The 72,089-nt window shown below is 32.4% G+C and overlaps 1 protein-coding gene and 6 pseudogenes across 1 annotated transcript; 6 read left to right on the top strand and 1 right to left on the bottom strand.

The window, feature by feature from the left end:
* Positions 1-2,552: 2,552 nt before the first annotated feature.
* On the bottom strand, positions 2,553-3,929 carry LOC112713013 (zinc-finger homeodomain protein 4-like). The gene has a single exon (XM_025765814.3). The coding sequence runs from the start codon at positions 3,766-3,768 to the stop codon at positions 3,160-3,162; it is 609 nt and encodes a 202-aa protein (XP_025621599.1). The 5' UTR covers positions 3,769-3,929; the 3' UTR covers positions 2,553-3,159.
* A 22,412-nt stretch (positions 3,930-26,341) lies between these two features.
* LOC112713755 (small nucleolar RNA U3) lies at positions 26,342-26,535 on the top strand (annotated as a pseudogene).
* A 1,975-nt stretch (positions 26,536-28,510) lies between these two features.
* On the top strand, positions 28,511-28,704 carry LOC112713750 (small nucleolar RNA U3; annotated as a pseudogene).
* Positions 28,705-30,693: 1,989 nt separating this feature from the next.
* Positions 30,694-30,887, top strand: LOC112713754 (small nucleolar RNA U3; annotated as a pseudogene).
* A 1,984-nt stretch (positions 30,888-32,871) lies between these two features.
* On the top strand, positions 32,872-33,065 carry LOC112713752 (small nucleolar RNA U3; annotated as a pseudogene).
* A 1,999-nt stretch (positions 33,066-35,064) lies between these two features.
* LOC112713751 (small nucleolar RNA U3) lies at positions 35,065-35,258 on the top strand (annotated as a pseudogene).
* A 2,021-nt stretch (positions 35,259-37,279) lies between these two features.
* LOC112713757 (small nucleolar RNA U3) lies at positions 37,280-37,473 on the top strand (annotated as a pseudogene).
* Positions 37,474-72,089: the final 34,616 nt, after the last annotated feature.

Here is a 72,089-nt window from a genome sequence, read left to right as displayed (position 1 = left end):
TTCATTAGCAACAACATAACACAAACTCAACAAACAGTACAAATTTTAAAATGAACCAACAACCAAAAAAATAATAAAATCATAAATTTTAACACAAATTCACTCACTGCCACACTCATCATCATAGTCTATAATAGACACAATATGTATATTGTAACAACCAAAACAATTTAAAATGAAATTAATTTTTAAATTAAATTAGAGAAAAAAAGAAAGAAATCAGAGAAAAAAAAGTAAAAGAAGATGAATTGGCTCACCGGAAAGGAAGTAGAAAGGATTGAGAAGGTGGATACGAGAGAGAGAGAGCGCGCTGCGATGATCGGCGGCGATGCGAATCACGAGGGAAAGGGCACTACGGTGGTTCTGTGGAGGAGGAAACAGCGCTAGCAGAGAGCGCCTTGTGGCGATGGAAATTGGTTGCGGAGGGCACCAGCGCTACGCAAAGGATTGACTAGATGGAGGCTGCGGTGGTGCAAATGCGGGCTTGGCCTTGGGTATGCAAGCCGCGAGCGACGAGGATGTGACAGGCAGCAGCGTGGATGCGAGTGACGCAGATTAGCTGGCGGTGCGACGGGAGAGTAGTGACGTGCGCGGCGCACTGCAGAGGCGGCGATGCAATGGTCTATGCGATGGAAGCCAGGGCATTTTCGAAGCTGTGATGAGAAGGAGTGGAGACGTTTATGAAGCGATTACTATTTGCTTAATCCTTATCTTTCAAATTCTGTTTAATACTAATTATTTAAATTTTGTTTTTAAAATTTAAAATTAATAATTATTGTTGGTAAAACTTGACAGACTCTAACTTGGTTCCTATACTTTTTCAAAAAAAAAATAGGATATCAAAATTAGTCGCCGCCAAAAGAAAAATAATAAAAAAGAAAAAACAGCCTCTTATAATAAAGAACGTCACTAATTATCAATTAATTCTTATCACCATAGAAACATTAATTAGTGCCTATGATTATCATAACTCAAACCTAATTATACCTTTAACCCTTCCTTTTTATTTTTAATAATGGCATCCTAAGCTCTAGATATGATAAGCTCATACATTAGGGGATCAAGCATCATTCTAATATTAGGCTAAAAAGTTTATATATCTTTCTGCGCATGCGCCCCACATCATAGTATTATTAGCAATAGTTCAATAGTCAATACTATATAGTTCCCCGCAGAAGAACGAATAAGCAATTTTTTCAATCATAGCTTGAACTCCTACTCAAGGAAATGTGGCTAAAAATATCAAGTTTTCTATGATCTTAATTATTATGGATGTGTAGTAGTTCCATTAATCTCAAGCAACTAATAATTAAGAAGAACATTTCATATATACGATGAAAAAGAAAAATATCAAACCAAATTATTCTGGAAGTATGATACCACCCTAGTAAGCACGTGGCTATGCATACATTTCATAAGTTTTCCTTAAATGTCATTCCCAATTTCTTGAATCCACAAACATTAAATTCTACATCATAAATTCTTTAATAAATAAAAACTTTTGAAACTAAAACAAAATAATGGATTAATATTAGTTAACTAAAAGTTAATTTCTTATACTTTCTCTTAAAACAAAACATCCTCCACCAAAAACGAAAATGATTTCAGTTTGACTTTTCTTTCAATATTTTCCTTTTTTCTTTCTTGTGAGAATTGTCCGATATAAGTGTATAACTAGGGATAGTAAAATCACTTTTCTTTAATCGTATTACTATTTTCTTAAAATATTTTTTTCTTGGGAAATAATTCTGTTTGAATAAAAATATCGCATATATGGCCAGCTTTTCCAAAAAGAAATTTTTGTTTTGTTCTATATACATCTACAGTACTCAAAACAAATATCTTCCGCAAGGGAATCAAATATAGTGGTTTTTCCCTAAATAAATAAATAAATAATTCCAAATTGTTTTATTCACCCGAAACAAAATTAATTATACAAATGTCAGGTTTCTTTTATTATAGAGTAAAGTGATAATGAAGTTTCTGAAAATTTTAATTTTAGATTAATTAGATCTTGAAGAAAAAATGTCAATTTGATCTTTTATAATAACAAACATAGATATGTTATGTTTTTTTATTGATTTATTACGTAAAATTTAACAGTAATATTTATATGTACTCTTAATTACTGTGATATATTTATTTATAAAAGATTGTTATATAGATGATAATTTTTGGAACGAAACTACACCTATTTTAATATGGTTCGTAATAAATAAAAAGTAATTGATAAATGTTATATGAAAATTTAAAAAATAATAAATATTTTTTTGTCCAAAATTATATCGCTTTTATATTTATGTGATCATAAGAGGAGGACAGGATAACAAAATATATATACAACTCTATTTTGTTTTTCATTATTCATTGGTAGAAGAACAAACGTATATGTTTACTATTTACAATCATAAAAAATTTAATTGATATTTTTTTTAAACTAATTAATCCTAGATCGTTGAGAATCTAATTATCACTTTACTCTTTATATTTTGAAGTATATAATAATCCTCATGCTAGTAAATAGTTTTAGGATGTTAAGTATATATATTAGTGGTTAGTATAAAATATAAATTAAAAATAAATTAAATTATATATATTTATATACAAATATATAATAACTAATTTTAGTACACATAATATTTTTATCTAATATTTATAGGACTTATCCATGAATTTATGCAATATTATCCTCACCGTTTTGTTAATAGGGCTCATGATTCAAATAAGAATTCATTAATAAAAGAGAATGAATCGACTCATATACAAACAAAACAAAAAAGACAGTCACCAAAACAAAACAAAAAAAAAACAAAAAAGATAATATGTGGAAAAAAAAAGCAATAAATAAATCGTTGTATAGAAAATGAATGAACAAAGTATGAAGCATAGTTTAGTAGCAACAGATCGAGAAATAAATCCAAAATAAAAGTGGCTATATAATACTAAAAGAAGAAAAAAAGATATAAAAAAGGCGGTGCACAAAATCCTGCGTTAACACATAGTGTTCAGAGAAGAGTCGCACCCAAAAAGTGTATGTGAGATATACAATATAATCTGATAATTATATCAGTGATTATTTTTATATTTTAAATCCGTAATCTTAAATCGCACCGAGAAAATTCAACCATGACTCCAAGAAATTGGACTCATTATTATCATCTAGGTGGTTGTAGAAAGATTCTGCTTATTCTTCGCAGCAAAAGAGTTCTTGTTATTGTGCATCCAAACCTTGAGTACCCTTCTCTTGATCCCAAGGTCTTGGCAAAACTTGTTCACCATAGATTCATCTAGCTTCTGTATCTGCCATCCTGCCTTCTCCGCGAAATCAAGCATCTTGGCCTTCTGTTCTTGTGTGAACTTTGTCCTGAACCTCTTCTTCATCTTCACCACCCCTTTTTCACAGTAATCCTTATTGTCGTTATGATCATGATCATAAGATTGATCAGAAAGACTCATTGATGTGTGTGCAAAAATATGCTTCACCACTTGATGTTTATGATGATGAGCTTCAGATTGAATCTCTTTCCTGTGAAAGTTTCTATGGCAATTGCATGCAGAACAGATGAGAGCTTCAATGGTACCTTGTTGACCACAGGGCATGAACTCGCCGCATCCATCAGTTGCATTGCCACCAAGTGAAGCTGCATGGTTCTTGAGACATTCTTTGTATCTTATTATTGTACCCATCTTTTTCTCTTCTAATAATGGCTTCTTCACATCATCAGTGACAACAACATTAGAAGAAGAATTGTAGTTATTAGGCTCCATATATGTCTCTAACTAATAATAGAACCAACTGAATGAATATATCAAGCTTATATTTACAAATGAAATGAAATTAAAAAGGTAGGTTTCGATTTTTGATGATGAGAAGAAATGAAACTCAATAGGGAAAAAGGGAATGAATCGAATTAGTGGATGATTGTGAATTTTGCAAGTGAAGCAACAAAGTGCATGGCATGCTATACTTTCTCATATAATAGAGACATCTCTTTTTCTTGCTAATTGAGCAAGAAATAAGTCTTACTATATGCAGATATATCTTAATAACAACACTTACATAATTAAGATAGTCACCATAATATAATTATAGTAGATATATATAGTTTTATTTTAGATGTATAGTGTAAAATAATGTTATACAATCATTGTTGGATGACATTTTTTTAAATGATTATTTGTTTAATTAATATAAAAAATAAATATATATATATATAATAATAATAATAATAATGTGACTAATAAATATATAGTTTGCTACTTTATTTTTGTAGATTATCATGAGGCGAATTCCCTATTTTCAGTTTATATTTTTATAAAATTCTCATTTTGTTAGTTTTTCACCTTGTTGAGCACTTAATTAACATTTAAGACTTTTCTCTCAGTATACATAGTTTTAAAAATGAAAACCACTTATTAGATAAAACGTTTAAAATATTTTTTTAAAGATGTTATTTAGTAGTTAAAATTTAATATGTATAATTGATTAAATTATATTATTTTTGTCAAAATTAGAATAAACAAATTAATTTGGCCAAAAAATCAATGAACTAAATTTTAAATTGGTCTAAATTAATATTTTTTATAGAAAATGACTACAATACTTTTATTATAGAAAATGACAAAATACTCTTATTATATATATATATATATATTTTGAGAATTCTAAATCCTAATCTTTCTCTTCTTTCTGTGTCGTCATGTGGTTAAAATTATATATATATATATATATATATATATATATATATATATATATGAGTATTTTAATTATTTTCTATAATAAAAATATTATAGTCATTATTTATAAAAAAGAATTAATTTAGATTGGTTTAAAATTTGGTTATTTATCGAATCTTTTGTCAAATCGATTTGTACAATCTAATTATGACGTAAATAATACGATTTAATCAATTATATATATAAAATTTTAATTATTAAAAAATATTTAAAAAATATTTTAGACATCTTTACTTGAGTGACCTCATTCAAAAATAAATAACTAAGAAAAAGTTTAATAATAGTGCTTTGGTGGAATATCCAAACTACTAACCGTATTATTGTTACCTACACGTCCTACACAAATAGCAATACGATTAGGCACTATTTTAGACAATATATAGAATTATTTATAAATAAATAAATATTTCAGTCATATAAAGAAAAAATGGATCTCTTACTAAAATAACATGATGGACACCTATATGTTAGTAATGGTGAAGTTCTAGCGGGTAATCCCAATTACCTTCTCCAGAGTTTAAATACGGATTCTCCTTATTATGTTAAATTCTTGCCATTACACTTTTCTTTTCCTTTTTTTATTTTAGTGGTAATAACTCCTATTATCACCCAAATTAACTCTTGTTGGTTTGATAATTCTGAATTTTGATGTAAGGGATAAATTTGGTAATACAATATCTCATTTATTATATCAATTATTGGTCATTTAAAAAAAATTAACTAAGTTATATAGTAATAACAAGTTTAATTATCCGTGCCATGCACACGATAAGATTGAAATTATAATTTTAAATTATTTTTTTAAAATTAATTTGAATTACAATAATTTAATTAATAAAAAAATAATATGTTATACATTGTTTGATTTTTTTTAATTTAGTGTTAATTAGATTAACTCTAAAATAGTTATTAATCGATTTTAATAATCTACTTTCTTCAATAAATCAGACATATATACTGAATGTGATCATAAATATAATATAATAATAGTCAAATCCACCAACAAATATATTGGCTATTATCACAATATAAAACAAATTAAATATAAAAGCTATTAGCACTTATAAATTTATAAAATTGCACTGTCTTTGATTCGTGCAAGGATTTACTTATCAAATAAACTTAAAACATGAACAAAAATATTTATAAAATGGACCTAGCATTACTTGAAAGAATCATAAAAAATAATCAACTTATCTTATCATCCATGAGAATCATTTCTATGTAAGTCGTCTTATTCTTGTCAAATTTGAATGGGACTTTCCATAACCTTATAATTCTTGCTTTTATTTTTCAAATTTTTTCATTACATAATCTACTATAGGCAATACTGTTGATAGAATCGTAGTTAGTAGCCCTTAGGTATGAGAAATAATAAACAGAAGAAGATCTATGTTTGGGTACGAATTTTTTAGATGATAAATAATTGTAACAATTCACTATTAATCCTTATATATATATATATATATATATAGACACACACACACACCCACACACACTAATTATACATAGTAATAATTAACAAATATTTTCAATGGAGATACTTGCTACAATTAGATTTTATTAACCTCTATGATTAATTCGATAGAGATAGTTACTCAATATCACAACTAGAAAATGGTTTAATACAGACAGATTTACAGACAGATTTGGTATATATTACAGACGGATTTTTGGTTACCGATGAAATTACCGACGGATTTTGTCCCTCTGTAAAAGCCTCGTCGGAAATTATTTACCGACGGATTTTTTTCCGTCGGAAAATTACCGACGGATTTTTACCAGTTACCGACGGATTTTCCCTCTGTAAATTCTCCCTCCATTTCCTGAAGGCGACAAACTTACAGACGGATTTTTCGTCTGTAATTACAGACGGATTTTCAGACGGATTTTCCGTCTGTAATTACAGACGAATTTTCAGACGGATTTTTCGTCTGTAATTATAGGCAGATTTTCAGACGGATTTTCCGTCTGTAATTACAGACGAATTTTCAGACGGATTTTCCGTCTGTAATTACAGACGAATTTTTCGACAGATTTTCCGTCTGTAATTTAAACTTTGGAAAATCATGATTACAGACAAAATATCCATCTGTAAATCCGTCTGTAAGGTAAAATAGAATTTTTTTTACTTTTTCTAATTACAAAATAAACTTGTTTTCATACAAAATAAATATAAATTTAATACAAATTTTTATCTAATTTATATTCGAATATTTATAATATTTCAAAAAATAAATAAATTCATCGTATTATCAAACTAAAAGAAAGGTACTATATTAAACAAGCAAGTCAATATAATTCAAAGCATAAAGAAAATGTATTGATACATCAACTATAATCCTCAATATATTTTTCAACCATACTAAAACTATCAACCATACTAAAAGTTGTGTTATTCTCCATATTAAAACAGAAATTAAAAAATGCCAAAAATCTCTATATCAGTTTAGACCTCAATTACAACAATCTCTCAGGTGAAATCTCATCTTCTCTTGGGAATTTATTGAAATTAGAAGCACTTGATCTTTTCCACAATCAACTCACCGGAGAAGTCCCTCCACAAGTTAGTGACATGAGCAGCTTGGGAGTGCTTTAATATTTAACTGTGTGTTAATTAATAAAAAAATAATATGTTATACATTGTTTGATTTTTTTTAATTTAGTGTTAATTAGATTAACTCTAAAATAGTTATTAATCGATTTTAATAATCTACTTTCTTCAATAAATCAGACATATATACTGAATGTGATCATAAATATAATATAATAATAGTCAAATCCACCAACAAATATATTGGCTATTATCACAATATAAAACAAATTAAATATAAAAGCTATTAGCACTTATAAATTTATAAAATTGCACTGTCTTTGATTCGTGCAAGGATTTACTTATCAAATAAACTTAAAACATGAACAAAAATATTTATAAAATGGACCTAGCATTACTTGAAAGAATCATAAAAAATAATCAACTTACCTTATCATCCATGAGAATCATTTCTATGTAAGTCGTCTTATTCTTGTCAAATTTGAATGAGACTTTCCATAACCTTATAATTCTTGCTTTTATTTTTCAAATTTTTTCATTACATAATCTACTATAGACAATACTGTTGATAGAATCGTAGTTAGTAGCCCTTAGGTATGAGAAATAATAAACAGAAGAAGATCTATGTTTGGGTACGAATTTTTTAGATGATAAATAATTGTAACAATTCACTATTAATCCTTATATATATATATATATATATATATATATAGACACACACACACCCACACACACTAATTATACATAGTAATAATTAACAAATATTTTCAATGGAGATACTTGCTACAATTAGATTTTATTAACCTCTATGATTAATTCAATAGAGATAGTTACTCAATATATATGTTATCGACATTACTTATATGCCAATATGTTTAGGAAAGAGCTAAAAGAGGAGATATAAATATATATAATATTATTGCTATATAGGAAGCATACATAAGTTGCTATATTTTTTTATTATATTATACAACTTAAAATTATAGTATCATGTTATTATTAATTCTAGATACTTACTATAATTATATCAAATTTAATTATGACTCTAAATAAATAAAATAGATAACATTCAATATTATTTTTTTCTTTTTTACATTCAATATTTACTATAATTATAAAAAGTAAAATAATTAATAAAAAATATGAGCAGAAAATAAAACATATTAATTAAAATTCAATTTGTTATCTAATTAATTTTGTATCCATACAATATAACTTTACGAAAATGTTATGAATAATAACCTTTTTTGTTCTATAAAAAAATACTATATGTAGCCTTTAGTATTACAAAAATAATTATAAAAATTAATTATTGATATTGATATTAATCACAATTGATTATTGATACCCTAATTTTTTTAAAATATATTTTACTTTTTTAAAATATAATGCATGTACTGTGTAGACCTTTATTATTATTATTATTATTATTATTATTATTATTATTATTATTATTATTATTATTATTATCAAATTAAATGGGTCACTATTAATGTGTGCATTAACTATCTCCTAATAAAATTATTGCACTTAAATGAGAATTAGAACTATATCAGTTGATATAATTAGAATGATTAAAAATATCGATGATTGATAAGTAATTTAATAACGCATTAAATATTGATTTGATATAATTATAATAAAGATATTTTCTTAAATTAATATAATCATGCATTATTCATGAGATAATTGTAATATAATTAGAATCAATTTATTTGAGAGAAAAAAAGAGTTCATGTGTACTTTCCAAAAATTATAATAACTTTTTTATTTATGTATACAAATATATTAATTTTTTTAAATAATTATATATATATAGATAAATAATTATTTACATATACATAAATAAAAAAAAATATATGAACTATATTTTGTTAAACTCCATCTTATCGGTTATTAAAAATATTTAAATCACATGTATTAATTATTTTTTTGTTATAATTATTTTATTTTATATATATGATTATTTTTTATTCAATAATCGTGTAATAATTTTTTATTTTTCATATGTATATATATATATATATATTTTTTTTTTTTCAATTCCGACTCTATTGATACGTATATTAACAGTTTTTTTTAATAGTGATGTTTTAATTCAATTTGAATTACAATTATAATTAATTGATTGATAAAAATTATAATAAATTGTATGATATTTAAATAATTCCAAATCAACTAGTTGATATAATTAATTTATTATAATAAATTGAATTTAATGAGTTAAAAAAATAAATAAAAAATATCATCAGAAATATGTCACAACATTTTTATCATTAAATGCAGAATTTAATTTTTATATAATAAAATAGATATTTACGGATTATTATATTAAATATAGACTAAAATATATATTAACTAAGTTATATAATAATAACAAGTTAGATTCTAAAAAAATATATTTTTTATTGATCACTTTTAATTAACAAATATAGTAACTAATATGTAAGAAGCAGCTAATGTGGTTTGCACATCTGTTGTCTCCGTGTGTACACGTTTGAGAAAATGTGTGGCTGAGACAGTAGTTACAATTAAATAAAGAAATTAGGATTGTAATTAAAGGGATAATAGGCAATTAAAAAGTTGGGAGTAGCGCATGCTTTGCTTTGCATACACTATTAGACACCAAGCTTATGCTATGAGAAAAGGAAGTGCCTTTTTCAAAAGTGATTAGATTAAATTATTAGACAAAATAAAAGAATTACCAAATAAATGAAAATAAAAAAGAGGGACACTGTCCACTTAGAAGAAAAGATTGTCCCTTGCTTTGCCATTAACAATCAAAGTGCGTGTTACTTTAAAAGAGGGTTTGGACTGTCTTAGATTTAGTTGATTGTCTCCACTTCATAGTTCAAATAAAGTCTCCATTGGTAGTTTGCTACAGCAATGTTCCGATCCATAGAAGTATAAATAATCCCTGGTATAAAAATATAGGGATTATTATCAATTTCAAACACCAAATTAAAGATTAATAATAAAATATACGATGACTTTTATTTGTCCTATATTTATAGTCGTTTGTTATTTTATTTTATTAAATAAAGTCATTAATTTTAATTTATTCATACTACTTCAAATTTCTTTCTTTAATAATGATTTATCCAAATAGATTTGGAAAAGAAAACAACTCATATAGGTTTGTGATGTAAGAATCTTATATTTTAGTTTTTTTTTAAAATAACATGAAAGCAGAGTTCTTACAATTTAGTTTTTTTTTTTTAATAACATGAAAGCAGAGTTTAATTTTGTATCAAAGATAGAAATATGATTGAAAGTGTATAGTAGTAGTTAGAGTAATTAGCAGTGTATAATAGTGGTTAAAATAGTTAGTTTGTTATTTTGTTTTAATTAGTGAATTGTCAATTAGTTAGGACTCTTTAGGCTTTAGTCTTCCTTGCTTCTGCTATATATATATATATATATATATATATGGCTTTACTCTCTGATAATTTTATTATTTTAGCAAACACCGATTTAAATTCAAACAATTTAATCATTAATTCAATTCTCTCTCAATTCTATAATTAAAGACTTTTCACTTCAATTCAAAACAAATTAGGTGAAAAGAATCACAAAATCTTGTAACAGTAAACTGTTACAGTAATTTAGGTAGCGTTTGTTTGTAGAGACACGACAGAACAGGACATTGAGACAAAGACAATAGGACAGAGACATTAAAAATTATGTTTTGTGTATCGTGTTTGGATACGATGGATAGGACACTAATGTAATGTCCAGTATTATGTTTGGATACACATGGACAAGACTAAAATATTATATAAAATGACTAAAATAGTCATGTGATTCCAAATTTTTTAGTATAAACTAATTTAATAAATAATGAGAATACGTAAAAGTACAGACAGTGGAAACTTGAAAAAAATATTTGAAGCAGTCAAAAATTTTAATAAAAAATTATATAATAGTATTTATATTAAAATAAAATTTATAAATATAATTATTTTTTTTAATTTATTATTAATATGTAAAAATACATATGGTTAATATTAAAAAAAAAATCTGAGTTTGATTAATAAAAAGTTTCATTTAGGTTAATAAGCCAAATTAATTTTAAATACAAAATCAGTTTTAAAAAAAGAATCCATTTTTAAATGGAAAAAAAATTAATTTTTACATATAAAAATCTATTTTTATTTAGAAAATTAATTTTTTTTATCTAAAATTTTATTTTTCTTTTCAAAAAATTAATTTTTCTTTAAATTATATAAAATCAATTACAATTTATAAATTATTTTTTAGCATTTTAAAATATCAATTTTACCTTTATAATATTTATCTTTTAAAAGTCTCCAGACTAATTATTTTTGTTATTATTTTTATTATAAATCAAATAATATAATATAAGGTTAAAATGATGTTGAAGTAAGAATGATAAGAAAAAAGAAATTATCCAGTCCAATAAAAATTTTTATAAAAAGGAGAGAGTATCTGAGAAAGAAAAAAAGAGAAAGAAAAAGAACGTAGAGATAGAAGAAGAGCATGGCGTAAAAAAGGTACTTTCTGAGAACAACGCAAAATAGGAAAAATAAAAAGGGATAACAGTGGAATAATAAAAAATAGCACCATGGACAAAAAAGAAAAAAATTCATAAAAACAGTCCGTGTCCATCTTCCAGATCCCGTGTCCATCATTGTCCTTCATAAAAGAGTGGACACAAAAGTATAAAAAATTGTCCCGGAGACAATATGTTCAGTGTCCATGTCTTTGCTTCCAAAAGCTTTTTAAGAATGTGCTGTCCATGTCTCCGTGTCCTGTCTCTGAAAACAAACGCTACCTTATAGACAAATTTTGGAAGATCATCTACACAAAAATAATATTTTTAAAATGTATGATAATTAAGAATATTAAGTTGCTGGCATTGAATCTTCTAAATACACAGTGAATTCAAGATGATTAGAATCTCATTTTTTGGTTATTGGTCTTGATTCGATTTTCAAATCTAAAATGATTGATTGTGAATATAGCTATCAAATTTGGGATAAAATTAAAGTCTACTTTGCTAAATTCACCATGTTCAAAATTAAACAATTGAAGGTTCAGCTCAAACTCACAAAAAAATAAGATTTTTTTGCTGTTGATTATGTCACTAAAATCGAAAGTATTGTAGATTCTTTAGTTGCATTAGGCAAACCTCTCAAATTAAAAAAACAAGTTTAGGTAATTCGATAGATAATGATCACTACTGTTAATTCTAAACTAACAATGTTCTCTCTTTGTGAAGTCGAAAATATGCTATTTACTCATGAGGAGATGCTTAACAAAATTGGAAAGCCTGAAAATCTTATGGTACAAGCCAATCTTGTCTAGAGCTTTTTTTTCTTCAATTCCATCATAAATGCATGGTAATGGTGGTAGATGAGGTAGAGGGGCTCAAGGAAGATTTGAAAGAGGAGGCAGATTCGGTAATTTTAGGCCACAATGCTAAATCTGTGGTAAATTTGGTTATATAGTTTGGCATTATTTTTATCGTTTTAATTAAGAAATTTATAAGATCCTGAACTTTTATAAATTAAATAATGTGCTATTTATGATTCATTATGTTTGTTTAGAATTTTATTTTTAAAAAATTTATTTTATTAAAAATAATTAAATTAAAATTATGATTTAATTGAATTTAAAATTAATTAAAATTTATAATTTTTTTAATAATTAAGTATTTTTTGATTTAAAATTTAAAATTTTAGTAATTAAAAAATAATAAAAATTTTATATAATTTAATTTAAATAATTAATATATAAAATTTAATACTTTAACTTTTTTGAACAAAAAAACTAATTAAATTATTAATTATTTTAAAACTGTTTGTAAATTGACAAATAAATAATATTTTTAAAATAATTTTAATTTATAAATTTAATTCTAGTTACTATTTTATATTTTTATTGCCTAAATTTAATTCCGTTGTCGTCGCTGTCGCAGAAGGGAGAGAGAAAGACCGAACAGAAGAGAGAGGCGCAGAAGAAAAGGAGGCGCGCGCCGCCATCGTCTCTATCGCTGCCGTCGGAGCTTCGATCACCGTCGAGGAAGGTCCCATCGTCGTTACTGCATGCGAGAGGGAAGAGAAAAGCGACAGAGGAAGAGCCATTCCTCCGCTGCTGCCACCATTGTTGCCATCGCTGGAGATTGCGGTCGCCGTTGCCGATGGTAGTGAACCAAGATGTTGTCCTTGCTGCCAGAACTAGTTGGGTTGGTGCTGCTGCCACTGGTAAGGACATTCTTGCTTCTGATTCTCGTTCTTCAGATTGTTGGAGATGCCGTCGCCACCGCGTGGTTGCTACGGCTGCCGCTGAGACTTCCTACCATCATTGGATCTATTGCCGTTCCATTTCCTTACTCCTCCCTAATTATAGTAATTTTTCTTGCCTAAAACCATCCCTACTAGTGTTCTATTATCCGTTGTTGAGGTTTTTGAGGTGATAACGTCTTAGGATTGGGTTGGGCCACTGCGATTGCTGTAATACCCTAACTACCAAAGCTCACGCTTCCGGCTGCGCAACTCTGATAGCTTGGACATTACGGCGACTTTTATACTATTTAATACTAAAATATGAGCCTGTTTGAAACTTTAAACCGCAATACCACTCTCAAAATACTTTCATCCGATAACATACATCCATAGATACCATACAACTTACATAAACTCATAAAGAGTACATACATATATATATACATACATATCTAAATAGTAACACAAGCATTATCCAATACAATTCCTATCCCTATTACAGAATATATCAAGATAAAGGCGAGGGTACAATGAATAATAATCTAAAGCAATACAGAGCATTTCAACAACTAAATAAACTCTTCGTAACTTCTGCGCCCATATCCTGAAAGGGGAAAAATGTAAGGGGTGAGAACATCATCCTCGAAAGGGTTCTCAGTAGAGGGTTTTTGGGAATTACTGTAATAGGATACGTGAAGATAACCGCACCAGTGATTCATAACCGTCTTATGCCTCTTTTCAAAAACAACGGTTTACAATAAAAGTAAAGTCAGAAATCTTTTCTGAAAGAAGAACCGTTCAATTCTCAAAAACTCAAAAGCCTTTCAAAACGGTTTACCTATGCGGAACCAAAATAGCCTTTCATATTTTATTCCAAACCAGAAACACAAAACCGAAATCAACCATCAGTTCATCTCATTCCAACCACGGCCCTAGGCCCAAACAATCCAACAACAACCAATCACCACAATCCAACAGAGTCCCAGTTGCAAACACAGATAGGAAGTTCAAGCACAAACAGACAGTTACAGCAAGTAGAACGATTAGCAGTTAATCACATAGGCAAACCAAGTACAATATGCACACCCAAACAATGTCACATAGATGCATATGATGCATGCCTGTCCCTAGTGGCTGATGATATCATCTGTCGGTTATAGAGCCAACCCGACAAGTCCTAGTAGCTAACCATTGGACTGTCCCTCTATCGTGTCTCCCCAACTCGAGTTATACTCAATATAAACTTGATCATAATCATGATCCATATCCATCACCCTCACTGGTGAATATTTATGGGGGTGAGCTCATCCGGGAATTTCACAGTGCCCGGCCACCCTGACGACATAGGGTCAAAAGAGCTTCGAGTCTCAACCTGGAGCACGTGGTGGCTAGCCACTGCTTTCTCCCAGGGAAACTCTTATCTCTGATAGTGGAAGTGCAACATCACAACTTATCAATATCTCAGCATAAATGCTTTCATTCTCAATCATGGATCAACATCCATCTCAGCCATCCGGCTCACGGTTCAATCCAGAACCAGCCAATATTGATAATCACACACAGCCATTCCGGCTCACGGTTCAATCCAGAACCAGCCCATAATAAAACAACACTTCCACCATTCAAAATCATCAAATTCATGAAATCGGCAGTTAAGCCATAAATCATTTTCTCAATTCATTTCACTTTGAAATCAAGTTTCAACTCTTTTCAGCCTTGGCTTTAAAGATCTCATTTCTCAAATCATCTCAGGCTCATAAGCCACTTTTACTCAAGGTAAATTCCCCTTTTTAAAACAATGCCACTCTCGGCATCCTCTTTCCAAAACTTCCATAATCATGGCAAGTTAAAAATCTCTTTGAGATATTCAAAATCACCCATCCAACAATGGGATTTTATAACAAAGTTTCTCGGTAGAGTCCCAAGTCTTTAGGGGAGAATAACATGACTCATTTCGCCAAATTCATTTAAAATCATTAAAACATTGGCTTTCCGATTTGAGTAATAAAATAGGGTCTAAGCCCAACCGAGTCACGTAATCATTTACTTCTTTCAAAGCCGTTTCCTTTACTTAGGCAAAACCAACTTCAACCCCCATGATAAATTCTAAAGCGTTTCGACTGTTCAAAATTGCCTTAGTCTTGCACGAATTCAGAATTCAAAGAGTACTAACCTTTCTCAAAACATTTCAAAATGAAACTTGTCAATAGACATTCAGGTACTTTCAAAATCATTAAAATCTCTTTAATTGAAACCCCCAAGTCAAATTCAAAGGCATAAACCCTTTTCGCATTCAAACAGCTTTAAAACACAAGTTTCATCTAAATAACTTTCTCCTGTAAGAGATACAATGCCTTTCTTACGAAGCAAGACTAAATCACAATTTCCTCTTTAATAGTTCATTTCAAAAGCATGAATCATCCTTTACTTGATAATTCAAATAAAATAGTAGAAGTCTTTACTCATCATTTTTCCAAACAACCTTTCAATAAAGACTCAGATTTTATAGAAATTTCGGCAGCACCTCTCCTAAAACTTGGACTTTGCCACCCGGTTCGGGTCCCAACAAAATAGTCCACAATCCTTTTCAACAGCCCAAAATCCAAAAATCAGTTCAAGACAGGCCAAAATCCAACAGTCATCTCAATTCCATATTTCAAGAAAACCATTTCAAAAATCAAATCATTATCCGTCGAATAAACTCATTTCTAAAGTTTCAAAGAAACGGTTCGGTAACAATCATTCATCAAAACCAGAGCATTTAAAGCAGGCCAGGCTAAATTCAAGAGTGTATTCTATTTTTCACATTCTCAAGAAAATCCATTCAACTCAAATCCATTTCCAACGGATTAAACTCAATTTCAAAGCTTTAAAAGAATCAACTTCAAAAGCATTTTCATTTCACAAAACCACACAACAGTCCAGTCAAACAAACACCCATAATCATACAAAACGACCAAACAATACATAGCACTGATACAATCACCAAATACACATCCTCACATCAGTACCCATATGTAATAATTCCAATAATAAATTATAGTTTTCGGAAAGCGCCCCTACCTCAAAACGCAAATCCATAACCCAAACGCCTCGCCGAGTCCTTTCCGCCTCAACTCGAACTGACGGCAACCAAAACCTCAGCTCCCAGCCACTTCCGCAATAACCAAAGAAACACTAATCGTAACATAATAATCAAGACTCGATCCCACGTTACCAAACACAACAGAATACTAACGCGAGATTGTTCGAAACATAGTTTCTTACCGAAATAACACAATGAGGCAGCTGCGATTTTGAACCGGCCCAGCAACAGTTCCGGCGGCGGCCAGAAGCTCCGGTGGATCAACTATAAAACACTGCGCAGCATCAAAATATTTTCAAAACCCAAAATGACAGAAACCACAAATTTAACACCCTTACCGCAAAGCCGGAACTCGCAAAAATCACTGAAAATAGAAGCTCTATCAACGGCAGCTCGTACCGCAGCGATCCAGGCAGCGGCATCAGCTAAACAGCAGCTCCGGTGTTGCTATTCCAGTGAGTTTCCTTACTTTGGCAATGACACGGCGACCCAGAATCAGCATAGCCACACGCAATCATCAACGACGACTCGGTTAGCAGCCACCATAGCACCCTGGCCTCAGCGGCGGCTTCCAAAGGCAATGGCGGCTGCAGGGGAATTCCGACAGCATGAACCCCTTTTCTGACGCGACAGCTCAATGGCGGACTGGTTTCTCCCTCGCGTTCTGTTCTTCCCACACTACTCTCTCCTCGTTGGCGACAGTGACGGAGGCAATCCCTAGCAGCGGAGGCAGCAAGGCCGACTCAACTGTAGCAGAGCACGACACACCTCTCCTCTGATCTCTCGCTCCCTCCTCTAGCCACGGTTCACGGCGGCGATAGCAGCGCCGTTGGAAGACATGGAAGCAGCGGCGACAGCAGTGCCGTTCTCCACTCCCACGCGTGCGCTCTCGGCTCGTGGGTCACCAAGGACAGCGACGACGGTGCAACCTCAGGGAACGGCGGCGCTTCCCTCCACGGACCTTCTCTCTCTCTCTTTAGTGTACAACGGTGCAGAACGCGGCTGCACAGCGCGACGGCGACGGCGAGACCCTGCGGCTCCGACGCGCCGCTTCTCTTCTTTTTCCCCCTGTCGCACAATGTTCTCTCCTCTCTTCGTTCCCTTCTTTTCTTTCATAGAGTGCTTGTGTCTCTGATAGGGAGTGGCGGCTGCAGCTAGGGTTGGCTTTTGGAAGGGAAAATGTGGACTCAATTAGGGTTAGGGGCATTCTTGTAATTTCACTCAAAAATAGGGATAATATAGTAATTGAAACCCAAATTAAATCCAACACTAATTGTATATAGAAAATACTATTTGCTCCTCATTTTTACAAATTATTTTCAATAAAATGTCCCAACCAAATAATTAGAAATAATATACTTAGTTTCTTTATTTTCCAAAATAACAATATTAATATTTAAAATATTAATTACTTAGTCCAAATCATATAAAATTCTTATTATTTCACAGCTACCAACTTTATAATTTAAATATAGAAAATAATCCAATAATTATAAAATTGGACAATAATCATAACTTATCTCAAGTTCAATAAATCAAAACTTGCCTTAATTATCCTTAATAAAATAATCTCTGAATTTAAGGCTATAAATAACTATATGATTGAGACTTGACCATAATAAGATTTTTCAAAGGTTCTGGGTCTTGCAATTGGAAGCTATGATTGTTGCTGCTCCGAAGGAGTTACTGCTGCAAAAGTGATTGGAGTTGCTATTGTTACTGTCACAATTGGGTTTATTGTATTTTCAATTTCTATGGGTTTCAACTAATTGAGGTAGTTACAAATTCGAAATGCTTTCAAAGTTTAGAAAATATGTGCATTTGAGTTAACGAGCGTTTTATGCCTTGATTATCTCTATTGAAATTTGATTAATTAAAATTTTATAATTTATTATTATTTTTTGTAATTGAATAAAATTGATAACGGATTAAAAATGGATTAATAGCTCTAATAATAAAATTAATTAGTCCAATGCTTGAAGTCACTTGGTGGGTGGATTAGGATTTAGACAAGTTGTTTATGTCTTAATGTGTGAAAATTTAATAACTTAAAAGACAATTAAAAATAACAAACCAAGAATATTTATATTGAGAAATTGTTTGGGTTTGAAACAGTTGATAAGAGTTGAGAGATATTTTGGTTTGGATGGAATCTTTAAAGCCGTGGAGAAATCGAAATTTTAGGAAAGTTCTACTAAAATTTTTATAAAAATTTGAAAAAAATTGAATAATAAGAATAATAGAAACTAGTGTTACTTTCATAAAGACTAAAGATTTTCTTTTAGATTTTAACAAGTGTAATTACCCGTGCCATGCATGTGATAATATTGAAATTATAATTTTAAATTATTTTTTTAAAATTAATTTAAATTATAATAATTTGATTAATAAAAAAGCAATATGTTATGTATTGTTTGTTTTTTTTATCTAGTGTTAATTAGATTGACTCTAAAATAGTTATTAATCGGTTTTAATAATCTACTTCCTTCAATAAATCAGACATATATACTGAATGTGATCATAAATAATATAATAATAGTGAAATCCACCAACAAATATATTGACTATTATCACACTATAAAACAAATTAAATATAAAGGCTATTAGCACGCACTTATAAATATATAAAATCGCACTATCTTTGATTCGTGCAAGAGTTTAATTATCAAATAAACTTAAAATATAAACAAAAAATATTTGTAAAATAGACCTAGCATCACTTGAAAAAATCATGGAAAATAATCAACTTACATTATCATCTATGAGAACCATTTCTATGTAAGTCGTCTTGTTCTTGTCAAATTTAGATGGGACTTTCCATAACCTTATAATTCTTGCTTTTATTTTTTAAACTTTATCATTATATAATCTACAATAGGTAATACTATTGATAGAATCGTAGTTAGTATCCTTTAGGTATGAAAAATAATAAATAAAAGAAGTTATAGATGATAAATAATTGTAACAATTCATTATTAATCCTTATATATATATATATATATATATATATATATATATATATATATATACAAAATACCTAATTTAAATTAGTATCATTACTATTACAGATCAAATGTTGTAAATATATTTTATCTTCTTGTAGATTCTCTGAATAATTGATTGGTTGTGCAAACCAAAGAGAATCATGACTTTGAGTTGTACCAAGTCGAAAACCAAGCGGATTTATTTTTTGTCCCAAAATTCTCCACTACTTTATATAAAATGATATGCCCTAGTTGTGCACTTTGTTTTTTTTATATCCATTAGGCTTTTTATTTAAAAACATAATATAGCATCCCCTTTTGACTTAATTTGCTTCTACAGAATAAACGCAAAAACTGAAAAAAGTATACACTAATGATACAGGGTAATAATTAGCAAATATTTTCAATAGAGATATAGTTGCTACAATTAGGTGAAATTTATGCCATTATATTTTATTAATCTTTATGATTGATTCAATAGAGATACTTACTCAATATATATGTTATCGATATTAATTATATGCTAATATTTTTAGGAAAGAGCTAAAAGAGGAGATATATAAATATATATAATATTATTGCTATATAGGAAGCATACATAAATTGCTACATTTTTTTATTATATTATATAACTTAAAATTATACTATCATGTTATTATTAATTCTAGATACTTGTTATAATTATATCAAATTTAATTATAACTCTAAATAAATAAAATAGATAACATTCAATATTTTTTTCTTTTTTACATTCAATATTTACTGTAAATATAAAAAGTAAAATAATTAATAAAAAATATGAGTAGAAAATAAAACATATTAAATAAAATTCAATTTGTTATCTAATTAATTTTGTATTCATATGATATAACTTTATGAAAATGTTATGAATGACAACCTTTTTTATTCTCCAAAAAAAAAAAATACTATACGTAGCCTTTAGTAGTGCAAAAAATAATTATAAGAATTAATTATTGATATTGATATTAATTACAATTGATTATTAATACCCTAATTTTTTAAAATATATTTTATCTTTTTAAAATATAATGCATGTACGTGTAGACCTTATTGTTGTTGTTGTTGTTGTTGTTGTTGTTGTTGTTGTTGTTGTTGTTGTTGTTGTTATTATTATTATTATCCACTAATTGATATCAAATTAAATAGATCACTATTAATATGTGCATCAACTATCTCCTAATAAAATTATTGGACTTGAATAAGAATTAGAACTACGTCAATTGATATAATTAGAATGATTAAAAATATCGATGATTAATAAGTAGTTTAATAACGCATTAAATATTGATTTAATATAATTATAATAAAAATATTTTCTTACATTAATATAAGCATACATTATTCATGAGCTAATTATAATATAATTAGAATAAATTTATTTAAAAAAAGAATTCATATGTAATTTCTAGAAATTATAATATTTTTTTATATATATACGTATATATTAATTTTGTTAAATAATTATATATATATATATATATATTACGGTAGTTTTCTTAATATATATACATATACAAAAATAAAAAAATATATAAATTATATTTTATTAAATTTCATGTGGCCGGTTATTAAAAATATTTAAATCACGTATATTAATTATTTTTTTATTATAATTATTTCGTTTTATATATATGATTATTTTTTATTCTACAATCGTGCAATAATTTTTTATTTTTTATATCTATATATATTCCTCAATCTCGACCCATTCATACGCATATTAACAGGTTTTTTTTCTAATAGTGGTATTTTAATTTTTTGTTTTCCTTTTTTTAATGTGTCTTTCCTTTTTTTAAATAATGATATTTTAATATTTTTTAAATACATTTTTTTAATAATTACATTACTATTATAAAATATAAAATGAGAAAAAAAAGATGACACATATATCCAAAAAAGAAAATAAACTAATCTTATCAGAAAAAAATTTATATTAAAAAATATAAAAATAATATATTCAAAAGGAATAGTTGTAATATATAAATGAGTCAACAATTTAAATTTCTCTAAAACTAATTTAATCAAATACCAATATTAGAAATAAATTACTTATATAATATTTAATCTATTCTAGTCCTTAGACATGTATAGATTAGAGTCATTCTCATAACGACAACCAACTGAAATAACATTGTAAGTTTGAACATTTAAAATTTGTACAAATTCAGACTATTCCCTTATTCTTTGAAAACCTTCCGTATCCCTGATAGAGTTGAATCGCGATTTCTTTTATGGAAAAAGAGTTACAAATGTGGCTTTGACGCGTTGGAGACCAAAATTCGGAAGTCACTGAGTGTGACACCCATTAAACCCTAAAGGTCAAATAAAATAGTATCCCTGGTTTTATTCTTATTTAATTCTAAATCAAAAGTAATAATGACTTATTTAATTCAGCATTTATGATAATAAATGAGATGACCATTGTATAAGTCATTTAATGTAAAATAGCTTAATTTGCGATTATAATTAATATATGTATTACCCATAAATAGATTAAGAAATAATAATTTCGTAACAAAATAATCATTTAATTCGAATTACAATTAATTGATTGATAGAAATTATAATAAATTGTATGATATTTAAATAATTAACCAAATCAATTAGTTGATATAATTAATTTATTATAATAAATTAAATTTAATGAGTTAAAAAAAATAAATCAAAAAACACCATTAGAAACATGCCACGACAGCAGTATCATTAAGTGCAGAAATTTAATTTTTATATAATAGAATAGATATTTACAGGTTATTATATTAAACACATACTAAAAAAACACACTAAACAAAATAAACGCATCAATGGTAAAATATAACCTAAAAAATTACTTAAACTCAAAAAGAACATGTGATTAATTACAATAAATCTATATATGAGAAGTAAAAGTAAAATAAACAATTAAAAATAATGTAAAAACAGCAATTAAAAAAAGTAAAAGAAGATAGAAAAGATAATGTGTGAAGTAGATAAAAAATGTATTGTAATAGAAGATTAATATAATTAATTAATACAAAGGATGAAAGAAAAAAATCAAAATATGATCTTATTAAAAAAATTTCAAAAAAATATTTTAAAGAAGAACCTATTAATCAACTTTTATAAAAATATTACAAAAAAATTTAAGTTATCTTTAATAAAATAATAATACCCTTAAGAATTATTAATTAAAATAAATAAAAAAATTAATATAAAACAAAAATTAAAAATTAAAAATATTTTACCTGAAGTACAAAATAGAAAGAGAAAAGGGTATATAAAATAATAAGATAATAAATTGAATTAATTGAGTTTATTTATTTTATTGTTTTATATATTATTTATTAAATAATTTAATATTTATCTCAGTCAAATTAAATAATAAATTAGTTATAATTAATTTGATTTAATGAATCAAACAAAATTTAAAATAATTTGATATTTACTCTAATTAAATTAAATATTTGAAGTTATGATTAATGTAATTTAATGAATCAAATAAAATATTAAATGATGAAATATTTATTCTAATCAAATCAAATTACATAATTGATTAGTTATAATTAATACAATTGAATGAATCAAACACATTAAATTAAAAAATAATTTAGTTAATATAACACTCGAGTTTTTAAAATAACTTTAAATTTAAAAATAAAATTTAATTTAATTATGACTTATTCTATTATTTTAAATTATCTATCAGAAACTATATTGATAGTTACCGTCTAAATTAATTTTTATTATTATTATTATTATTATTATTATTATTATTATTATTATTATTATATCATCATCATCGTTTAAAAAAAAAGGAAAAGAAAGTGGCCGAAGCCATTTAGAGAAAAAGAAAGGAAATGAAACATAGCTTTTATATATATATATATATATATATATATATATATATATATAGCCACCAAATCATCATTTATTATATTCATTACCATAGTTCCATATATATATAACCGTGAGCCTTTAAGGGAAACAAAGAAAAGAGATTGAAACGTGGCTCATATGCATACATCTACACATATAACAATGACAACTCACCATCCTCACTAATCAAAATATCTACCTATCTCCTTTCATTAATTCATTATTGCCACGGACAGGGAGAAGAAAGAAAGGCCGAGAGAGAGACCGTGGGTGAGAGAGGAAACCATGACTCCCTTTGATCTTTCATCTTTCGGTTTCGATTTCTTGAGATTTGTAATTTCAATAAAAAATTTAATCCGATAAAAGTGTTTGTATCTTTCTTCTCTACATGTTGGTGTTATTTTTGTTCGGTGGAAGTCGACGGTGACGTAACTCTCCTGTCCCTTGAGTTCGGCTAACTGGAGTTCTAGGAAGCACAGACGATTTCTAACGCTTTCTCCTTCAGCAGCTCGATCAGAAAGCTTCTCCGGAGCTTCTGCTGTTTTGATTTCGTACGGAGGTAGGAGATTTTATTTTGAAATTAACTGTTTTTAAGCTATAAATGCCATGGAAGTCTAGTGGGTATTTGTAAATAATTTATGATTGTTTGAAGTGACTGAATTTGATGAGTATGTATTAAATTTCCTGATTGAAAGAGGTTGAAAAGGGTTCAGTTGAGACCCGAAAAAGGGTGGCTAACCCCGAGTTTTAGGGGAAGTGCTGCCGAAATTTTATAAAAATCTGAGGTTTTATTTGAAAAGTTATTTTAAAAGATTTGGTTTTGGAAAATTAAGTTATTTATTTAGTTGAGAAAAGATGTATTCTATTTTTAAACTAGATTTATTAAAAAAACATAATGTTTTAAATCCAATTTTGTAAGGAAAGATTTTGTTCTAAGTGTTGTTTTGAGTTTGTTTTTTTAAGAAAAGGAATCTCTGCCACAGGAGAGTAGAGAACAAAGATTAAAAAAATATATTAATTAATGAAGCGTCTACCACAGGAGAGCAGATGTGACATTGTTTGGGCCTTAGTGCCAAATGTAAAGTGGGGATGCCCACACACTGAGAACTATTTTCCAGATGTACGCTTATTGATATGGAAAGTCACACTGATGCAGTCTAGCCGTACGACTTATAAGCACACTGATGCATCTGGAAAGCCATATCTGGGACTTGTGCCCGGGTAATGTCGGGAGCGGGTAGGCAACCGACACATGAGCTCATGGCCTGCGTTAGGGATAGACATGCATCATGTTGTTTGCACATTTGCATTTGATTGCGCTTGCTTGTTTTATTACTTTGTGATTGTATTGTTTGTCTTGTTGTGACTTGCTTGTACATTGAATCGAATCTCTTGCTTGCACTATTTGTTTGTGAGTATATTAAAGTGATTACGAGTTGACATTTGATTGAGGATTAACTATGTGGCTGAGAGACAGAAAATGTGACTAGTTTTATATTTAAAATTTGTTTTGAGTTTAGAAATTTAAAGAAAAGTAATTATTTATCTAAAGTAGAAATAAAATTATTTCCAAAGGGTTAACAAAATAGTTTTACTAAGTAAGTTAATTATTTGTATTAAATTCATTACTTTGACGGCATTCCCACACCCTACTGAGAACGTGTGGTTTGTTCTCATCCCAAAATCTTCCACCCTTTCAGTGACACAGGTTCGAAGATTCAGTTAGAAGATGCAGACCACTAGTAGATTTACTTGTGATTCCTGTTATTTTTATAGAGTTCCCTCGCCCTTGTTGATTTAAGTTTATTTTATCCAGAGGGATAGGTATTGTATTTGAGTTTTATATTGAATTCATTTGTATAGCATTTATTATTATTAATAATTGTGTGATTTGAATTACTACAAATAATTTTCTGGTATTTTCTTATAAACTGAAACGCGATATCGACCTAAAGGCTCAATATTAAATAGTAAATAAGGAAAACAGGATAGTAACTCCTTACTTTTGGTACAATCATGACGTGCTAAAGGTTAGGGTGTTACATTATGGTATCAGAGCAGTTTGTTCCTATTAGAGTCTTGGGAATGGACTGATTATGCTTCACTGCATACTCTGAGTGTCTGTCATGCAATAGGACTTGTCCTAATGATAAGAGTTTGAGTTTTGAGATGCATGACTGTCTGTTGATTAATGCTGTTAGCTTACCATTGCATACCTCATGGTAATAAGTCTGGCCAACTTAATACTAGTGATTTATGTATATGAGAGTACTAACGGGTTATCATAGACGCAATAGAAGTTATAAGTAACGTAAATTACGGGGTTTGGGAACGTTAGAAGTTAAGTTTAGGGGTTAGCTCCGTCTCAACGTATAATCCTTATTTGTGTTAATGTGAATCTCTTCCTTGGTGGTTTGCCGTAAGACTTTTTGTTTCAAACTTCTTTCATCAGATATGGTTTCCTTCACATTTGCAAACTGAACATGCCACACTTCTCTATTTCTTTTCTTCGATATTTTTGAAAATGGAGTTGATATGAATCTTTTCCGTCTTATATCAATTTTTGAGGGCGAAAATTTTTGTAAGGTGGGTAGGATATAACACCCGAGTTTTTAAAATAGCTTTGAATTTCAAAATAAAATTTAATTTAATTATGACTTATTCTATTATTTTAAATTATCTATCAGAAACTATATTGATAGTTACCGTCTAAATTAATTTTTATTATTATTATTATTATTATTATAATTATTATTATTATATCATCATCATCATCGTTTAAAAAAAAGGAAAAGAAAGTGGCCGAAGCCATTTAGAGAAAAAGAAAGGAAATGAAACACAGCTTATATGTATATATACATCTGTTCAAGTAAGGTCGTACATCTATATCCTTGAGTTCTAAGGAGACAGGAACCAAAGTCTGGTGGATGAACTATGACTTTGCGATCAGAGCGTGATTAACAGTTCCGTGGTGCATGCCATATGAACGGTGGAGGATCGTTCCCGCTACTACCTTGTAGTCGAGATGGTCGCACGGTGTTCTGACAGACCCAATCTTTTAAAGAGAGATTTTGTTCTAAGTGTTGTTTTGAGTTTGTTTTTTTTTTAAGAAAAGTAATCTCTGCCACAGGAGAGCAGAGAACAAAGATTAAAAGAATATATTAATTAATGAAGCGTTTAGCACAGGAGAGCAGATGTGACATTGTTTGGGCCTTAGTGCCAAATGTAAAGTGGGGACGCCCACACACTGAGAACTATTTTCCAGATGTACGCTTATTGATTTGGAAAGTCACACTGATGCGGCCTAGTCGTACGACTTATAAGCACACTGATGCATCTATAAAGCCATATCTGGGACTTGTGCCCGGGTAATGTCGGGAGCGGGTAGGCAACCGACACATGAGCTCATGGCTGCGTTAGGGATAGACATGCATCATGTTGTTTGCACATTTGCATTTGATTGCGCTTGCTTGTTTAATTACTTTGTGATTGTATTGTTTGTCTTGTTGTGACTTGCTTGTACATTGAATCGAATCTCTTGCTTGCACTATTTGTTTGTGAGTATATTAAAGTGATTACGAGTTGACATTTGACTGAGGATTAACTATGTGGCCGAGAGACAAAAAATGTGACTAGTTTTATATTTAAAATTTGTTTTGAGTTTAGAAATTTAAAGAAAAGTAATTATTTATCTAAAGTAGAAATAAAAGTATTTCCAAAGGGTTAACAAAATAGTTTTACTAAGTAAGTTAATTATTTGCATTAAATTCATTACTTTTACGACATTCCCATTCCCTACTGAGAACGTGTGGTTTGTTCTCACCCCAAAATCTTCCACCCTTTTAGTGACACAGGTTCGAAGATTCAGTTAGAAGATGCAGACGACTAGTCGATTTACTTGTGATTCCTGTTATTTTTATATAGTTCCCTCGCCCTTGTTGCTTTAAGTTTTATTTTATCCAGAGGGATAGGTATTGTATTTGAGTTTTATATTGAATTCATTTGTATAGCATTTATTATTATTAATAATTGTGTGATTTGAATTACTACAAATAATTTTCTGGTAATTTCTTATAAACTGAAACGCGATATCGACCTAAAGGCTCAATATTAAATAGTAAATAAGGAGAACAGGTTAGTAACTCCTTACTTTTGGTACGATCATGACGTGATAAAGGTTAGGGTGTTACATGATGGTATCAGAGCAGTTCGTTCCTATTAGAGCCTTGGGAATGGACTGATTATGCTTCACTGCATACTCTGAGTGTATGTCATGCAATAGGACTTGTCCTAATGATAATAGTTTGAGTTTTGAGATGCATGACTGTCTGTTGATTAATGCTGTTAGCTTACCATTGCATACCTCATGGTAATAAGTCTGGCCAACTTAATACTAGTGATTTATGTATATGAGAGTACTAACGGGTTATCATAGACGCAATAGAAGTAATAAGTAACGTAAATTACGGGGTTTGGGAACGTTAGAAGTTAAGTTTAGGGGTTAGCTCCGTCTCAACGTATAATCCTTATTTGTGTTAATCTGAATCTCTTCCTTGGTTGTTTGCCGTAAGACTTTTTGTTTCAAACTTCTTTCATTAGACATTATTTCCTTCACATTTGCAAACTGAACATGCCACACTTCTCTATTTCTTTTCTTCGATATTTTTGAAAATGGAGTTGATATGAATCTTTTCCATCTTATATCAATTTTCGATGGCAAAAATTTTTGTAAGGTGGGTAGGATATAACACCCGAGTTTTTAAAATAGCTTCGAATTTAAAAATAAAATTTAATTTAATTATGACTTATTCTATTATTTTAAATTATCTTTCAGAAACTATATTGATAGTTACCGTCTAAATTAATTTTTATTTTATTATTATTATTATTATTATTATTATTATTATTATTATTATTATTATTATAATATCATCATCGTCATCGTTTAAAAAAAAAAGGAAAAGAAAGTGGCCGAAGCCATTTAGAGAAAAAGAAAGGAAATGAAACATAGCTTATATGTATATATACATCTGTTCAAGTAAGGTCGTACATCTGTATCCTTGAGTTCTAAGGAGACAGGAACCAAAGTCTGGGGGATGAACTATGACTGTGCGATCAGAGCGTGATTAACAGTTCTGTGGTGCATGCCATCTGAACGGTGGAGGATCGTTCTCGCTGCTACCTTGTAGTCGAGATGGTCGCACGGTGTTCTGACAGACCCAATCTTTTAAGGAGAGATTTTGTTCTAAGTGTTGTTTTGAGTTTGTTTTTTTTAAGAAAAGGAATCTCTGCCACAGGAGAGCAGAGAACAAAGATTAAAAAAATATATTAATTAATGAAGCGTCTGCCACAGGAGAGCAGATGTGACATTGTTTGGGCCTTAGTGCCAAATGTAAAGTGGGGACGCCCACACACTGAGAATTGTTTTCCAGATGTACGCTTATTGATTTGGAAAGTCACACTGATGCAGCCTAGCCGTATGACTTATAAGCACACTGATGCATCTGGAAAGCCATATCTGGGACTTGTGCCCGTGTAATGTCGGGAGCGGGTAGGCAACTGACACATGAGCTCATGGCTGCGTTAGGGATAGACATGCATCATGTTGTTTGCACATTTGCATTTGATTGCGCTTGCTTGTTTAATTACTTTGTGATTGTATTGTTTGTCTTGTTGTGACTTGCTTGTACATTGAATCGAATCTCTTGCTTGCACTATTTGTTTGTGAGTATATTAAAGTGATTACGAGTTGACATTTGACTGAGGATTAACTATGTGGCCGAGAGACAGAAAATGTGACTAGTTTTATATTTAAAATTTGTTTTGAGTTTAGAAATTTAAAGAAAAGTAATTATTTATCTAAAGTAGAAATAAAAGTATTTCCAAAGGGTTAACAAAATAGTTTTACTAAGTAAGTTAATTATTTGCATTAAATTCATTACTTTTACGGCATTCCCATTCCCTACTGAGAACGTGTGGTTTGTTCTCACCCCAAAATCTTCCACCCTTTCAGTGACACAGGTTCGAAGATTCAGTTAGAAGATGCAGACCACTAGTAGATTTACTTGTGATTCCTGTTATTTTTATAGAGTTCCCTCGCCCTTGTTGCTTTAAGTTTTATTTTATCCAGAGGGATAGGTATTGTATTTGAGTTTTATATTGAATTCATTTGTATAGCATTTATTATTATTAATAATTGTGTGATTTGAATTACTACAAATAATTTTCTGGTAATTTCTTATAAACTGAAACGCGATATCGACCTAAAGGCTCAATATTAAATAGTAAATAAGGAGAACAGGTTAGTAACTCCTTACTTTTGGTACGATCATGACGTGATAAAGGTTAGGGCGTTTCATTATGGTATCAGAGCAGTTCGTTCCTATTAGAGCCTTGGGAATGGACTGATTATGCTTCACTGCATACTCTGAGTGTCTGTCATGCAATAGGACTTGTCCTAATGATAAGAGTTTGAGTTTTGAGATGCATGACTGTCTGTTGATTAATGCTGTTAGCTTACCATTGCATACCTCATGGTAATAATTCTGGCCAACTTAATACTAGTTTTTTATGTATATGAGAGTACTAACGGGTTATCATAGATGCAATAGAAGTAATAAGTAACATAAATTACGGGGTTTGGGAACGTTAGAAGTTAAGTTTAGGGGTTAGCTCCGTCTTAACGTATAATCCTTATTTGTGTTAATGTGAATCTCTTCCTTGGTTGTTTGCCGTAAGACTTTTTGTTTCAAACTTCTTTCATCAGATATGGTTTCTTTCACATTTACAAACTGAACATGCCACACTTCTCTATTTCTTTTCTTCGATATTTTTGAAAATGGAGTTGATATGAATATTTTCCATCTTATATCAATTTTCGAGGGCGAAAATTTTTGTAAGGTGGGTAGGATATAACACCCGAATTTTTAAAATAGCTTTAAATTTAAAAATAAAATTTAATTTAATTATGACTTGTTCTATTATTTTAAATTATCTATCAGAAACTATATTGATAGTTACCGTCTAAATTAATTATTAATTATTATTATTATTATTATTATTATTATTATTATTATTATTATTATTATTATTATTATTATTATTATTATAATATCATCATTATCATCTTTTTAAAAAAAAGGAAAAGAAAGTGGCCGAAGCCATTTAGAGAAAAAGAAAGGAAATGAAACATAGCTTATATGTATATATACATCTGTTCAAGTAAGGTCGTACGTCTGTATCCTTGAGTTTTAAGGAGACAGGAACCAAAGTCTGGTGGATGAACTATGACTGTGCGATCAGAGCGTGATTAACAGTTCCTTGGTGCATGCCATCTGAATGGTAGAGGATCGTTCTCGCTGCTACCTTGTAGTCGAGATGGTCGCACTGTGTTTTGACAGACCCAATCTTTTAAGGAGAGATTTTGTTCTAAGTGTTGTTTTGAGTTTGTTTTTTTTAAAAAAAGGAATCTCTGCCATAGGAGAGCAGAGAACAAAGATTAAAAGAATATATTAATTAATAAAGCGTCTGGCACAGGAGAGCAGATGTGACGTTGTTTGGGCCTTAGTGCCAAATGTAAAGTGGGGACACCCACACACTGAGAACTATTTTCCAGATGTACGCTTATTGATTTGGAAAGTCACACTGATGCGGCCTAGCCGTACGACTTATAAGCACATTGATACATCTGGAAAGCCATATCTGGGACCTGTGCCCGGGTAATGTCGGGAGCGGGTAGGCAACCGACACATGAGCTCATGGCCTTCGTTAGGGATAGACATGCATCATGTTGTTTGCACATTTGCATTTGATTGTGCTTGCTTGTTTTATTACTTTGTGATTGTATTGTTTGTCTTGTTGTGACTTGCTTGTACATTGAATCGAATCTCTTGCTTGCACTATTTGTTTGTGAGTATATTAAAGTGATTACGAGTTGACATTTGACTGAGGATTAACTATGTGGTTGAGAGACAGAAAATGTGACTAGTTTTATATTTAAATTTTTTTTTTAGTTTAGAAATTTAAAGAAAAGTAATTATTTATCTAAAGTAGAAATAAAAGTATTTCCAAAGGGTTACCAAAATAATTTTACTAAGTAAGTTAATTATTTGCATTAAATTCATTACTTTTACGGCATTCCCATTCCCTACTGAGAACGTGTGGTTTGTTCTTACCCCAAAATCTTCCACCCTTTCAGTGACACAGGTTCGAAGATTCAGTTAGAAGATGCAGACGACTAGTAGATTTACTTGTGATTCCTGTTATTTTTATAGAGTTTCCTCGCCCTTGTTGCTTTAAGTTTTATTTTATCCAGAGGGGTAGGTATTGTATTTGAGTTTTATATTGAATTCATTTGTATAGCATTTATTATTATTAATAATTGCGTGATTTGAATTACTACAAATAATTTCATGGTAATTTCTTATAAACTGAAACGCGATATCGACCTAAAGGATCAATATTAAATAGTAAATAAGGAGAACAGGTTAGTAACTCCTTACTTTTGGTACGATCATGACGTGCTAAAGGTTAGGGTGTTACATTATGGTATCAGAGCAGTTCATTCCTATTAGAGCCTTGGGAATGGACTAATTATGCTTCACTGCATACTCTGAGTGTCTGTCATGCAATAGGACTTGTCCTAATGATAAGAGTTTGAGTTTTGAGATGCATGACTGTCTGTTGATTAATGCTGTTAGCTTACCATTGCATACCTCATGGTAATAAGTCTGGCCAACTTAATACTAGTGATTTATGTGTATGAGAGTACTAACGGGTTATCATAGACGCAATAGAAGTAATAAGTAACATAAATTATGGGGTTTGGGAACGTTAAAAGTTAAGTTTAGGGGTTTGCTCCGTCTCAACGTATAATCCTTATTTGTGTTAATGTGAATCTCTTCCTTGGTTGTTTGCCGTAAGACTTTTTGTTTCTAACTTCTTTCATCAGATATGGTTTCTTTCACATTTGCAAACTGAACATGCCACACTTCTCTATTTCTTTTCTTCGATATTTTTGAAAATGGAGTTGATATGAATATTTTCCATCTTATATCAATTTTCGAGGGCGAAAATTTTTGTAAGGTGGGTAGGATATAACACCCGAATTTTTAAAATAGCTTTAAATTTAAAAATAAAATTTAATTTAATTATGACTTATTCTATTATTTTAAATTATCTATCAGAAACTATATTGATAGTTACCGTCTAAATTAATTATTAATTATTATTATTATAATTATTATTGTAATTATTATTATTATTATTATTATTATTGTTATTATTATAATATCATCATTATCATCTTTTTAAAAAAAAGGAAAAGAAAGTGGCCGAAGCCATTTAGAGAAAAAGAAAGGAAATGAAACATAGCTTATATGTATATATACATCTGTTCAAGTAAGGTCGTACGTCTGTATCCTTGAGTTCTAAGGAGACAGGAACCAAAGTCTGGTGGATGAACTATGACTATGCGATCAGAGCGTGATTAACAGTTCCGTGGTGCATGCCATCTGAACGGTAGAGGATCGTTCTCGCTGCTACCTTGTAGTCGAGATGGTCGCACTGTGTTCTGACAGACCCAATCTTTTAAGGAGAGATTTTGTTCTAAGTGTTGTTTTGAGTTTGTTTTTTTTAAGAAAAGGAATCTCTGCCACAGGAGAACAGAGAACAAAGATTAAAAGAATATATTAATTAATAAAGCGTCTGCCACAGGAGAGCAGATGTGACGTTGTTTGGGCCTTAGTGCCAAATGTAAAGTGGGGACACCCACACACTGAGAACTATTTTCCAGATGTACGCTTATTGATTTGGAAAGTCACACTGATGCGGCCTAGCCGTACGACTTATAAGCACACTGATGCATCTGGAAAGCCATATCTGGGACCTGTGCCCGGGTAATGTCGGGAGCAGGTAGGCAACCGACACATGAGCTCATGGCCTGCGTTAGGGATAGACATGCATCATGTTGTTTGCGCATTTGCATTTGATTGTGCTTGCTTGTTTTATTACTTTGTGATTGTATTGTTTGTCTTGTTGTGACTTGCTTGTACATTGAATCGAATCTCTTGCTTGCACTATTTGTTTGTGAGTATATTAAAGTGAGTACGAGTTGACATTTGACTGAGGATTAACTATGTGGTTGAGAGACAGAAAATGTGACTAGTTTTATATTTAAAAATTGTTTTGAGTTTAGAAATTTAAAGAAAAGTAATTATTTATCTAAAGTAGAAATAAAAGTATTTCCAAAGGGTTAACAAAATAGTTTTACTAAGTAAGTTAATTATTTGCATTAAATTCATTACTTTTACGGCATTCCCATTCCCTACTGAGAACGTGTGGTTTGTTCTCACCCCAAAATCTTCCACCCTTTCAGTGACACAGGTTCGAAGATTCAGTTAGAAGATGCAGACGACTAGTAGATTTACTTGTGATTCCTGTTATTTTTATAGAGTTTCCTCGCCCTTGTTGCTTTAAGTTTTATTTTATCCAGAGGGGTAGGTATTGTATTTGAGTTTTATATTGAATTCATTTGTATAGCATTTATTATTATTAATAATTGTGTAATTTGAATTACTACAAATAATTTAATGGTAATTTCTTATAAACTGAAACGCGATATCGACCTAAAGGCTCAATATTAAATAGTAAATAAGGAGAACAGGTTAGTAACTCCTTACTTTTGGTACGATCATGACGTGCTAAAGGTTAGGGTGTTACATTATGGTATCAGAGCAGTTCGTTCCTATTAGAGCCTTGGGAATGGACTGATTATGCTTCACTGCATACTCTGAGTGTCTGTCATGCAATAGGACTTGTCCTAATGATAAGAGTTTGAGTTTTGAGATGCATGACTGTCTGTTGATTAATGCTGTTAGCTTACCATTGCATACCTCATGGTAATAAGTCTGGCCAACTTAATACTAGTGATTTATGTATATGAGAGTACTAACGGGTTATCATAGACACAATAAAAGTAATAAGTAACGTAAATTACGGGGTTTGGGAACATTAGAAGCTAAGTTTAGGGGTTAGCTCCGTCTCAACGTATAATCCTTATTTGTGTTAATGTGAATCTCTTCCTTGGTTGTTTGCCGTAAGACTTTTTGTTTCAAACTTCTTTCATCAGATATGGTTTCTTTCACATTTGCAGACTGAACATGCCACACGTCTCTATTTCTTTTCTTCGATATTTTTGAAAATGGAGTTGATATGAATCTTTTCCACCTTATATCAATTTTCGAGGGCAAAAATTTTTGTAAGGTGGGTAGGATATAACACCCGAGTTTTTAAAATAGCTTTGAATTTAAAAATAAAATTTAATTTAATTATGACTTATTCTATTATTTTAAATTATCTATCAGAAACTATATTGATAGTTACTGTCTAAATTAATTATTATTATTATTATTATTATTATTATTATTATTATTATTATTATTATTATTATTATTATTATTATTATTATTATTATTATCATCATCATCATCATCATCATCGTTTAAAAAAAAAGGAAAAGAAAGTGGCCGAAGCCATTTAGAGAAAAAGAAAGGAAATGAAACATAGCTTATATGTATATATACATCTGTTCAAGTAAGGTCGTACATCTGTATCCTTGAGTTCTAAGGAGACAGGAACCAAAGTCTGGTGGATGAACTATGACTGCGCGATCAGAGCGTGATTAACAGTTCCGTGGTGCATGCCAGCTGAACGGTGGAGGATCGTTCTCGCTGCTACCTTGTAGTCGAGATGGTCGCACGGTGTTCTGACAGACCCAATCTTTTAAGGAGAGATTTTGTTCTAAGTGTTGTTTTGAGTTTGTTTTTTTTTTAAGAAAAGGAATCTCTGCCACAGGAGAGCAGAGAACAAAGATTAAAAGAATACATTAATTAATGAAGCGTCTGCCACAGGAGAGCAGATGTGACATTGTTTGGGCCTTAGTGCCAAATGTAAAGTGGGGACGCCCACACACTGAGAACTGTTTTCCAGATATACGCTTATTGATTTAGAAAGTCACACTGATGCGGCCTAGCCGTACGACTTATAAGCACACTGATGCATCTGGAAAGCCATATCTGGGACTTGTGCCCGGGTAGGCAACCGACACATGAGCTCATGGCCTGCGTTAGGGATAGACATGCATCATGTTGTTTGCACATTTGCATTGGATTGCGCTTGCTTGTTTTATTATTTTGTGATTGTATTGTTTGTCTTGTTGTGAGTTGCTTGTACATTGAATCGAATCTCTTGCTTGCACTATTTGTTTGTGAGTATATTAAAGTGATTACGAGTTGACATTTGACTGAGGATTAACTATGTGGCTGAGAGACAGAAAATGTGACTAGTTTTATATTTAAAATTTGTTTTGAGTTTAGAAATTTAAAGAAAAGTAATTATTTATCTAAAGTAGAAATAAAAGTATTTCCAAAGGGTTAACAAAATAGTTTTACTAAGTAAGTTAATTATTTGCATTAAATTCATTACTTTTACGACATTCCCATTCCCTACTGAGAATGTGTGGTTTGTTCTCACCCCAAAATCTTCCACCCTTTCATTGACACAGGTTCGATGATTCAGTTAGAAGGTGCAGACGACTAGTAGATTTACTTGTGATTCCTGTTATTTTTATAGAGTTCCCTCGCCCTTGTTGCTTTAAGTTTTATTTTATCCAGAGGGGTAGGTATTGTATTTGAGTTTTATATTGAATTCATTTGTATAGCATTTATTATTATTAATAATTGTGTGATTTGAATTACTACAAATAATTTTCTGGTATTTTCTTATAAACTGAAATGCGATATCGACCTAAAGGCTCAATATTAAATAGTAAATAAGGAGAACAGGTTAGTAACTCCTTACTTTTGGTACGATCATGACGTGCTAAAGGTTAGGGTGTTACATTATGGTATCAGAGCAGTTCGTTCCTATTAGAGCCTTGGGAATGGACTGATTATGCTTCACTGCATACTCTGAGTGTCTGTCATGCAATAGGACTTGTCCTAATGATAAGAGTTTGAGTTTTGAGATGTATGACTGTCTGTTGATTAATGCTGTTAGCTTACCATTGCATACCTCATGGTAATAAGTCTGGCCAACTTAATACTAGTGATTTATGTATATTGGAGTACTAACGGGTTATCATAGACGCAATAGAAGTAATAAGTAACGTAAATTACGGGGTTTGTGAACGTTAGAAGTCAAGTTTAGGGGTTAGCTCCGTCTCAATGTATAATCCTTATTTGTGTTAATGTGAATCTCTTCCTTGGTTGTTTGCCGTAAGGCTTTTTGTTTCAAACTTCTTTCATCAGATATGGTTTCTTTCACATTTGCAAACTGAACATGCCACACTTCTCTATTTCTTTTCTTCGATATTTTTGAAAATGGAGTTGATATGAATCTTTTCCATCTTATATCAATTTTCGAGGGCGAAAATTTTTGTAAGGTGGGTAGGATATAACACCCGAGTTTTTAAAATAGCTTTGAATTTAAAAATAAAATTTAATTTAATTATGACTTATTCTATTATTTTAAATTATCTATCAGAAACTATATTGATAGTTACCGTCTAAATTAATTATTATTATTATTATTATTATTATTGTTGTTGTTGTTGTTGTTGTTGTTGTTGTTGTTGTTGTTGTTGTTGTTGTTGTTGTTATTGTTGTTGTTGTTGTTGTTGTTGTTGTTGTTGTTATAATATCATCATCATCATCGTTTTAAAAAAAAAGGAAAAGAAAGTGGCCGAAGCCATTTAGAGAAAGAGAAAGGAAATGAAACATAGCTTATATGTATATATACATCTGTTCAAGTAAGGTCGTACATCTGTATCCTCGAGTTCTAAGGAGATAGGAACCAAAGTCTGGTGGATGAACTATGACTGTACGATCAGAGCGTGATTAACAGTTCCGTGGTGCATGCCATCTGAACGGTGGAGGATCGTTCTCCCTGCTACCTTGTAGTCGAGATGGTCGCACGGTGTTCTGACAGACCCAATCTTTTAAGGAGAGATTTTGTTCTAAGTGTTGTTTTGAGTTTGTTTTTTTTAAGAAAAGGAATCTCTGCCACAGGAGAGCAGAGAACAAAGATTAAAAGAATATATTAATTAATGAAGCATCTGCCACAGGAGAGCAGATGTGACATTGTTTGGGCCTTAGTGCCAAATGTAAAGTGGGGACGCCCACACACTGAGAATTGTTTTCAGATGTACGCTTATTGATTTGGAAAGTCACACTGATGCGGCCTAGCCGTACAACTCATAAGCACACTGATGCATCTGGAAAGCCATATCTGGGACTTGTGCCTGGGTAATGTCGGGAGCGGGTAGGCAACCGACACATGAGCTCATGGCCTGCGTTAGGGATAGACATGCATCATATTGTTTGCACATTTGCATTTGATTGCGCTTGCTTGTTTTATTACTTTGTGATTGTATTGTTTGTCTTGTTGTGACTTGCTTGTACATTGAATCGAATCTCTTGCTTGCACTATTTGTTTGTGAGTATATTAAAGTGATTACGAGTTGACATTTGACTGAGGATTAACTATGTGGCTGAGAGACAGAAAATGTGACTAGTTTTATATTTAAAATTTGTTTTGAGTTTAGAAATTTAAATAAAAGTAATTATTTATCTAAAGTAGAAATAAAAGTATTTCCAAAGGGTTAACAAAATAGTTTTACTAAGTAAGTTAATTATTTGCATTAAATTCATTACTTTTACGGCATTCCCACTCCCTACTGAGAACGTGTGGTTTGTTCTCACCCCAAAATCTTCCACCCTTTCAGTAACACAGGTTCGAAGATTCAGTTAGAAGATGCTGACGACTAGTAGATTTACTTGTGATTCCTATTATTTTTATAGAGTTCCCTCGCCCTTATTGCTTTAAGTTTTATTTTATCCAGAGGGATAGGTATTGTATTTGAGTTTTATATTGAATTCATTTGTATAGCATTTATTATTATTAATAATTGTGTGATTTGAATTACTACAAATAATTTTTTGGTATTTTCTTATAAACTGAAACGCGATATCGACCTAAAGGCTCAATATTAAATAGTAAATAAGGAGAACAGGTTAGTAACTCCTTACTTTTGGTACGATCATGACGTGCTAAATGTTAGGGTGTTACAGTTAATTTGTATCTTAAGGACATATTTTAAAAATATTTATTTTTCAACAATTTTTATAAAATATTTTTTATAATATTTTTATCCTATGATATAAAGACACAGATATAATAACCCATTAAAAAGTACTTAATTAGTTAATATAAATAATTAGTATAATTGATTTAGTTCAATAAATTAAAAGAAATAAATGTGAAAGGAAGAAATAAAGAGAAAGTGAAATTATAAAAACGTTTAGCCATTAAAAAGCAATAAAAAAGTCCCTTTTATTTTTTTATTTATTAATTATTAATTTATTATAACTAATTTCACAATATTTATTATACTTTATTCATTTTACAAATTAATTCAATCAATTAATTGATATTAATTATCGATAATTAATTTTAATTGATATAACTCACTTCGCTATACTTTCTAAATAAATAATTAAAAATGCACGTCTCAATTTTTTGTTAAAGAAGAATAAAATAAAATACATAAATTGAGTAGATATAAATCTGGAAATTATAAAATTTTATTAACAACTCAAATAAATTAGTACCATAAAACTAGATTTAATGTATATTTTAAAAATAATTACTGATCTTTTATTCTTTTAATTATTAATAATTTAAATAAAGTAATACCCTATAACTTATTTTGTTATCTATTTTAAGTAGTTACTAACATTCTATTTTTCTAATTATTTGCTTGTCTTATTTATCATTTATGCTTTCAATCAATTATATTAATAAACAAATAAACTAAATTAACTCGGTTATACTTGGACTATTCAACAATTCAACATAATATTTTTAATTTGGGATTAACTACTAACGATAGAAAATAAAAAATTTAGATAAAAAATCACTAATTACATAATTGCATAATTTTCAAGATCCTATATAATTGAATCTAATGGACAAATAAAAAATATATATATGATAATATCCTAATATTTTAGCATACTATAAATTATATCATAAATTTATATATCATATTATAATTTTAAATCAACTCCTTAAACACATTATAACATAAACCATCTAAAAAGATACACCAAATTAAGGAATATCACATAGGTCACAACATACACTCTAAATTGTTACGATATTTCAAATAAAAAGAGTATCAATACAGAGAAATCAATGAATATAACTAAAATAAAGAGCAACAAAGAGGCACGCATAAAAAAATAATAATAAAGAGAATCAATAAAAGCATTAACATATAAACTACATACACGAACAATATATATATTAATTGTGAATCACAAAAAAAAGATATATATATATATATATATATATATATATATATATATATATATATATATATATATATATATAATATGAATTGAAGTACACATGACAAAATAGAATATTACAAAATAAAATTATAGTAAGATTATTTAAAAACAACGTAAAGATGACACATCTCTTTTGTTAATCAGATGCTAAAAGAAAAAAGTATGCACCTAATAATAATCAATTAAAATAAACAAAAATGTTAAAAAAATAAAAAATAAAATGTATAACTAATGATAAAAGAAACAAAAATTAAAGAAGTTATAAAAACTGTACCTTACACACGAGAGATGGGGGGAAGGGAGGGAGGGAGAGAGAGAAAAGAGAGCGAATGAATAAAAAATATTTGATCTTGTATAAATAGATGGTATTGAGAAAAATAAACTAATTAAATTAATTATTAAATAATTTGATATTTACTCCAATCAAATCAAATAATTAATATAATTAACCAAATTAATTAATTGATATAATTAATAAATTCATATAAATTATAATAAATGGTGAGATTTGAATGTCTAATCAAATTAATTAATTGATATAATTAATTAATTATAATTGATTTGCTTTAACGACTTAAATGAATAGATAGAATAGATAGATAGAATAGAATAAATTTGATTTTTATATAATAGAATAAATAGAATAGATAGATAATAAAGATATTTTCTTAAATTAGCATAATTATGCATTATTTATTAAATATTAATTGTAATATTATATATAATTATAATAAAGATTTTTTTTAAATAAATTTATTTAGAAAAATATAAATTGATTATTAATAATCAGTGCCATTATCATATAATTATCATATTATTATTATTATTATTATTATTATTAAAATGATTAAAAATATTTTTGATTGATAATTGATAAGTATTTAATAATGCATTATTTTCTAAATTAGTATAATTATGCATTATTTATTAAATATTAATTATAATATAATTATAATAAAGATATTTTTTATAAAATAATTTAGAATAGAGAATAGGAAAGTTCATTTTGGAGGGAAAATGGAGTCACAAGAGATCGATACGTCATCTTCATTAGTTGGGAAAAAACCCAATTTTAATATATTAAGTAGTTTTGATTAGTTCTAATTAAGGAGTTATGTTTGAGGATTTTTATTGAATTTAAAATAATGAATAATTAAAAGGAACTCAACATGGAGTTAAGGTTAGTTTGAAAAACTTGGTTAACGAAAAATGAATTTTTATGGTTGTGTTAATTTGTGAAGTTGTTTAGTGAATTAACTTATTTGATTTAATTAACAACGAAAAGAATAAATAAATAATTAAAGTTAACTTAAAAAAGGTTTAACTAATTAAAATTTTAAAAGCTAATTAATTATCAACTCAAGAGTTAGGAATAGAAAGTGTGACATGAGATTTAAATTGAATTAAATTTAAGAGTTGAGAGAAAGAGAGTTATTTAAAGAATATGACTACAAAATTGTGATTTCAAAGAATGATGAGATAAGTGTCAAGTACCTTTATCTATATCCTAAGTTGAACTTGAGAATTATAAAGGCTTGGTTTGTTAGTCCTTAAAGAGAATAATTAAAGATCAAATGAAAAATGGATGATGTGTTTAGGTTAGGTTGAGGTTGGTTATAGACGATAATGCCGTATCTAAATTAATTGGCAACCTTGATCTCGAATTTAGGGTATCATATTAGATGCCTCATACTCGCAAGTCATATGTAACAACCTAAGTCTAATCCGGCGGATATTAAACGGAGTAGGAAATGAAGTTGTGTTAATGGTTATGATGTGAATTGTGTTTATTATGAGATTATTAATGGAAAATATTTGATTCGAGGCTTATAACTAAAATGGATTTGATATAAGACTTATGATGAAAGCTGTAATTAAGTTGAAATATACGTGAGAGATTATGATTGATGATAATGATAATATTATTGATGACACGATTGATAATATTGATGAATTTGATTATGATGATTTTGGTTGATAATGAATATTGATTAGCAAGAACGTGGGTTTTGTCCCGTTTTCGTTACTAACGAGACACCTGCACCTGACAAGGATGGTAGTCTTGTCCCACTTGTTTAGTATTGCGGTGGAGGTAGGGGGGATGGTGGTTTTGTCCCACCCACATTCTTTATGATTGTAAAGATGGTTGGGCATGCAATCTCCATATTAGCTAGCCTCCAAGTGAAATTTCCAAGACACTCTCCCTTTGAGACTAGCTTGTGATAAGTTTGGGATATTCCTCTTGGGGATGTACAATAAAAAGACCATATCCGAGTTAACTACCAGGTGTGTTGAGTCTGGCTCATGGTTGATAAACCACTATTTTATGGTTTATATTGTGTTTAATTGTGTGGTTTTATCATGATCCTTACCCACTTATTCATTAATTTAGCATGCATTTATATTTTCTTCCTGAAATTATTACATGGTTGAAAACTGCTTCCTACAGACTTTTTAATTATGCATTTTAGTTCTCTTTTATCCCATTCGATGTCGTGATCTGTGTGTTAAGTGTTTCAGGCTTTATAGGGCATGGATGAGTTGGAGATTGGAAAGAAAGCTAGCAAAAATGGAAGGAACACAAGAAATTGAGGATATAATCAGTGAGAAGTGACGCGGCCGCATGGCTCACGCGTTCACGCGAAAGAGGAAAAATCGCAGTGACGCGGTCGCATGGCTCACGCAACCGCGCGGAATGGAAAAGCACAAGTGACGCGGAGGCGTGGACGACGCGAACGCGTGGCAGGAAAAAACGCGAATGACGCGTCCGCATGGATGACGCAATCGCGTGACGTGCGCAATCTGCATAATCTGTAGATTCCACTGGGGGCAATTTTAGGCCCTATTTTGACCCAGTTCTCGGCCCAGAATAGCAGACTAGAGCCAGAGAACATGCAGAAACCAGAAACAACATTCATTCTACGCAGTTTTAGTTTTAGATCTAGTTTTTACTCCTCCTCTAGGTTTTTCTCTCTAGACATTCATAGTTTTTAGGATTTGATTTTTCTACCACTTTTTGCATTGGGATACTGAGAAGAGTTATTACCTCATCAAGACTTCGTCATTCTAGTTTGTTTTTTTTACTTGGCTTTACTCTTCCATGTCCTTTGCTTTGTTAATTTTACCATTGGAATATTATTAGGATTTATTTAATACAAGGATTACTTTTATTTTTATTTGATTATTTTGATTTTTATTTACAATGTCTTTCTTTAATTCCTTTTCATATTTTATGAATTTTACATTCACAATAAGCGAGTAGTTCCCTAACTTGATGGGGAGTTGATTGAAAGGAACCAATTGAGTTGGAAGGCTTAAAAGAGAAATTGTAATTGGGTTTATTGTTGGATTGTCCTCTGGTCACTAACACCAACCCCTTTTAATTAAGTGGGTTGCAACTTGTGAACGGACATAGCATTCCAACCTGTTTGACTTTCCCTTACCTAGTAAGAGATAACTAAATAGGATAACCTTTAATTATCAATTAATCTAGAGAGTAATCCAACAACACCGGGACTTCCAACTAATCACTCCCAATCAAGGCTTTTATTTACATTATTCAAATTCTCCAATTTTATTTCCTGTTTACTCAACTCAACCCTTTTTGAAAACATCTGATTAATAAAAATAACACACTTTTCTGCAACTCGTTGGGAGATGACCTGGGATTCATACTCCCAGTATTTCAATTCTAAATTTCTGTGACATCTTTCTAAATTGATAAGTGGATTTCTGGTGAGTTAAGAACTATACTTGCAACGTACACATTTTAATAATTTTTAATTCACCAATTTCCACCCCATCAATTTTTGGCGCTGTTGCTGGGGAGTTGCAACAGTGTGTTAATTTATTGATTGGTATTTATTTTTATTGCAATTTTTTCTTTTCATTCTATCACTATGAACTGTACGTTTCTTTCGTTAAATGACGCGTTCGCTTCCTGATCCAAGCTTGCCAGCATATGACCCTGAAATTGAAAGAACTCTTTCACATATAAGGCGAGCTAGGCGTAGGCGACTCCTCTTTGAGGACGAACCTGAACTGTCATCTAAGGAAGAAACAAACCCCCTTTCTACTGATCCAGTTCATTTACGTGCAGGTGACATGGCAGCGCCCAGAAGAGTCACTATCCAGGAGGAAGGAGCCCCTGATTTTACGCTCCAACCATTCCAGACGCACCACCCAGAAGTAGCTATAGATTTTGAAATAAAATCTTCACTACTCAACTTGATGCCCAAATTTCATGGCTTACCTGCTCAGAGCCTATCAAGCATCTTAGGGATTTCCAGACCGCTTGTTCTGCTGTTAAGCGTGATGGCACTGATGAAATCTCTATTTTACTGAAAGCCTTCCCATTCTCTCTGGAGGGAAAGGCAAGAGAGTGGTACTACACTCAACCCGGAGAAACTGTTTCCAACTGGGATACACTTAGGAGAGAATTTCTGGATAAATTCTTTCCAGCTAAAGTTGCCGATAAGCTGAGGAAGGACATGTCTATGATCATTCAGGATGAATCTGAGACCCTCTATGAATACTTGGAATGCTTCAATACACTTTGAGATGCATGTCCCCATCATATGATTGACAAGATAGTTTTGCTCGGTTACTTTACACAGGGTTTGAGATCTCAAGATAGGACCACACTGGAAGGTGCTTGCAATGGTTCTATGAAAAAGTACAAGACTACGGATGAAGCATGGCAATTGATCAGAGACTTAGCTGACTCTACTAGGAATCATAGGCAGAGACAAAGTTGGTTAAGAGCTGTTGCGGAGGTATCCACTAATAAAGAGACTACTGCTATAGCCCAGAGCTTATGTGAAATGACTAACTTGCTGAAGCAGATGCAACTGAATCAACAACAACCTCAGCAAGTTCAGCCCTCTCCACCACAGCACAGCCAGCAGTTAGTGTAGAACCTATGCACAATTACTCAAGAGGGGGGGTGAATTGAGTATTGCAACAACAATGAATCTTTTTGCGAAAGTTAAAGACAATATACAAAAGTGTTATTGTACTAGTATTTTTCCAAGAGCTTAACTCAATTGCTAAGCATTTATAAGGAGCTTTTACTTTCCAATAGACACCAACTCAAATAAATTGATCAAGCTTTTCACCAATCGGACTTAAGCTACTCCTTGAGTACTTACGAAGCTACTTTTTGATCACAATTTATTTGCTCAAAGGTAAAAGACAATAATATTGAAGAGATGAGTTTGGAGAGATGCAAACGCTATTTAGAGTGGTTCGGCACAATCCTTGTCCTACGTCCACTTTCTTTCTCAATCGCAATTGAGAAGTTCCACTATTGCCAAGCTTCAAGGTGCTCGCACAAAACCTTTTACAATCCGAGTCCTTAGTTTCTAACACCTCACGGTATATGATCACCACTCGTATACTAACCCACTCCACTTAGAGATACCTTCTCTAAGATTTGCCTTGAGTACTTAGTATACCTCTTTGGTATCCTCACCGACTATAGTGTTTATAACTCTTGACTCAACCTTGGAGATCACACTCCAATTTACAAAGTGTACAAGAAAATAATTCTCAAAGAATTGTTGAAATGAAATGAGTACTCTCTAGAAGAGTGTATGATTACAAGTTTAGCACTATTGAACCAATTGATATTGCTCTCTCAAATTGTGTATTATAACACCTTAAAAAATGTGTAGAATGAAAGAATATGAACAAGATAGTTTGCAAATACTCAAGTATATGAAATAAGGCTTCAATCCATCTATTTATAGACTCCCCAAACCTTAGAAACGTTGGGGAGTTAGTGGGATGGAGCCTTTTTGTCAAAACTAGCTATTTTTTATGTTTTTGAATCATTTGCATCGATGCATAACACTTTGCATCGATGCAAATGTGTCTTTGAAGCTGAAATTTGAATTTTCAGCTAGGTTGCATCGATGCGAACATCTTTGCATCGATGCAACAAGTCGTTGCATGCTTTGCATCGATGCAAGATGAGTGTGCATCGATGCAAACCTTAAAGAATGGCTTAAAATCACTTCAAAATACTTAGGATTGATCTCAAACTTGTTGGAGTCAATTCCTATGCTTTTGTACCTTTGAAAACAAGTTTTAAATCATTTGGCTAGCATCGAATTGCAAGATGTGCATATGATATGATAATCAAAACATTTTGTGAGTGTGTGTTGAGAGATTTAGCAATTGGTTCTTAACAAGAAGTTACCTAAGTCCTAAGACACTATACTTGTCTTCAAATGTTGTGGACTTGAGTTTCTTGTTGTTGTTATGTTGCTTTCAAGTCTTCATTCCTCAACGTTGAATGTTGGTTGATCTTTCAACATGCTTGTTCATTCAAGTTGTTTGTTGGTTTGTCATTCATCAAAACCTACGAATACAAACTTCGCATACAAGCAACATGATTTACAATTTCCCCCTTTTTGATAATGACAAACCAATTTTAAGGATATGCATTTATAAATGATTTTGAAAGCAACAATAATGCACTTTGTTTTATAGAAAGCTTTGGAGAAGACTTCAAAAAAAAATTTTTGCAGGAGTTCCCCCTAGATATGTGCATTTGTTCTCTTAAAGGGCGTTTATCAAAGAAAACGATTTAGATATCAAAGTTTTTGCTTAGCAGAAGTCTTTTTGAAATCATTGTTTCGCAAACTTTTTGAAATCATTGTTTCGCAAACGTATTTCTTCTTTTCAAATCCTCAAACTTCTTCTTTTTCAAAAGTTCAAAACTTCAAATATCCTCAAACTTCTCTTCCCCCTTTTGACATTATCAAAAAGAAAGGAGTTTGAAATGTGTCATAGAAGCATGCATAAAAAATTTTTTTTTTTAAGTTCAATTTCTCTATTAATCTCAAGGATGAGATATTCCCCCTTTCAAAAAGAATTTGATTTCCTCTTTTTATATATAACAAGCATGCATAATTCCCCCTAAAGAAGTGAAATATATCAAAGCATGCACATTAACTTAAAATAGGGGTACCAAGCCTATTTTGAGTTATGCACCAAATAAGCATACAAGCATTAATCATTAAACAAAAATTATGAAGGAAATATCAAAGTATTTAAACCATAATAGAAATCCTTAGCTTACTAGGAGTTAGTTTAACAATTCATATAATCAAATAAACATAAAGCAATAAAAAGTGACTTGATGAAGAGGAGACAATCAATCTTGGTCTTCATCATCATCATTATCCTCTTCATACGGTAGGTGGATGCCGAAATGCTCATATAAGTCATCAATACGACGATCCAAGCGACCCGTGCGATGATCTACACAAGACACACGACGATTAAGTGCTTCAAGTTGCCTACCATGCTCTACTTCAATCCTTTGGATGTTTTGGTTGATGGATTGTAATTCTCTCATTACATCAACCAAGGAGGGTGGTTCTTGAGCTTGAGGTGCTTGTGGAGGAGCTTGCTCTTGAGGACCTTGTTCATCAACATTTCTTCTTCCCATTTTGTTGAGAAGATGAGTGTTGATACAAGATTGAGGTGGTACTTCTTTGGCAATCTCATTTGATACATCAATACCAACATAATCAAAGACTTTAGACCATAGGCAAAGGAATCCTAATCCACCATTCCTATCCTTCATCTTGAGCCTAATCATATGTTGTACTATAAAGTATGGCCAATTAATCTTAATCCCATTCATCATAGCCCACATGACAATCAAATCTTCATCATTTACATTCGCATGCCCAGATATTCTAGGTTGCAATACATAGGTGACTAGATATAACAAAGTTCTATGTTCCGCACTCATTGAATTGCAACTAATTTTGGAGTGAGCTCCTTGTACAAGGTTGAACAAATGCATGGCATTGTCCTTTGAATAACCCCATTCATCAATTGGGGTTTTACCACCTTGAAACAAGTCACCTTGATTTGGAAACTCCCAAATGGTGGCTAACTCATCACCATCTAGCCTATAATCCTTTCTTCCTATCTTGAAGAATAATGTGAAATTTGATTCATCTTCCTCATCAATCTCAATCATGAGTGTACTATAGGCTATGGCAACTAAATCCGGATAATATTTACTCTTAATTTGAACAAAATCCATGAGGCCTTGATGAACTAGAATAGCCTTAAGAGTATCAAACTTATGAATGACAAGAAGGGTCGGATCCAAATACCTCGGAGGAATTTCCTTTCTTCCGGCGAGCCTTGCCTCATAGAATTGAAGATCTTCATTAGAAGCAAAGTACCTTGCCAAAGGATGATCATTTGGAGGTGGAACCACACTTGAAGAGCCTTTTGACATCTTGATGGATCTCTTGATTCTAGGCATTGTGGATGATTTTGTTTTATGGGTTTTGTAGAGGAGTATGTGGGGACTTCAAATATGTAATTTGTTTATAGTGGGTATCAAAGTTTTGTGAGTTGTATGAAGCTATATGTGAGCTTGTTTTGGAGGTTATGGAGGTTTGAATGTGGGGATATGAGTTGTGAGGTTGAAGATGATGAAAAAGTGGGGTTTTGTTGCTCAAAAATGCCAAATTCACGTGTTTTTGTGCAATTTGGTCGTGTTTGCATCGATGCAATAGGCTTTGCATCGATGCACATAGCACGTTGTGTGCTTTGCATCGATGCAAAGCTTGGTTGCATCGATGCAACATGCATCATTTTGCCCAGAATCACCAAATTTTCATCCTTTGGTGGTTCTTTCTTCAATCCTTTGAGTTCCATCATGTATATACTCACTTAAACCATTATAAACTTCAATTTGTTGATCCTCCATTGTTTATAATCTTCAAATTCTTCAATCTACCTCAAGATTAATCACTCATTCATCAACTCATAAACCTACAAAACAATGGCTAATTGGATATCTCCAATGCTTAAGTTAGTAAGAGATACAAAAATAGCAACATGAATACAATGAATTCAAACAAATCATATTAGATTGGAATCCAAGATACCAAGTTCATTTCGGATGTTAAAAAAACTTTCTTTACATAAAGGTTTAGTGAAGATGTCCGCTAGTTGTTTACTAGTTTCGACAAATTCAATAACCACATCACCCTTTTGAACATGGTCTCTTATGAAGTGATGTCTAATCTCAATATGCTTGGTTCTTGAATGTTGAACCGGATTCTTGGTTAAATTTATTGCACTAGTATTATCACATTTGATAGGAATGTGATCAAGCATGAGTCCATAGTCCACAAGTTGTTGTTTCATCCATAAAATTTGGGCGCAACAACTACCGGCGGCTACATACTCGGCTTCGGCGGTAGACAAGGCTACACTTACTTGTTTCTTACTATGCCATGAAACAAGAGAGTTTCCTAGCAAGTGACAAGTGCCGCTAGTGCTTTTCCTATCCAATTTGCAACCGGCAAAATCGGAATCGGAATAACCAATCAAATCACAAGTGGATCCTTTCGGATACCACAATCCAACATTTAATGTTCCTATGAGATACTTCATAATCCTTTTCACCGCACTTAAGTGAGATTCCTTAGGATTAGCTTGGTATCTCGCACACATGCATACACTAAACATGATATCTGGCCTACTTGCCGTTAGATAAAGTAATGATCCTATCATGCCTCTATACTTCTTTACATCTATGCTTTTACCTTGTTCATCTTTGTCAAGGTAGCAAGTAGTGCTCATTGGTGTGTCCATTGCCTTAGCATTGTCCATTCCAAATCTTTTGAGCAATTCCTTGCAATATTTGGTTTGGCTAACGAAAGTTCCTTCTTTTCCTTGTTTGATTTGAAGACCAAGGAAGAAGTTGAGTTCGCCCATCATGGACATTTCAAATTCACTTTGCATGAGGTTTGAGAAAAACTTGCAAAGTGATTCGTTAGTTGAACCAAATATTATGTCATCGACGTAAACTTGTACCAAAAGGATATTTTTGTTTTCAATCAAGATAAATAAAGTTGTATCAACCTTCCCTCTTCTAAAACCCTTTTCTATTAAAAACTTGCTCAAACGTTCATACCAAGCTCTTGGAGCTTGTTTAAGACCATAAAGAGCTTTCTTGAGTTTAAAAACATGATTAGGATTTTCATGATCCTCAAAACCGGGAGGTTGTTCAACATATACTTCTTCTTGAATGAAACCATTAAGAAAGGCACTCTTAACATCCATTTGATAAAGTTTGAAGTTATAAGAGGATGCAAAAGCAAGTAACATCCTAATTGCTTCTAATCTAGCTACGGGAGCATAAGTTTCGTCATAATCAATGCCTTCCTCTTGATTATAACCTTTAGCTACTAATCTAGCTTTGTTTCTAACAATTTTACCATTTTCATCGAGTTTATTTCTAAAAACCCATTTTGTTCCTATAATTGTTTGATTACTTGGTTTAGGCACCAATTCCCAAACGTCATTTCGTTTGAATTGGTTAAGCTCCTCTTGCATTGCCATAGCCCAATGTTCATCATCAATTGCGGACTCAATGGTAGATGGTTCAATTTGAGAAACAAAAGCACTATATGCAAGTAAATTTCTAAAAGTGGATCGAGTTGTTACCCCTTTCGAAACATCACCAATGACGTTGTCTATAGGATGATCCTTTGAAGTACGCCAATCCTTTGGAAGTGCATTTATTTGTGCTTGTGATGGTTCAATTTCTTCAACTTGATCACTATCCTTTGTTGAGCTTGTAGAGGCTTCATTTAAATCTTTTTCTTTGTCTTCACCATTCAAATTTAGTGAATCAAAGTTTTCTACATTTTCATCAAAATCTTTTCTAGCACAACAACGGTTAGTTTCATCAAAAGCGACATGAATACTTTCTTCCATAGTCATGATGCGTTTATTATATACTCTAAAAGCTTTGCTAGTTAAAGAGTAGCCTAAGAAGATTCCTTCATCAGCCTTAGCATCAAATTTACCTAAGTTATCTTTTCCATTATTTAGAATAAAGCATTTACAACCAAAGACGTGAAGGTGGGAAATATTTGGCTTTCTTCCTTTGTACAATTCGTACGGTATTTTCTTAAGAATAGGTCGAATGATAATCCTATTCATAACATAACACGCGGTACTAACCGCATCCGCCCAAAAGTACTTAGGAATATTAGCCTCATTGAGCATAGTTCTCGCCATTTCTTCTAAATGACGATTTTTCCTTTCAACCACACCATTTTGTTGTGGTGTTCTAGGAGAGGAAAAATTATGCTCAATGCCATTTTCTTCACAAAAAGTTTCAAAAAGATTGTTTTCAAATTCTCCACCATGATCACTTCTAATAGATGATATATGCAAATTCTTTTCATTTTGAATAACTTTGGCTAATCTTTTGAATGCTCGAAATGCATCACTCTTGTTTGCTAGGAACAAGGTCCATGTAAATCGAGAGTAATCATCAACAATAACTAAAGCATAGTAATTGCCACCAAAGCTCATAGTCCTAGAAGGACCAAATAAATCCATGTGCAAAAGTTGTAATGGCCTTGTTGTTGAAACAATGTTTTTGGATTTAAAAGGGGCCTTTACTTGTTTTCCCTTTTGACATGCGTCGCAAAGGACGTCTTTTTCAAAACGTAGATTTGGTAAGCCAATTACTAACTCTTTAGAGACCAACTTGCTAAGATAGTCCATGTTAGCATAAGCTACTCTACGATGCCATAACCAAGTTTCATCATTTTTACTAACAAGGCATTTCACATCATTTGAGGAAACTTCATTTAGATTAATCATGTATACATTGTCAACACGGTGCCCAATTAGCACAATTTCATTAGTGTCTTGCCTTTTTATCAAACAACATTTTGAATCAAAGGTGACTAAGTTTCCTTTGTCACAAAGTTGGCTAACACTAATGAGATTATGTTTGAGACCTTTGACAAGTATAACATTATCTATGGAGGTAGAAGAATTTTTACCAACTTTTCCAACGCCGATTACTTTGCCGGTGTTGTTGTCTCCATAGATCACGTTTCCTCCGTTTGTAGGCTCTATTGCGGTGAACTTTGATTCATCGCCGGTCATGTGTTTGGAGCATCCACTATCAACATACCAATTTGTATCCTTAGCTCCAACACGTACCTACAAAACAATTAAAATTGGGATTTAGGTACCCAAGTGAATTTGGGTCCTTGATGGTTAGTATGAGCATAATGCCCATAAGGTGCCCATCTCATATCTTGACTACGAAAGTTTATATGTTTAATTCTAGTAAAGCATACGGGTGCTATATGACCTACTTTATTACAATAATGACATATGACATTTGGATTATGCATCCTATGCATGTTTCTAAATGGTTGCCTAGGTTGTTTCCTAAATGCAACATCTTTTGATCTATATGCATTGTGATTATAATTTCTAAATGAAGCATGTTGAGGAGGATGTTTAAAGGCTTCATTCCTTTTAGGCATGCTTGCCTTTTGGGCTTGCGGTTGCCTAATAGGAGTTTTAGCATTTTTAAATTTTCCTTTTTCAAAACCTAAACCTTCCTTATTATGAACATGCTTTTGGTTTTTCAACATTTTATCTAAGTTCTTTGAAGATTCATTGAACTTAGCTAAAGTGTTCTTAAGATTTGTAATTTCATTTTCATGCATTTGACAAGATTTGTATGGATCACTACTTGTGCTACACTTATCTTTTCCAAGATTGATATTCTCGTTTTTCAACATCTCATTTTGTTTTAAAAGATCCATATTCTTTTTCTTTAGGAGAGAATAATCTTGGGTAAGTTTTGTGTACACCTCAAGTAAGGCATCATATTCATCTTGTAAATTAAAAGAGGTGGAATTGTCATCACTAACCTTTTCTTCGCTTGCCATTAAGCAAAGATTTGCAACCTCGTCGTCATCGGAGTCGGATTCATCCTCGTTCTCCCATGATATGTATGCTTTCTCCTTTTTCTTAAATTTCTTGTTTTTGTCCTCCTTTTGAAGTTTTGGACAATTGGGTTTGATGTGTCCAACTTCTCCACACTCATAGCATTTTGGTATCTTTGTTTTGCTCTTGAAGTTTTTCTTCATTGCAAACTTATTGAATCTTTTCAATAAGAGTGCAAATTCTTCATCTCCTTCTTCTTCATTATCATCACTCTCTTCTTGTAGTGATGTTGTTTTAAGGGCGAGACTTTTCTTCTTGCTTTCTTCACCTTTTTGTCTATTTAGAATAGTCATTTCATAGGTGAGAAGATTACCTTGTAGTTGATCGAATGTAAGTTGATCATAGAGCCTTCCTTCCACAATGGCGTTCACTTTGGAGTTCCATTTTGGTGTAAGGCTTGTAAGCACCTTGGTCACAATTTGTTTATCATTGTATTTTGTGCCAAGCATGCTTAGATTGTTGAAGATCTTGGAGAGTCTTTCAAGAGCTTCTTCAATGCTCTCTTCATCTTTCATTTTAAAATTTTCCCATTCATGAACCAACATAAATACCTTTGATTCTTTAACGTGGTCGGTTCCTTCGTAAGTGATTTGGAGTTTATCCCAAATCTCTTTAGCGGTTTCACATGTAGAGATCTTCATATAATCATGCTCGTTAAGTGCACAATGAATGAAGTTGATGGCTTTATCATTCATTGCCACTTTCTTCCAATCATCGTCACTATATTCATCTTCTCCTTTCGGTACTTGCTTTGAGACGGAGACTTCTCCTTCTTTAGCGCTTGTTGTCTTTGTTGGAATGTGATTTCCATTCTCAATCACTTTCCAAATTCTCACATCTTGAGAACGGATCCAAATTCTCATCTTATTTTTCCAATAAGAGTAATTTGTTCCGCTAAAAAGAGGAGGTCTAGTGGTTGAGTTACCTTCGCTAGTGTTATTGTTGTTAAAGCTTGTGCTTGCCATGATCTTTTCCCTTAAACGGTTAAGTCTTTCAAAGGGTTAAGCTCTGATACCACTTGTAGAACCTATGCACAATTACTCAAGAGGGGGGGTGAATTGAGTATTGCAACAACAATGAATCTTTTTGCGAAAGTTAAAGACAATATACAAAAGTGTTATTGTACTAGTATTTTTCCAAGAGCTTAACTCAATTGCTAAGCATTCATAAGGAGCTTTTACTTTCCAATAGACACCAACTCAAATAAATTGATCAAGCTTTTCACCAATCGGACTTAAGCTACTCCTTGAGTACTTACGAAGCTACTTTTCGATCACAATTTATTTGCTCAAAGGTAAAAGACAATAATATTGAAGAGATGAGTTTGGAGAGATGCAAACGCTATTTAGAGTGGTTCGGCACAATCCTTGTCCTACGTCCACTTTCTTTCTCAATCGCAATTGAGAAGTTCCACTATTGCCAAGCTTCAAGGTGCTCGCACAAAACCTTTTACAATCCGAGTCCTTAGTTTCTAACACCTCACGGTATATGATCACCACTCGTATACTAACCCACTCCACTTAGAGATACCTTCTCTAAGATTTGCCTTGAGTACTTAGTATACCTCTTTGGTATCCTCACCGACTATAGTGTTTATAACTCTTGACTCAACCTTGGAGATCACACTCCAATTTACAAAGTGTACAAGAAAACAATTCTCAAAGAATTGTTGAGATGAAATGAGTACTCTCTAGAAGAGTGTATGATTATAAGTTTAGCACTATTGAACCAATTGATATTGCTCTCTCAAATTGTGTATTATAACACCTTAAAAAATGTGTAGAATGAAAGAATATGAACAAGATAGTTTGCAAATACTCAAGTATATGAAATAAGGCTTCAATCCATCTATTTATAGACTCCCCAAACCTTAGAAACGTTGGGGAGTTAGTGGGATGGAGCCTTTTTGTCAAAACTAGCCGTTTTTTATGTTTTTGAATCATTTGCATCGATGCATAACACTTTGCATCGATGCAAATGTGTCTTTGAAGCTGAAATTTGAATTTTCAGCTAGGTTGCATCGATGCGAACATCTTTGCATCGATGCAACAAGTCGTTGCATGCTTTGCATCGATGCAAGATGAGTGTGCATCGATGCAAACCTTAAAGAATGGCTTAAAATCACTTCAAAATACTTAGGATTGATCTCAAACTTGTTGGAGTCAATTCCTATGCTTTTGTACCTTTGAAAACAAGTTTTAAATCATTTGGCTAGCATCGAATTGCAAGATGTGCATATGATATGATAATCAAAACATTTTGTGAGTGTGTGTTGAGAGATTTAGCAATTGGTTCTTAACAAGAAGTTACCTAAGTCCTAAGACACTATACTTGTCTTCAAATGTTGTGGACTTGAGTTTCTTGTTGTTGTTGTGTTGCTTTCAACTCTTCATTCCTCAACGTTGAATGTTGGTTGATCTTTCAACATGCTTGTTCATTCAAGTTGTTTGTTGGTTTGTCATTCATCAAAACCTACGAATACAAACTTCGCATACAAGCAACATGATTTACAGTTAGTTCCACAAAGAGTGTGCAGAATCTGTGTAGATTACAGTCACTATACCGATGAGTGTCCGCAGCTCCAACCAGAAGACAACATTGTAGCATCCACTCACAACTTTCATGACCGCCCCAATCAAGGGTACAATCAAGGTGGCAACTATAACCTAGGATGGCAGGATAACTCTAGCCAAGGCTGGAGAGACAATGCTAACCAGGGTTGGAGGGACAATTCTAACAGAGGAGGCAGAGATAACAATGGAAATCAGAGGTGGAATAACAATAACAATTTCAGGCAGCAGAATCAGACTCAGTCCTACAGAGCACCTCATTTAAGACAACCTCAAGCCTCTCAGCAGACTTCTCAGACCACTTGCCCCTCTTCATCTCTTAATGATGAATTACTACAAGCCATTGATCGGAGACAACAGGCTATGAAGAATAATATTAATGCAACTATAAATGTTTTGACTTCTACTTTACAAACTCTTGTCTCACAGATTGGATCAATGAACAACTCCAACAACCAATCCTCAAGCTCTGGTGGACTCCCCTCTCAACCATTACCCAACCCAAAGGGTGGTATTAATGCCATCACCCTAAGGTCTTGAACCACAATGCAGGAGAGATTAGGAGGAGCCAAGCCCACCAAAACACGCCTCAGCTGAAGAGGTAGTAGAATTAGAAGATGTTGAAGAGAAAGAGGACGTACAGGATATAGCTGAAGAAGAAGAAGCTCAACCACAAGAGGAAGCACCAAAAGGCACAGACACTGCAGAAAACACCACTCCCATTTCATTTTCACAACTTGCAAGGAAGCCCAGGAAGTAGTTGGAACCTGACTCCAAAATGGTAGAAATCTTCAAAAAGGTTGAGGTAACTGTTCCCCTTTTTGATGTCATTCAACAGGTACCTAAATATGCAAAGTTTCTAAAAGATTTATGTATACATAAAGACAAAATTAATGAATTAGAAACTATTCCTTTAGGAAGTTCTATATCTGCTTTAATGGGAAATTTACCTGAAAAATGTAGTGACCCAGGTCCTTGTATAGTTAGTTATACTATTGGTGGTGTAGTAATTTATGATTGCATGTGTGATTTGGGAGCATGTGTTAGTATAATGCCTTTATCTGTATATGATGTTTTAAGGCTCCCTCCCTTAAAAAGGTCGGCAGCTCGTTTTGTGTTGGCAGATAAAAGCATTATTACAGTAGCTGGAGTTGCTGAAGATGTTTTGGTGAACATTAAAGGGCTCACATTTTCCACTTATTTCTATATCTTGGAGATGCCCAATAATGACTCAGATAAGCCATCATCAATCCTACTTGGAAGACCATTCCTGAAGACATCAAGATTCAAATTAGATGCTTTTTCAGGAACATATTCTTTTGAAATAGATGGCCGCATAGTAATCTTCAATTTGAATGGAGTCACAAACAACCCTCCAGAAGATCATTCTATCTTCCAGTGTGATATCATAGATGAAACTGTAGCTGAAATTCACCAAGAAGAGTTGGAAGAACAGTACACAGAACAAAGTCCAAGTGTAGGGACTCTATTAACTGACAATAAGGGCACTTCGACATTTTCACAAGCTCTAGACACTCCAGAGCCTGCCCATGACCAGAAGATAGAGTCGAAACCTCTCCCTCCACATCTCAAATTTGCTTATCTTAAAGATGAGCAGAAGTTTCCATTTATCATTGCACAGGACCTCACTCCTGAACAGGAAGAGCAGTTACTTAACGTGCTAAGAAAGCACAAGAAAGTAATTGGGTGGAGTTTGGCAGACATAGTAGGCATCAACCCTCAAGTATGTGAGCATAGAATATTTTTAGAGGAAGGAGCAAGACCTGTCCACCAACCCCAAAGAAGACTGAATCCCACTATTTTGGAAGTTATCAAAAAGGAAGTGACCAGACTATTGGAAGCAGGTATCATTTATCCCATTTCAGACAGTGAATGGGTTAGCCAAGTACAAGTGGTGCCCAAGAAGTCTGGAGTCACTACAGTGAAGAATGAGCATGGAGAGCTCATAGAAACCAGAGTACAGAACACTTGGAGAGTCTGCATTGATTACAAGCGTCTCAACCAAGCCACCCGTAAGGATCACTACCCACTTCCATTCATTGATCAAATGCTGGATCGCCTGTCAGGTAAATCACATTATTGCTTTTTAGATGGTTACATAAGTTATTTCCAGATTCATATAGCTCTTGAGGATCAGGAAAAGACTACTTTTACATGTCCTTTTGGGACTTATGCTTACAAGAGAATGCCCTTTGGCTTGTGTAATGCACTAGCTACTTTCCAGAGGTGCATGATGAGTCTTTTCTCTGATCTTATTGAGGACTGTATGGAGGTTTTTATGGATGATTTTAGCATTTATGGTGATTATTTTAGCCTTTGCTTAGATGGATTATCTAAAGTATTAGATAGATGTGTCAGTACAAACCTTGTATTAAATTTCGAAAAATGTCACTTTATGGTAAAACAAGGGATTGTATTAGGACATGTTGTATCTAATACTGGCATTTCTATAGACCCAGCAAAGGTGAATGTTATTTCTAGTTTACCTTACCCTTCCTCTGTGAGGAAAGTCCGTTCGTTCCTTGGCCATGCAGGTTTTTACAGGAGATTTATTAAGGACTTTAGTAAGGTAGCACTTCCCTTATCTAGATTACTGCAGAAGGATATTGAATTCGAGTTCAGTGAGGATTGCAAACAAGCGTTTGATAAGTTGAAGACCAACCTGACTCAAGCTCCAATTATGCGAGGACCAGACTGGAGCCAGCCGTTTGAAATCATGTGCAATGCTTCCAACCATGTGGTAGGAGCAGCGCTGGCTCAGCGTGAAGGTAAGGATCTTTTTGTTATTGCTTATGCGTCTAAGACTTTAGACGCTGCCCAGTCCAATTATACTACTACTGAGAAAGAGCTTCTTGCTATTGTTTTTGCTCTGGATAAATTCCGAGCTTATTTACTTGGTACTAGAGTAGTAGTGTATTCGTACCATGCAGCTTTAAAGTATCTATTAGCTAAAAAGGAATCCAAACCAAGGCTCATACATTGGATACTGCTATTACAAGAATTTGATTTAGAAATAAAGGATAGGAGTGGTAACCAGAATCTAGTGGCAGACCACTTGAGTCGCCTTGAGCACATTAAGGATGATTCTACTCCTATAGATGATAATTTCCCACTGGATAACCTGCAAGCAGTATCTGAAGTAGCCCCTTGGTACGCACCTGTAGCTAATTATCTAGTTAGCCGCACATTTCCTCCATACTTTTCTAAGCATCAAAGGGACAAGCTGAAAAGCGAGTTTAAATATTATATATGGGATGACCCATATTTGTGGAGATGTGGCGCTGATCAGGTAATTAGACGTTGTGTGCCTCAATAAGAATTTCAGTCCATTTTAGAGGCCTGCCACTCATCTGAGAGTGGAGGACATTTTGGCCCTCAAAGAACAGCTATAAAGATCTTAGACTGTGGATTCTGGTAGCCTACTCTTTTTAGAGACGCTGCTGAGTTTTGTAAATTTTGTTCCCCATGCCAAAAATTTGGTAATATATCCATGAGGGATGAGATGCCTCAACAAATTATGCTTTTTTGTAAAATTTTTTATGTTTGGGGCATTGACTTCATGGGTCCGTTCCCAAATTCTAATGGTCATTTTTATATATTGTTAGCTGTGGATTATGTTTTCAAATGGGTGGAAGCAATTCCTACCCGCACTGATGATGCTAACACTGTTGTTTTCTTTGTGAGAAACCATATTATTTGCCACTTTGGATCACCACGAGCAATCGTGAGCGATCAAGGCACCCATTTTTGTAACAGGAGACTCACAGGATTAATGAAGAATCATGGGATAATTCATAAGGTTGCAACAACATACCATCCTCAAACCAATGGGCAAGCTGAGGCGTCAAGCAGAGAGATAAAGCATATCTTGCAGAAGATAGTCAAACCTCATAGAAAAGACTGGAGCACCAGGCTACAAGATGCACTATGGGCATACAGGACAGCATATAAAACTCCCATTGGGATGAGTCCTTTCCGCTTATTTTATGGAAAAGCTTGTCATCTCCCAGTTGAAGTAGAGCATAGAGCCTTTTGGGCAGTCAAGGAGTGCAACATGGGATTTGAGGAAGCCGGAGCTGAAAGAAAGTTGCAACTGCAAGAACTGGAGAGCCTTCGCCTAGAAGCTTATGAGAACTCATGAATATACAAGGAGAAGATGAAGGCTATACATGATCAGCACAACAAGAAAAAGGAGTTCCAGCCTGAGGATTTAGTCCTCCTTTACAAATCTCGACTGAGACTCATGCCAGGCAAGTTGAGATCAAGATGGGAAGGTCCATACAGAGTAGAGAAGGCCGAACCATACGGAGTTTATCACCTCAGCCACCCTTCAAGCTCTGAACTTATCAAAGTTAATGGACAACGTCTGAAGCTGTACCATGGCGAGAAGATACAGAAAAATAAGGAACTTGAGATCTTCCTCTTGGAAGACCCCCACATGCCAGAAGATTGAGCTAGTGGAGCGTCCAACTTACGGACGTTAAAGCAAAGTGCTAAGTGGGAGACAACCCACCATGGTATGATCATTCTTTTCTTTCTATCTTTAGTTTTTCCTAGTCAATAACTCTTCTCTTTATCAGTACCTTCATGCATCTGCACTTGCATACTTTTATTAAAAAAAAGGAGGTCATGCGACGCGACCGCATCAGCGACACATCCGCGTCGAATGAGAGGTGAGAAAAATAAAAGAATGAACAGAGAGTTTTACTGGAGCATGGCTGGAGGTGTGCCAGTGGCACAAATCATCCCACGCGACCGCGTCATTAACGCGTCCGCGTCACATGGGATTCATGGCCTTCCACGTGGCCGCGTGCCCCACGCGGCCGCATGCCCTGATTTCTGACGTAAAAGGGGTGCACAACGAAATATTGCGCGAGATTGGTGCTGGATTGGTGCTGGACGCACCATTTCTATCACCCGAACGCATCGCTGACGCGTCTGCGTCATTCCTTCTGAAGCCCACTCACGTGATCGCATGCCCCACGCGATCGCGTCATCCCAAATTTGGCAAATATATCAATTTAAACAGAGAGTTGTGTGGGCGCGAGGCTGTACTCGCGCCAGAAGCATCACACGAGTCACGCGACCGCGTGACCGACTCGACCACGTCAACTGAATTAGAACGCAATCACGCGAACGCATGCCCCACGCGGCCGCGTCGCTTGCATTGCACAGCTCAACCAAAACTGCCAAAATATCTTATCTTTCTCTCTTCCAAATCCTAATTTTTCTTTTCCCTCCTTATTTCTTCCTTCTCCCTTCTTCCTTCTATCTCACCTTTTACTCTCTCTCTCTCTCTCTCTCACCTCCATTAACAAAGTTTTATTTTCTTCTTCCCTCCTTCCTTTTCTATCATTCTTCTTATTTTATATGTTATTTTCTTTTTTTTTCTTTTTCTATTCTTTATCCATATTTTCCTTCTTCTTCTTTCCTTTTTACATGGTGCTAGAAATTTATTTGAGTCATTATTCCTCATTATATGCTTGTGGATTGTTACAAATTATTTGGCAATTATATATTATTTTCTTTAAAGGTTTGCTTGCATGTTTACTTTAATACTTTCTATACCTTATTTACCATGCATGCTATGTGTTTGTGAAAAAGCCCATATGGCATTATGCACTTTTCCATTATACTTCCTACTATTCAAAGCATATTTTTCACAAATTTTCTTTACTATTTTATTAATTAAATTTAATTGCCAATACAAACATGTTAGTTTGTTACGAAGTGATGCTTGATCTATGCTACTCATGCCCTTGCTGGCATGCCAATAATCATCTTGCATCTACTTACCCTTTTATGCACCTATCCTATTTCGTTTAATGATCTTTTCACATGTTGTCATGACCATGTGTTTAATTCATTCATCTTTACTGTGCACTGTTTATTACTCACTCCATCTCCTTCCTTGCTTTAATTTTTTGGATCTAACTTACTTTCTCTTCCCTTTTTCAGAATGGCCACCAAGAAAGGCAAAGAGAAAGCCACCCCTAAACCCACAGCAAGGAAAGGAACGAAGAGAGCATTAGTGGCAGAACCTTCTTCAACTGCAGTTAAGCCCTCAACAAAAAGAATTAAAAGGATCATCAAGGTTGATGAGAAAGAGAGAGCCTTCCCAGCCAAGGACACTGCACGATTCCCAAATCGCTACTGTGAGCAGATGTTTCCTATTCTGGCAGCTCGAAATTACAATAATGAACACCTTCTTATCCTTCCGCCTCATATCGCTGAATTTGTTGAGCCACAAATTGCACAAAGACATTGGGGATTCTTACAGAGATAGCCACGACAGGTTAGTCTTTCTTGGGTTGTTGAGTTCTACTCCAACTTCCACCTGCCGACTCTGCAGTCCGTCTATTTACGCCAGAAGCAAGTCCCCATTACAGAAGAGGCCATACAGCAAGCCTTAGATCTCCCACCTGCTCCAGAAGGGTTGGACGCTTTTCAACAAGCCGCAATCAAGCACCAGGCATACACCTTTGACTGGGACGTTGTTCTCAGAGTTGTTGCTCGACCTGGCAGCAAATGGATCTTCGGATACCATCGTTCCCGTCCTAAGGGAATCTCGGCTTCCACACTTACCTTAGAGGCTCACGTGTGGGCACAGATTATGTCCCATTACGTCTTCCCGAGTACTCATGAGTCCTCCTTCACCGCAGACATGGCCGTTCTACTATGGTGCATCCTCACAGAACAGCCTCTCAATTTACCAAGACATATCCGGAATGCTATGGAACATGTGCAGATCGCGAGCAACCTACCTTTCCCCGCATTGGTCTCTGATCTTATCTCAGCAGCCGGAGTATCCTTCAGAGCTGGGGACACCAAAGCCATTCTTCTACGGGATGATCAGTATGTCCCTAACGGGAGATATCTCAGGCCACCGCTTGCCACTACCAGCCAGTCCATAGAGGATGCTGCAGCTCCTCCACCATCTACTAATCAACTGCTGCATCAAATATTGAAGCGGTTGGACCAACATAAAAAGAAAGCAAAGCTCCGAGAGCGCCGCAACCAACACCGATTCAAACACCTCAGGGAGCTACTTAGAGGAGATTGCAGAGACTCAAACACCCCGGACTCCACTTCCTTCACCAGCACAGGGAGCCATGACAGCCCCGACTGTGGAGACACTGCCACCAGCCCACCATTGTTCCTGACAGATGGCACCGAGGACGGTGCAAAGCCTTAAGTGTGGGGAGGTCGGTCGGTACCTGACTTCCGGAGGTAATTTCTCTTCCCTAGCACCAATAAATTAGGATATTTTAGTTAGATTTTCTTTCTTTTATAGAATAGGATAAATTGCATAGTAATAGGTTAGTTGCATGCATGTTCTACTTGATTGAAAAGACAATAAGTTTCTTCTAAAAAGATATCTTTGGAACAAAATTTCACTAATTTTAATCAAAACTTTTATGATAAATTTGCTTGAAGCTGTATTTGGAACATGATTTTTGAGCTAAGAACACACAACCTGTGAAGATTTGAGCCTTTAGGCATGGTTACATTATTTAACCATAATTATTTTATTCTTGTGTGTTTAATTTTCTATGATTATAATCTATATTTTGTTTCATCCTATATGTCCAATATTTATTATGTTTATATGCTTGCATGTGATTGAGGCCATTATTTGTTTAAACTCACTTATCCAAATTAAGCCTACCCTTTTTAATTACCTTTGTTAACCACTTTGAGCCTTTAAATCCCATTTGTTCTATATTTTACCACATTACTAGCCTTAAGCGGAAAAACAATTGTATATCCCAAATTGAATCTTTGGTTAGCTTAAGATAGAATTGTGTATGCTAGTTAAGTATGGGAATGTGTGGGAACAAAAGTTATTAAGGGAATGTGTCATGATAATACAATGGGAATTTGGATACCTACTAATGTGAATACAAAAGTTATTATCTATGTGTATTGATAAGCTATGTTTATTTTTATGTCTATAAAAAAAATTCATCAATAAATAAATAAGGGGGCAAAAATTACCCCAATGTTAAATTAAAAAAAAATTTTCAAATATCAATGTACATATGATAAAATTGATACATGAGTATGAAATGTAAAAGGAAATTCTGGGTAGCTAGGTATGAATTCTAATGTTATATAAAATATATAGGTTGGGTTAAAGCTTGGGTTAATTAAAGATTCAATTTATAAGCTCACTTAACCATATATGTATCCCTACCCTTACCTTGGCCCCATTACAACCTTGAAAAGACCTCATGATGTTTGCATTGGCATATTAACTATTGTTGATTGGTTAGGAGAAAAACAAAAGTTAGAAAGCATCATTAGAGAAGGATAGAGTGACTACCCTATACACTAGAGAGATTAGAGCGTACATACATCATCAGTGAGGGTTCAATGCTTGAATTTCCATGTTCCCTGCTTTCATGAGCTATCTTCTTGCACTTTTATCTGTCTTACTGTATAATGATAGAATTAGTGGAATTTGATTTGTAATTGTTTGAAGAGCTTATTTACTTTTGATCAAGTGAGCAAGAATCATATAGTTGCATTCATATATATAGGTTGCATTACATTGCATGAGTTTCTACATGTTCATACTTATTTATCTTATCTCCTTCAATTAAGCATGAGGACATGCTAATGTTTAAGTGTGGGGAGGTTGATAAACCACTATTTTATGGTTTATATTGTGTTTAATTGTGTGGTTTTATCATGATCCTTACCCACTTATTCATTAATTTAGCATGCATTTATATTTCTTTCCTGAAATTATTACATGGTTGAAAACTGCTTCCTAGAGACTTTTTAATTAAGCATTTTAGTTCTCCTTTATCCCATTCAATGCCGTGATCTGTGTGTTAAGTGTTTCAGGCTTTATAGGGCATGGATGAGTTGAAGATTGGAAAGGAAGCTAGCAAAAATGGAAGGAACACAAGAAATTGAGGAGATAATCAGCGAGAAGTGACGCAGCCGCATGGCTCACGCGTTCGCGTGAAAGAGGAAAAATTGCAGTGACGCGGCCGCATGGCTCACGCAACCGCGCGGAATGGAAAAGCACAAGTGACGCGGAGGCGTGGACGACGCGAACGCGTGGCAGGAAAAAACGCGAATGACGCGTCCGCATGGATGACGCAATCGCGTGACGTGCGCGATCTGCATAATCTGTAGATTCCACTGGGGGCAATTTTGGGCCCTATTTTGACCCAGTTCTCGGCCCAGAATAGCAGACTAGAGCCAGAGAACATGCAGAAACCAGAAACAACATTCATTCTACGCAGTTTTAGTTTTAGATCTAGTTTTTACTCCTCCTCTAGGTTTTTCTCTCTAGACATTCATAGTTTTTAGGATTTGATTTTTCTACCACTTTTTGCATTGGGATACTGAGAAGAGTTATTACCTCATCAAGACTTCGTCATTCTAGTTTGTTTTCTTTACTTGGCTTTGCTCTTCCATGTCCTTTGCTTTGTTAATTTTACCATTGGAATATTATTAGGATTTATTTAATACAAGGATTACTTTTATTTTTATTTGATTATTTTGATTTTTATTTACAATGTCTTTCTTTAATTCCTTTTCATATATTATGAATTTTACATTCACAATGAGCGAGTAGTTCCCTAACTTGATGGGGAGTTGATTGAAAGGAACCAATTAAGTTGGAAGGCTTAAAAGAGAAATTGTAATTGGGTTTATTGTTGGATTGTCCTCTAGTCACTAACACCAACCCCTTTTAATTAAGTGGGTTGCAACTTGTGAACGGACATAGCATTCCAATCTGTTTGACTTTCCCTTACCTAGAAAGATATAACTAAACAGGATAACATTTAATTATCAATTAATCTAGAGAGTAATCCAACAACACCGGGACTTCCAACTAATCAACTCCCAGTCAAGGCTTTTATTTACATTATTCAAATTCTCCAATTTTATTTCCTGTTTACTCAACTCAACCCTTTTTGAAAACATCTGATTAATAAAAATAACACACTTTTCTGCAACTCGTTGGGAGACGACCTGGGATTCATACTCCCAGTATTTCAATTCTGAATTTCTGTGACATCTTTCTAAATTGATAAGTGGATTTCTGGTGAGTTAAGAACTATACTTGCAACGTACACATTTTAATAATTTTTAATTCACCAATTTCCATCCCATCAACGGTTAGTAGGACAGACATGTATTATATACATTTGTTTGAATTGTTTGGGTGTGCATTTCATTGCTGTGTTGTGTTTATATGTTTTATCTGATTATGTACTATGTGTTATGGGCTTTAAATGTACTTGCATATCTGTTTGTATGCTTTATTTTACTTGATTTAATTGTGTTTGCTGGTGTATAGAGGTGATGGAGGTTGATATATATATATATATATATATATATATGGATTTTGTCTTTGATTCTTAAAGAAAAGATTTAAATACTTATTTTTATTTTTTTGAATTTCATATGACTAAGACTTTTGATATAAAATTGTATATAGCTATGCGAAAATGATTTCAAAACAAATAAGTAAATAACGCAAGCTTTTTTGAGGATAAACTTTCATAAGATGTGCATTGACCAAGTGTATTTATTTCTATTAAATTTGTGACATTTTCTTTTTCTACTGAGGGCCGTGTGGTTTAGTTCTCACCTCCTTTATCCAATATTTTTCAGATGATAAAGAAGATTCTTTAAGCTTAGGTAAGCCGATGTCTTGTAAATTCGGTTTTGTTTTCTTAGATGTTTCCCTCGCCTTTGTCATTATGTTTTTGTAAAGAGGGATAAAAATTGTAATTATATGATATATGTTGTATATTACTTATTAAACTCTTCTTGTAAATAAAAGAATACTATGATGATGTGAATGTATTTATATTAGTATAATGTATAAAAAAATATAAAATAAAATATAAACCATAAGGATTTGCAGGTAAAGGCTCCTACTTATTATACTTATATATAGTTAAGTCGTCGTAATATCCTTGTTATTAGAGTGGTACAGCTGGAAGAATGGTATTTTGGTAGTGAGAGTGTTATAAGATCCCTCCTCCTTCTCAACATCAGAATTTTCAAATTTTTACAATTCCACTATTTATCTTGGTGTGATTCATCTTTTACAACACCTCCATCACCAACTTCAAATTTTCACAATTCCACTACATATCTTGTTGTCCCTTCTGCAATTACAAATCCCTCCTGGTACCCTGACATAGGAGCTTCTCATCATGTCACTCTTAACCCTGCTAACATGATACATTCTTCAGAATATCATGGACCAGTTCAAGTTCAGTTAGGTAAAAGATCAGGTATACGAATTTCATATATTGGCAATTCTTTTTTATATGCTATTGATTGAAAAAGGTAGTTTTCTTTACAAAAATTAATACATTTACCCAATAACTAAAAACTTAATTAGTGTCGCTAAATTTGCTGAAGATAACTTTATTTATTTTGAATTCCATGCTTACCATTGTGCAATGAAATGTCAATTCATCCATAAACTTCTTCTACAAGTGTTTAGAAAGGATGGACTCTATCAATTTGTTAATGTTGCTGTTGTTGTACGAAAGACTTGTAGTTTTTCCACTATTCCTAGAGTACTTACTGCATCTACTATTTTCTTTGATTTGTGCATAAAAGACTCAGACATTTTGCCACAAAACTGTAAAACTCATACTTGATATGTGTAATATTCCATTTCATAATAAAGATGATGCTTTTGTTAATAGAATCTGTAAAAATTGTGCATATGCCAAAACCCATGATCTACCATACCCTGATTCTTTAACTATTTATTCTTCACCTTTACAACTTGTTTATTCGGATGTTCAACACCTCTTATTTCACACCTTGAATTTAGGTATTATGTCATTTTTATTTATGCCTACTCTAGATACACTTGTATTTTTCTTTTAGTGAATAAATCACAAGTGTTCACTACATTTAAACAATATCAGTCTTTTATGGAAAGGCTCACTAACTGTAAGGTAAAGGAGTTTCAATTTGATCAAGGAGGTGAGGATACCTCAAAAGAATTCTCTCTATACATAGCTGAACAAGGCATCCAGCATAGGTATTATTGTGTAATACCTTTACTATTAAAATGTCACGCTTCCGTCTGTGTCACTCTGATAACGAGAATATTACAATGACTTATATATACTTAATAATAAAATAAGAGATTTTAACTTGAAACAGTATCGCTATTTTTTTTTTGAAAAATTGAAAGTTCTTTTTGTTTTTTACAAACACGCACACACACACACATATATAATCATGACTCCTATCCCTCTTGCAAATATATAACAAGGCGACGGAAAAATTATAACCAAGATATATACAACATAATAAGATGTACAGAAAAACCTCCTTAAACTCCTCGTCCATCCTGAAAAGAAAAATCTGTAGGGATGAGAACCTAACCATACGGTCTTACCATTGGAGTTTTAGAATTGCCATAAGATATATATATATATATATATATATATATATATATATAAGGAAGACATTTTTAATCACAGTGATCATCGCTCGTGTTATGAATCTTTTTAAAAAAATTGACAATTATCCAAAATCCAAGTTCATATTTTGAATTATAAAAGGATGCAATCATTTTCATAATATCTCAAAGATTTCACCACATACAAATGAACCATTCTGTCCAGACTTACTAATAATTCAACAAATCACAACCTTTGGCCCAAAATAAAATCAAACCACGGCCTCCGGCCCAACATATAAGCAAACCACGACCTCTGGCCAAACATATGTAACACCCTCACTATCAGAATGTCACACTTTTGGTTGTGCCACTCTAATAGCTTAGATATTAGGATAACTCTAAACATATTTAATTTAATAATAGGAGCCTGTTTAAAACTTAAAATACGCATAACCTTTCGAAAGACTTTTTTGTTGGAAACATATATATATACTTACAAAGAATACATATTTTACACATAATACCAATATACAAACTTTACATATCATAAATCCTATCCCTCTTACAAAATTGGTAAAGAAAAAGGCGATGAAAAAATAATAATAGCTAAGATAATACAAAATATCGAATAAACAGAAAATAAAATAATTCTTCTAAAACTTCGTCATCCATATCCTGAAAAGGAAAAACCTGTAGGGGAGTGAGAACATCATTCTCGTTGGTTCTCACTATAGGGTTACAGAATTGCTATAATAAGATACGTAAAATAAAACTATTTTTAAAGTACAGTGATAATTACTTGTCTTATGTATCTTCTCAAATACCATGGTTTAGATTCAAAAATCCAAAAAAAATCCTTTTTAAAGAGAACTTGATGAATTCCTCAAAATAAAAAACCTTTTTCCATTCTTGTAAAATCTTAAAAGTTTTCCTAGAACAGTATGAATAACCAACATGTCCCAAGCATAGGTTCAATTAAGTCTATACTGTAAGAGTTTGATTTTTCATACTTTACTAGACCATAAACATAAAAGAAGTTACCTACGCGGTATAAATGATCATCTTGTTCCAAGCATAGGTTCATTAAGTCTATGCTGAACCGGTCAGATACTTTATAGAAAACTAGACCTCAAACATACGAATCACGGCTTCAGGCCCATCAAAATCCAACACGGCCCCGGCCCAAACAACTCAATCATCAACCAATTCATCACAAACAAACCAATCAAACACAATCACAATTAATGTAGTTCAAGCACCATCAATAGCAATTACAACAAGTATAACGGTTAGCAGTTAACATAAGTATTCACATAGGCAAACCAATTACAATATGCATACCCAAACAATGTCACATAGATGCAAATGATGAATGTCTGTCCTACTTACTATGATATCACATTATCGGTTCAATTGCCAACCTGACACATTCCCATGGGAATGTCACCTTTCGATCACAAATATAGCTATGGGAACCCCCGACAAATATAGTGCCGAGCACACTCCTGTGTCCGAAAGGATGTGAGCGGGATACTCTGCCTCCGACCTCACATCTACACATAAGCGGGATTAACCACCCTCTTTACGCCGGCGCCGTAATCTCGACAAGCGGGATTAACCACCGTCCTTGTCAGGCGCAAGCGACTTATCAACAATCTCAATAATATCTACAATCAATCAGGCTCAAACTCTTATTTCAATAATCATTCTTGGCCCATTTACTTTCAATTAACAAACGTATTCAGTTCACATCTTGCCAAGAATCACTTTTCAAAACAGGGTCACTTTCGACAACATCTTTCAAAAGCTTCCAAACAACTTTAAAACCATGCCAATTTCAAAATCTCTTTTGAAAGACTCAAAATCATTCATTCTAAATGAGAATTCGGTAATAAAATTCATCAGCAGAGTCTCAACACTTTAGGGGTGAAAAACCTAACTCATTTTCTTAAATTCATTGAAAATCTCTAAAACCTTAGCTTCTTGATTTGAATAAATAAAATAGAATTTAAACTAAAACCAAATCATGTATCCAAATATTCCGAACCAATTTCAAAACCAACTTACTTAAATCAAAACCAAATAATTTAAACTGAAAACCAATTTCAATTTCCTTCTTAAATCTGTTTTCAAAGGCTCGGATATTGTTTCAGTTTTTGCTAAATCGAAGTTTTAGAGAATACTTCAAACTTTTCCTAAAACGTGGTCAAGTAAAATTAGTTAATTGAAATTCAATTTTTTTAATTCCACTAAAACTCCTCCAAATATGTTTACTTAAATCAAATTTGAAAACATAAGAATTTTCATCTTCAAATCAACTTTAAAATATAATTCTTTTCTTAAATAAATTACATTCAAAATATAATAATTTTCTTAATAAAATAAATTCAAACATAATTTATTTATCAATAATTCAATTCAAAGCATAATTCATTATTTTTAAAATATCATTTCAAACAAAGTCTCAGATTTTATAGAAATTTCGGCAGCATTTTTCCTAAAAGTTGGACTTTGCCACCCTTTTTGGGTCCCAACCAAACCAATCCTCATTACTTTCCAACGGGTTCATGACCAAATCAGTTTCCATTAAAACAAAAATCAGACTTTTAGACTATTAAAATCATTTCAAATCAACCAATCCAAATATCTCCAATTTAACAAAAATTAGTCAATAGTAAAATCAAACAGACAACCATATTCATCAAAGATAAACCAGACAATTCATAAGACTTACATAATCACTAGAAATGCATTTCACAGATCATATCAATTTAAACAATTCCATTTTAAATAAATTAATTTTTATAAAAAGCTCCTACCTCGACTCATCGAAACCATAACCCAAACGTGTCAACGGAATCTTTTGTCTCAACCCAAAACCAACGGCAACCACAAACTTAGCCCCTAATAACTTTCATAGTAATCACAACAACTTAAAAGCGACATGCAACACGCAGAACATGACCATAAGTTACCAGAACTTCAGAGTTTATAACTAAATATAACAGAATACTAACACAGGAATTTTTGAAACAAAAATACTTACTATAATTACAAAACAAAGCGACTGAAACTCTGATTCAACCTAATAGTAGCTTTGACAACTATCTCAAGCGACAGCGGCGACCCAAAACTCCGGCGATGGCGACTGTAACAACATGCAGTGATGATAAAGCTCCCGAAAACTCATAGGCAACGAAAACCAACTCAAAACCCTTACCGCACTACAAGAAAATAAGCTTTCTGTCATGCTTTTAAAGCGTGCCAAAGAGTGCTAAAATGGTTGCCAATAGCTTTTCGCCATGCTTTTTGAGCTATCGGTACGCTTCTGAAAGGGTCACATCCGCAAGCGTGCCGGTTGCTCTATCGCGACGCTTTTGTGGATCTATCGACATGCTTTCTTTTTTGTCACGCTAATATTAAACTCTTTCTAAAGGTCCTAATAATGAAATAGAATTCAAACTAAGGGTCCAAAAAATCCCAATTTTCATACAGCATTCTGTCATACCTGGTCAATGTGTGGTAGAATTTGCTTTATTTCAGTTCCAATTTCTTGTTCAATCCTATTTCTGCACAAAAGACATAATGCCTTGCTAAGAAGTACACTAGGATTTGATTCTCAACTCATGCTAAAAAAGAATGGTTTAAGAGCCTTGCTCATACTGTAGTGTGTATAATGTATTAATGAAAAAAAGAAAAACATAATCTCAGTACCATCATAGGTTATGAGCCTATTGGCAGCCAATCTTGTAGCGTAGGTAGCGTTCACAAACATAGTATTGGAAAATAACAAACATAAAGTGAAGGCAATTACATATTATGAAATGCCATACTAGATCAAATAGGCATCATTCACAATCAGCTGAAAAGGACGCTGACTATGTTATAGGAGATGCTAGAGTGCAGATACATACCATTACAAAGCAAAAACCAAAACATTAGAAAATAGTGTATTCAATACAAAAAAATCAACACATATAATCTACACTAGGACAATAATCATGATAGTCCTTTCAATCGAACTCATGGGAATCTAATAGAAAGATAAAGGTAAGAGGAAGAAGTCAAACCTTGAATAACGTTGTTATCCTGGTCAATTTTTTCCAATGTTGGAATGCAAAATGCAGCTATTTTGCCTGTCCCATTTTTAGCCCTTGCAAGAATGTCAATACTAGTAAGAGCAATTGGAATGCTTTCTTCTTGGATAGGAGAAGGCCTTTCAAAATCCTTCTCATATATTCCTATGAGCAGCTCTCGCTTCAAAAAATAATCCTCAAATTCATTTCCTTTAGCTGTTGTCACATCTTGGGAAACAAAATTAAAGCAGATTCAATACCAACGCTGGAACATATAACATAGAAGTTAACTACAAATCTT

The sequence above is a fragment of the Arachis hypogaea genome, chromosome 9 (genome assembly GCF_003086295.3).
Source record: "Arachis hypogaea cultivar Tifrunner chromosome 9, arahy.Tifrunner.gnm2.J5K5, whole genome shotgun sequence".
NCBI classification, from domain to species: Eukaryota; Viridiplantae; Streptophyta; class Magnoliopsida; order Fabales; family Fabaceae; genus Arachis; species Arachis hypogaea.
This window is presented reverse-complemented; position numbering and strand designations above follow the sequence as displayed.

Bases quoted from the DNA above. Each gene is read 5' to 3' on its own strand.
- LOC112713013 (XM_025765814.3), bottom strand. From the start codon at position 3,768: ATGGAGCCTAATAACTACAATTCTTCTTCTAATGTTGTTGTCACTGAT.